The following is a 72,089-nucleotide window of genomic DNA, read 5'->3' on the forward strand; positions in this document are numbered from 1 at the left end:
GCTGTCAGTGGAATCATATAAGCAACAATTTTCCACAAATGTCATTGTAAGGATACTTCAAATAAATAAAATTAAACAATTTTCTTTTATTTTAAAACTTTGCGGAAAAACTTATCCTTACAATCCACATGGAAAATTGTTGTTATCTATTCCTTAGCAATATATCATAACTTCTTAAGCAACTGCTCAAAATTCTGATGCGATCGAAATCCACCTTCGCGATCAGAATCAGCATATACTTCCTTTAAGATTTCTCTCTATTCTTTGATTCTTAAAACATCAACATGTGACCCAATCACATCATGTAATGAGGATCTCAGAATAGAACTTAACAGAGTTAGATAATGGGCTCTACCTGATGTAGAGTCAAACTTATTGACTTTAACATCCTTAGGTAAATTTGGCAGCTTTGCAATCAACGCCCCTTCCTTTGGCAAAATAAACATATGGACCCTTTGGTTATGGGACTATCTCAGACTTAGCCTTTCTCTTTACCATTTGGTCAACCGGGTTGACTATGGCCAATCCCGTTCCATTGGGAAGAGAATGTTTTTTCTGGATTTCCAGTGTCACCATTGTCACTGTCCATAAAATTTTTGGGAAGTTGATCTTCTAATCAAATTTGCTTTAGTATCGTTCCAAATCATTGCTGATTCAGCAGCACCAAGCAAATAGATATGATCATTAAGGTTCATGTCATAGTTTGTTTCATAGTAGTCCCAAAGGAACTCACTATGTGACTTAGAAAGTGATTGAACATCCAACTTTCTCAAGACTTTGACGCCCAACTCTCCCGACTTGTCAATATATGACTTCATCTCTAAGATGTGATCACACATAGACCTTGCTTGCCATTAGGGCTTGAGTGACCTTGAACTTGTGGGTTAGGGAGAATAATTGGAGGAGGTGGAGGAAGAGAAGTATAACTTCCATGAGCCAAACTCGGGAAGTCATATTCATTAGGAAAGCTTGGTTTAGGAAGATCATTGTTGTCTAAACCAGACATCAACAATGGGAGAAATTCACGTAAAGTTGATTTAAGTCCTTAATATAACACCCAATATGATATATTAAGGCTAGGACCCAACAAACTATTTTATAACTTGGAAGAGGGATGCCGTAATCCAAGCTATAAAATATTTGAAGGTAGGTGAATGACGATTCACCAATTTCCACCAAGATAAACGAAATGTATTATTAGGTTTTAATAGGTTTTGAAAATCCTAGATTCTTTTGAGATTCATTGAACTTTTCAATGGCATGTTTCAATCTCGAGTGTGCCCTTCAGGTTTTGTGACTGGGATGTCGAGGATCACAAAACAAGGTGTGAAGTAACCATGCAAATATACTTGGTACCCTTAATATTTACCCCTCAATCGATGTGCCGGTTAACCACACACGCTCCAACGATACTATGATAAACATTAAGTTACCCTTTGCCTACCTTGTTAAGTCCAGGTTAGTGTGCCGGTTAACCACACACGCTCCACTAACAGCTTAAACAAAGTGCAAAGTGTAATTTCATGGATTAGCACCTTATCCACATTTTCCTAAGTAACTAAGATTGGGAATTTATAAGTGTTTAGTTACTTAGTATTTATCATTATACTTATAATGAAGGGAGAATTATAGTCCTTGTCCTACTTGTTCGGCTAACGACCCTCCACCGGTCAAGGAAGCAGTGAGTGAGAGTGGACACCCATTAAACTGCCATTTTATAGGCAGTAACCTTATACCCCCTTATAGACCGGCTTCGTGAATGAGGCCTACTAATGGTAATACGAATTTATCTTATACATATCTATATAATTAAAATTATAATAATAGTATAAGGGTTGAATTTTAAACTTTTAAAATTCTAAGGTCTAGTTTGGAATTAAAGTATACATGGGGGGTAACTTTACAAATTCCAAAACTTGAGGACAAGTTTTGAAACCTTTCAAAACTCTTGGATTTTTCATAACTTATGAGTTTAATTAAGTTTTAATGAAAAAAAAATTCAAGTTCCATAACTTGAGGAAAAGTTATGGAAGACATTAAATCATTTAATGATGACATTAAAAAAGGTGACTCTTCTATTTTCATAACCTATGAGACTTAATGACACTTTAAAAAGAAAAACTCTTCACTTTCCATAACTTGAGGACAAGTTATGGAGTTCATAAAAACCATTAAGATCAAATATTCCAATTAACACAATAATCAAATAATTTTTCTATAATCTAGATTAAACTCATAAGTAAAGATAATTCACATCAACAATTTTCAAGAAATTAGATAATCATATAAACTAATACAAATCTTGAAACTTTGACAATTATCCTTTGAAGACTCTTGGAATTCATAACCTAAAGAGTTAATAAATGAGACATTTCACATCCATAACTTATGGAAGTTTCAAAACTCTTAAGATCATAACTTTAAAAAAAAACTTTTGAGTTCCAAAATTTTATGACAAAATTTGTAACTCCTTAAAACCATTTAGATCAAACTTTTAAAACAAATAAAATAATCATATCATTCTATCTTTTAATAAATTGACCTAATTCAACTCTTGTAGTAACATGACTCAAATTTTATAAATAATTAGTTTTTCATAAAATCAAGTAATTATCATAAAATTTGACAAACTTCATGTTTTTTTTCTTTTTTTTTCCTTCAACTTGAAAAAAAAAATACATTTGCATCAAATATAATAGAAAACAACCCATGGCTCTGACACCACTGTTGGGTTTTAGTATACTACAACATCCTATGGTGCACATACAACCCTAAATACCTTGGATCTATGTTTTCTCTATTATACATGCAAATGGTTTCCAAGGCATTAAACCTATAACTAGCATGCATTTGACATAAACCATATAATATACTAGTTAGGGAAACATACCTTTTATGTGGCTTGAAGTCTTGATGTATTTGGCCTTAAGAGCTTAGCACCAATAGTATGAAATGCCTCAAATGGAATCACAACACACCTAGGACAAAGGTGGCTCTTGAGAGAGAATTCCATGCACCAAAACACCTCCATATTTCTCTAAGAAAAGAAGTGGTGATTTTGGCTATGGAGTAACCTATTTATATGTAGGATTCCAAGGGTCATGGGTATAACCCATAATCCATACCCATGGGTTTTATGATCCATGGTTCATGTGGCCCAACTCTTTATGTATCCATACATAAACTTGGTCCAACATGGATCATAAGCCCAACACATATAAATATAACTAATTATCATAATTAGTCCCCATAGATTTAATTAGTCTCTTTTGATCACTAAATTAATTCCAAATTAATTCTTGATCGATACTAATTAAAACATATGATGTCAGATTAATATATTATAACTTATAATATATTAATAAACCATAAATAACCTTCTCTCAAAAGTCCATCCTAACAAATTGTCCTGATGATATGCAACCCAAATGGACCATGCTACTCTCGGGTCAAGTACATACCAATAATAGTTATGGGCTTAGACATCTAATCCAATAGAACCAACTCCCAAAAAATCCCTAAGGGTTGTGACTTCCTTGATACGCGTATCGGTCCTGTGCTTTCAGTAGTACAGCCCATACTACCATCCACACCAACCCATATTTGTCTCTGGGATCATCGCAATGCCCTAACAATACTCATAAGCATAGGCGAGCGCTCAATCCTCACTCCTAGAGGAAGGCTAAATGTATCATAACTGGCCAACTGACCCCGTACAACTCATCCATGAAACTTCCACCAACCCTGCAGCACTGGTGTATGCTAGTCATATATAACGCTGGACCCTATAGACATTTGAATATCCGATCCTACCCTAAGCCCTTCATCAAACAAGAACTGGAAATAAGGCCAAACCAAACATTCTCAGGCTATAAGATCTTAATTATATACAAACATGATGCATACACTAAGCAAGTACAGTAATGATGTCAATTTCATAAAAGAAAGACCCTAGGCTATCGGGCATCATATAATCAGGCAATTCTATCATGCAATTCCTGAAGATCCGTAGCGTATCACTAGCATACTGCTCTAACATATCACAATAACAAATAATAGTATGGTATTTTGGGGTCTTCTTACTGGCTCCGGCTGATCGTACACTCTGCATCCTCCTATAGTATTTTGAAAACCATTTGAAAACCATTAAAGAAATCATTTTGAAAATCCTTTACTTATTTTAAGAATGGGTTCACACGAGTGTTCCTCCAATTCACTCAAACCAAGGTCTCTGATACCAACTTGTGACATCCATAAAATTCATTAAAATTTAAACTTTTCAAACATTCCAAAAACCATTCATTGTTTACAAATTGTTTTCAAAATAGTTTAACATCAGAGAAATCCCAGAAAATCAAAATCATAAAATATGAAGAGGGGCACGATCAAGTCTTCGCCTTCCTGCGATCATCCGAAGTACCTGAAACAAAATCCAGAACTGTGAAGCTTAGTGAGTTCCCCCAAATGTATCTTAGAACCATAAAGTCTCAAATTTTAAGACTTTTAACGTCCAGAAAGTCCTTAATACAAGGTCTTAATCCATTAAGACCTTTCTACCACTTGTATGGGACACTTCTAGCCATTGGGACCTCATTTTTATCACTTAGAACCCTTCCTACGGTTTGAAAGGACAGCTTAACACGTCCAAAACATAACATGCACAATATTGGGACTTTTTTGGACAAGAAGGGTGTCATAAAGCTATCAAGGCAAGATCTACATCATAAAAGCGTAAAGGCAGAAGCTTTTTACCTCATGGAGCTTCTAGAGGACAAGATAATATCACATCTTCAAGTTTGCCTCATTTCTCCAACACCTTGATGCAACTTTTTCTTCTTCAACTACTCAAAACACACACTTTTAGCTCACACACTCAAGAGAGAGGTTAGGGTTTGGGGAAAATGGCTCAAAACTATGGAGGCTGAAATGGTAGAGGGTTATGAGCTCATAAGGATACTTATATACCACTCAAACCCTAAATATTAGGGATTTCCCCTGACGTGAGTACACCCAGCATACACAAGTGTACGCCTAGCGTACTAGGGCGCGGCTAGTACGCTCAGCGTACCCTTATGTACGCGTAGCGTACCCCTCTTGATCCAAAATTATGATATTAGCCATTAGGGCTTCTCATGGCTACATCCTCCCATCCCCAAGGAATAAAAATGACAAGGATAATAATGAAGGAAAGATTCGAAAATACCTGCAAAAATCTCGGGATGTTACATTATGTGGGCAGCGTAACGATAGTGAATAACGGTTATCCAATTATGTGAACAGAGTAACAACATTGTATAACTAATATCCAAGTTATGTGAACAAAGTAATGATAGTGCATAGCTAAATTCCAGTTATGTGGACATGGTAACGACAATGCATAATTGATATCCAAGTTGTGAGCAGAGTAACGATAGTGTACTTTTTCCTGTTATATATATGTGATAGTTTAATGACGGTTAATATAACGGTTAAATAATAGTTTTAGTTTATAATAACCAATAATAAAAAATTTTGAATTTATATAAAGAATATATAGTTTTAAGCATGTATTCTCCCCCGAAAAATGTAAGAGGTTTTAAAATGAGGTCGTGAAACTCACTTTCAAAGTGTGCTTTAAAATTTCGTGTTCTTGTTTAAAACGTTGTATTGCGTTGGAATTAAAACGGGAATGCTTCGTGGTTAAAAGGGTCGGAAAGTGATCAGAAAAAATGTCGGTGGTTTTCAGACTTTTTCTACTAAAAAACGTCACCGGAAAATCCTCGGGTCTCTAGAAAAATTTCAGAAACTGGCTATCAAAGTTGGGTCGGAATTAGGGGGCGGTGGCAGCAAATTGGTGCAAGGGGTGGTGACCGGTGGTGGCTCGTGATGGTCGACGGGGAGGGCGATAGGTGGCAGTGCATGGTCCGACTGTAAGGGAGAGAGAAAATATTCTTGAGAGAGAGTAATGGATGTTGTGAGTGAAAGAGATCAATTGTTGCATTCTATTTATAGCCTCATTTCTTCGAACACATGTTTGGACGAGAACGTGCCGAGTGGCACGTTCTCGTATCGCGTGTCCCGGGCACCCAATTTCGACTTTATAAAAAACCTCAAGTCATTGCTTTGTACTACTCGACTTTAGCTCTTGTATAACATAAAATTATTCCCCAAACGAGTCCCACGAGTAGGCAAACAAAGCAATTGAAAGTGTAACAATGGTTGATTCCGCTATGCTGCGATTCGACTAAAATTGAGAAAGCGTTAGATCTTCGTGAAACAAAAAAGTTAGCAATTGAATAAAATACTATACCATTTGTTGATTCGTGAAATGTTAACATGTTCATCGAATGATTTACGTATTGCAAATGAATCGATTGAAGGTTGGTTGACGGGAAAGTTGGTGGTGTATTTTCCGATCTTTGGGCTTTTTCGGGAAAAATGAGTTAGAGATGAAATTAAATACTATATCTTATTAAGATATAGGGAAAATTATTTGGAGATGAAAATTCATCTTCTAAGGCACCTAACGAAGCATTTAAAGTTTCGTTAATTACGTCTTTAGACGACAAAGTTATATGTTTTGTTCGGATTGTCATAACTTTTGCATACGAACTCCGTTTTCGATGTTCTTTATATCCACGGATTCATAATTACATGTACTTTATGATTAGGGTATTATTTATAAAAAGAATACTTAATAAATATATTTATTTCAATAATAAATATTTATTTATCATTTATGTATAACGAAAAATGTTCGTACATCCAAAATTTTCACAATTTGATGATTTAAATGGTATTAAAAATGTATTTCAAAGTTTAATATTGTATTTACATCAAAATGAGTGGAATATTATACCTTAAGTCTATTACATTAGTGTTCAAGATGTTTGTGGTTGACGCTTTTTGACCTAATTTTTATGGTTTTCACACACCGGTATATTTCATCTAGGTAATAAGCATCCATGTTCCATTTGTAGTTTTTCAATATGATCTTCATGATCTTCTAAGCCGTCATACTTTGTAATGTCAGGTAAGTTTGTTCTTATCGGTAATTCATATTCATGAATTCTCCTTACTAATGGTGAATTACTTGACCTATGGATGCGAGAATGATTAACATCGGTGTTCTTGTCTCCTTGTAGGCTATTTTTGGTTACTTGGCATGGACATTGTATTTGCTGCATGGTTTTATTGCTGAAAAGGTTTGGTGGGACGTAACCTTGTGGGTGTGGCTGAGGCCAATATGATTGGTATTATGTGTATGGTAGTGGTGGTGGCATTAGGACATAAGGTTGTATGGTTTGTTAAATTGACATGCTTTTCTAAGCTAAATTTTGATGTAAGAGAGTTGCTAATATCTACATAGTTGGCTCATTTTGACTCAAAACAGATTTGGAAGGTTGCTTCACTTTAACCGTTTTCCTTATGCTAAAACTACTTTTCTTCTCGACTGAATGAAATTTTCTTCCCTTGCTTTCCTTTTTTCTATCACGGGTTCTCTATTGGCTCCATTACATTGTTTGTTTATTTGGTCATGGAGTGTCGATGATTAGTGGTGATAGTGTTGGTGTGAAAGTTGGTATTATGTTTATTAGGCTAAAGGGCGAATCCAATGTGGTTTTCTATTCCAGTGCAACATTTATTCTTATACCATTGATGAAGGGAATCGGTTATCATCTTGAGATATTGGTAAGTCGTCACATCCGAATATATAAAGGCTCTTGGTCTGAAACATTATCATGAATGTGACAACCCGAAACCCTTTTCTAATTTCCGTTAATGAATTACCGTTAATAAAATGTTATTTTATTGGGTTCTGTTAACTTCCTTCGGTTTGGAAAATCATTTAATTATATATTTTGAGTTATATATTCAAGTCCGAACCAAAACCACGCGAAAATTTTGGGGATTCCTTCGATCAAGGCCGAGTTCACGGCCGAACACCTGTGTACGGCCAAACACCTGTGTACGGCCGTGCACCCGTGTACGGTCGGCGCCAGGTGGACCCCACCACCGACCAATGACAACCCCTATAAATACGGGACTCTACCCCCTCATTTACATTTTTCTGGCCGAACACCCACTCCTTCTCTCTCTAGACTCGTGACCGTACACCCCTAAAAACACCCTTAATCTTCTGTAAAACATCGAGAATCACTGTTGGGAGTCATTTCGGAACATCTAGAACACGTTCTTCATCGAATCCTGCAACCTTGTTCTTGAGTGTACGGCCGTACACCTTCAAATCTGCAAACCTTCAAAGGTCGTACACCTTCAAAGGCCGTACACCCTTCGAGAGGCAGTCTACGGCCGTACACTGTTCACGGCCGTACACCTTGTTCACGGCCGTAAACCCCCTTTCACGGTTGTACACACTTCCTAACTGGTGCATTTGTCTGAAAACCCACTTTACTCGATTTGATCAAGTCCCAGTAACATTTCCTTAACCGAACTCAAGTGTTTTTCTACACTTTATCTAACGAAATCACTAATTTAAATACATAAATGTATTTAACTGCTATTAGGATTCCGTTAAGTGCCACACGCTACAACTCGAGGGTCTTCATTCCAATTCATTGATTCGACGTCTGCACACTACTAACAGTGAGTTCATACCCCTACGCTTTTATGATTTTTAATGTTTTCAGGGGGGGAATACAAGCCAAACACAAATGATTTTGTGAAACAAAAACAAAAAGGATTTCAATACATTAAAACCGATGCAATTGATACAACTATATGGTTTCCATGTTTTATAAAATATTTAGATATTTTATCCCTTTTGTAACATGTTGAGCATAAGGGACATTTTCAACCTACAACCATAATTGCATAGTTTTCAGAACAATACACAAACCAAGTACACAACATACATGCAAACTATAATAGGTATAGTTTGGGGTTTTCAATACACAATTTTACGAATTCAGAGTTATACATTGCCAAACATATAAACTATGACAGATTTAGTTTATGGTATACATTACTACATTCGGATTTCAAGAGTACAACATTTAATAATTATTTAAGTATAATTATTACCTTATACAATATACAACGGATCCAAATACAAGAGAACATTACAGAATTACACGTAAACTAGATTATACAGAATTGTGAGACTCTACTTCAAAACTGTACCCTTAGGTGTACTGAATTAAATCCTATAATAGTATAACCAGAGTCTCGTGGAGGGAGAGCGTGAGATTTGTGAATAGATCTATTCGGGACTGACAATCCCACACCTGAACAACTAGCTACAGTAAGGCAGGCATGCCCGAAGTGACAAATGTCATGTAACCGACGCCTGAAGAATGTCGTAAAGGTCACTAGGTTATATCAAGCATGGTTATACGACTCACAATAAGTATACACTAACATATGTTTACGAGATTTCATTCTTCATTAGTTTTATTTTAATTTTTAACACTACTATACATATTGGTGGTAGCCAGGGTTTTCAAACAGAACATACTATACATACTGGTGGTAGCCAGGGTTTTCAAAACAGTACATTCTATACGATGGTTTTCATACATAGTTCATTATACAACATATCTATTAGTAATCAAGCATACAAACTGATATGTTTTATACGGTACAACGAGATACAGTAACAAACAGTCATAGTTAATTCTATAACTCCTTAGTTTAGGCATCAAGGTTACGTATGGAGAATATTCGATAGACTGTGGAATGTGTGGTTCCCGCCTCATTTCATGTCCCTTGTTTGGTTGTGGGCTTAGGGAAGATCCACATAATCAACTGTCTGTTTGATATTGGTTTATACGTGGCTAGAATAAACTAAGTGGTTATAGATGGGATTGATATTATCACACCTTTACTAAAGAAAATATTGGATTTTCTTGGAAACATGCGAACATTTTTACAGAGTTATCAACAGGTTTTCATTTCAAAAACATCGCTTATGAACTCACCAGCTTTATGTCGATACCCTTTCAAAACTGCTTGTATTCTCAGGAAATCAGTAGACAAGTACCTCCTGGAGTTTTGAGAAGAAGGAGTGTATAGAGTCACGTCTTTCTATTTCGATTATACTTTTGATGTATAAAAACAAGAATTAAACAGATGTAAATCCTTTTCATATATGTATTCAATGTAATGGTTGTGTTTACTATGATTTCTATGATACAATTGTTGTGATACTACACATGACGTCATCCACCCCCGAACGTTTCCGCCGTTCCGGTTTGGGGGTGTGACAGATTGGTATCAGAGCTATTGTTTATAATGAACTAAGTACACCGAACCTTACATGGTATACAACTATAAACACTAAGGGGCCGGAGTGCTCTGAACTAAAAGTATACTTTTAAAATATAAGTATTTTGTAAAGAGTATACAAGTATCCATAAATACCAGAATCTGTATCATAAGTAGAACAAAACAAAAGTATTTGGATGTTGAACACTGCGATCAAACCTGGGTAGTTATGTAATCATGTCTGGGATCAATATAGCCTGATCAACTATATTTTTTTGAGACATGACCAACATGTGTCTGGGAGTGATTGTGGTGTTGCAGCAAGTCTAAAATTTACCAAGCTCTATATACATCAAGATATCAATAGAACAGAACATACAGCTTAAAATACTATAGGAGTATTTTTAGCTAGAGTCGAATACAGTATAGAGATTTATTCAAAGTGTTGCTACTTATTTCTTCCTAGCGATAGTTTACTTGCATTAGTAAGCTTTCTCTGTTTATCGTTTAGTAGAATGTGTTATCTATCAGAGTGAGATATATCTTGTTTCATATCTCTTGATTTAAGATTTAGGGGACTTACCATCCTCTTCTTCCTGATTATTTTTTTTAGAACAAGATGCCTCCCAGAAAGAGACCCAACAGGAAGAACAACGACCCTCCGCCGCCACCACCTCCTTAGTTCGATCCCGTCATGTTCCAGGCGGCAGTTACAACTGTTATGGCTGCTGCAATGTCTCAAATGAATCAAAGCGGCGCTAGCGGATCCGGAGGTAGTACTCATCCCCAGAACATCGGCGATCAGGGAAATCCAAAGGAGTGGTCCTACAAAGACATCATGAACGCGAAACCCAAATACTTCGACGGCAATGGAGGAGTCATTGCCTAACTCGATGGATCGAGAAGATCGAATCGGTCTTCGAGATATGTGCATGCTCCGAAGCAAACAAAGTAAAGTTTGCCGCTTGCACCTTCACAGACAGAGCTTTGACCTGGTGGAATGGTCGCATCAAATCCCTAACCTTGTCGGTAGCAAATTCCATGGGTTGGGAAAGCTTAAAGGAACTCATGCTCGCTGAATACTGCCCAAGGGGCGAAATGCAGAAGTTAGAGCACGAGCTCTGGAACCTAAAGATGAAGGGTTCCGACATTGCTGCTTACATAGCTAGATTCTGCGATCTGGCTCTTCTATGTTTGGGAATGGTCACCCCGGAAAGCAAGAAGATTGAAAGGTACATTTGGGGATTGACGCCCCCAACTCAAGGAAATGTCGTATATAACGCCCATAAATCCGGGCTAGTCAATTTAGAGGCAATGAGTGTCGAAAACGAATTTTCGGCAAAAGATTATTTATAATAAATAATCTTAACCAATTTGTAGAATATTTCTCAAGTTTTCCGTACATATAAAGAACTCCGAAATCCGAGTTATAACGAAGAAGTTATGGCTCGTCGAAGTTTTACGGCAAAACCGGCACGGCACCGGGAAGCGTAAATAGTGAATTTACGATGGAGCGACTTTTAGCCTTGGTGATCTAAACAAAAGTCGTAGAAAACATTAAACCGAGAGCGTCCATAAAAAGAACGCCCAAATCTGACTTCGTATGAGGAAGTTATGATTTTTCGAAGTTTCGGCTTAGCAGTGTACAGCCCGAAACTCGAATTTTTGTTCGAGCGGTTTTTGGCTTACGCGACCTAAATGAGAGTTGAAGATCTCATTAATAGGAACTCAACGGTAAGAAGACAGACAAAAACGGAGCTCGTATGCGAAAGTTATGGACGAAGCTTAGTCTCTACTTTTCGAGCGCGGCGAATTCGATACAGTTTTGTAAATCCGAGATAGAATGAGAATTAGCCCACGAGGTCTAAATGAGAGTTGAAGATCTCATTAATAGGAACTCAACGGTAAAAAGACAGACAAAAACGGAGCTCGTATGCGAAAGTTATGGACGAAGCATAGTCTCTACTTTTCGAGCGCGACGAATTCGATACAGTTTTGTAAATCCGAGATAGAATGAGAATTAACCAACGAGGTCTAAATGAGAGTTGAAGATCTCATTAATAGGAACTCAACGGTAAAAAGACAGACAAAAACGGAGCTCGTATGCGAAAGTTATGGACGAAGCTTAGTCTCTACTTTTCGAGCGCGGCGAATTCGATACAGTTTTGTAAATCCGAGATAGAATGAGAATTAGCCAACGAGGTCTAAATGAGAGTTGAAGATCTCATTAATAGGAACTCAACGGTAAAAAGACAGACAAAAACGGAGCTCGTATGCGAAAGTTACGGACGAAGCTTGGAGACTACTTTACTATACAATTCCTGTAAATAAGAGATGAACTCTTCATAATTTTCTCACACCTTCAAACCTTTCTTTCTCTCTCTAACTTCTCTCTAACCTCCCTAAACCCCTCCCAAGTCTAGGGAACCTCCCTAGCACGAGAAGAAATCCTCGGAGCGCCCGACGGCTCCGAGAAGAAAAGCTTTCGGCTCGGAAACGCTGCTCCAGCGAAGCCCGGTTTTTAATAAAAACTCGCTGTAAGTAAGTTACGCCTACGATATTTTTAATATAACTTCTAATTAATTATAGTAACATTATTAGGACCTTAAAAAATTATTTGGGATATTATTATGAGTTATATAAGAGGGTTGTTTAACGCTTATATAATAATAATAATAATAATAATAATAGCTAGACTATTAATTAGTCGCGGTTAACGTTAGACTAAACCCTAGTGGTATTGATACTAGATTTTGTCGAAGGAAATTGTTTTAAGAGTAACGAAGCGCTGTCTGAGTTTGGAATCATCACTTTAACAGGTGAGTGCATGGTCCCTTTCATCTTACACATAGATATGAAGTATTTTATATAAATTACGTGCTATGTGTGCATATTATCTGAATACTTGCTGTCTATGATGGATGAATGATTTTATACATGTTTTAAATGATTTAAATATATATTTATTTTATATCTACAAATACGTTGGGATAAAACATGGGTAGATGAAATAGTTGGTGTGTGATGAAATAAAATGATGAGAGATAGGTGATGATAGGAAGGTGATGATAATTAGGTGATGGATAGGTGATGATGAATCGGTGATGTAGGATGAAAGATACTATAACCTTGTTCGACAATTTGGAGATGTAGTCATCTACTAGAGTATAGATGGCGACCACGGAATATTCTAGACAACCCGTGGAAACACCAGCAGACTTATAACCTGTAGGTGATGAATTACGAGTCCAGGTGATGTGGTGACTGTATATTCATGCGATGATACTCTAACCCTTACTATGAATTACGAGTTTAGGCGACGTTGTAACTATGTATTCATGCCTTAGGAACGAGCATATAAGGAAATGTGAGGTAGAAAGATGAGAGGTAAATATGATATAGGAGATGACCCTTAAGATAATTCTTTAAGGAATATTAAAGAAGATAACGGGGATGGGTAATCGGGTTGATTGTTTGATGTTTAAATATAATAATTATATTATTGTGGGTTGAAAACCCTATGTACTCACCAGGTTTCCCAACCTGACCCACTCCAGCTTATTTGTATCACAAGTGTCGATACGAAGCTACTTTGCAGTGAGAGATTTAAAAGAGATGTAGATCACTAGTGTAAATGAATGTAAGTTCTGTTTATGCTTATGTTTCTGTATTGACGATGACATCCCAAATGTTTTAAATGAATAAAAATACATTTCTTCGGAAATGCTTTGATAACGTATTTATCATGTTTTTATGGGAACAAATTCCGCAACATTTTTATTAAAAGAAGTACTCTGATTTTTATAAAGCATAAACAAAAATCGGTCTTTTCTGGCATTGAAAATGGGGATGTCACATCGTAGCCGCTAAACCTACCACTTTTGACAGCGCCAAGTGCCTGGTGCAGACCCTGATAGATCACGGGGTTAATCTTGATGATGTAACAGCCGCTCCCGAACCACCAAAGGAGAGTGGTGGGAAGAAGAAGAAATTCTGGAATAAGCGTAAGGGCCAGTCTTCACAGGAGCCCTCCAAAAGACAGCAAATAGTGGCAGTTCGCGCTGCTACTACTCCTGCTGTAGTTGCAACAACCCAAGCGCCTACTACTGGATATGCTGGTACTCTTCCAAAGTGTAACAAGTGCAAATCCCATCACCATGGGCAGTGCCGAGATTTGTTGTGCAGCAGTTGTGGTAAGAAGAGGCACACAGCTCGTTTCTGCAAGAAACCAGTCCAACCAACCAATCAGGCTCCTGGAGCGGGCGTCGGTCAAGCCTGTTATGGTTGTGGAGAGGTTGAGCACTTCAAGAGAGATTTCCCCAAGGCAACAACAGGTGGTAACACAGGGAGGGTGTTGGTGATGGGCCAGGAGGAGGCAGTTCCTGATCCCACAGTTGTTACGAGTACGTTCCTCTTTGACAACTCTTATGCATGCATTCTTTTCGATTCTGATGCGGAGAGGATTTTTGTTAGTCATGCATTCAAACATCTTCTCAAATGTAAATCCTAACCTTTAACCGAAACATTTACCGTCGAGATAGCTAACGGAAAGAAAGAGAGCACTAACGACATATTCATAGGTTGTACCCTTACCCTAAACGATCATTCTTTCCCCATCGATCTTATGCCGGTTTCCATAAAAAGCTTTGATGTCATCATTAGTATGGATTGGTTGAGTCCCAATCGTGCCGATATCCTTTGTTATGAAAAAGCCATCCGTCTCAATCTTCCCTCTGGCGAAGCTCTCGTAGTTTACGACGATAAACTCACCTCGAACCTTCATATCATTTCATGCATCAAGGCTCAGAAATATTTGCGAAAGGAGTGCCATGCATTCCTACCTCATGTGGTTAACGGAAAGCAGGAAGTTAAGGACCACGAGAGCATCCCCGAAGTCTGCAACTTTCCTGATGTCTTCCCCGAAGATCTTCCAGGAATCCCTCCCGAGCGCCAAGTCGAGTTCCGTATCGACTTAATCCTCGGAGCTAATCCCGTAGCTAAATCTCCATATCGTCTAGCGCCCGAAGAAATGCAAGAGTTATCCAGCCAGCTCAATGAGTTGCTCAGCAAAGGATTCATAAGGCCAAGTTCCTCACCCTGGGGAGCTCCGATCTTATTCGTGAAAAAGAAAGATGGATCCTTTCGGATGTGCATTGATTATCGAGAACTGAACAAGCTTACCATCAAGAACCGTTATCCCTTACCCAGAATCGACGACCTCTTCGATCAACTTCAGGGAGCCAGTTACTTCTCAAAAATAGACCTAAGATCACGGTACCATCAGTTGCGAGTTCATGAGAATGATGTTCCCAAGACAGCATTCCGAAGTCGTTATGGACACTACGAGTTTGTAGTAATGCCCTTTGGTCTAACCAACGCACCGGCGGTATTCATGGATCTGATGAATCGGGTGTGCCGTCCTTTCCTATACAAGTTTGCAATCTTGTTCATCGATGATATACTTGTCTACTCTCGAAGCGAGGGAGATCATGGTCAGCATTTGAGGCTAGTGCTAGAAACACTAAGGGCAGAGAAACTCTATGCAAAGTTTTCAAAGTGCGAATTCTGGATCCGAAAAGTAACTTTCCTTAGTCACATGGTTAGCGAAGAAGGCATACACGTGGACCCTTCTAAGATCAAAGCAATTGAGAATTGGTCAGCACCGAAGACACCCACAGAATCCGTCAATTCTTGGGTCTCGCTGGCTATTATCGCAGATTTATCCAGAATTTATCCAAAATTGCTAAGCCTTTAACCACCCTGACACAGAAAGGTGTAACCTTTAGTTGCGGAGAAAAGAAAAACACTGCGTTTCAAACATTGAAGCAGGCCCTATGGAGCGCACCTATCTTGTCTCTGCCCGAAGGGACAGAGGACTTCGTTGTCTACTGTGATGCATCCAATCAGGGCCTAGGTTGTGTGCTCATGCAGCGAGGGAAGGTTATTGCCTATGCCTCAAGACAGCTGAAAGCACAGGAAGTCAATTACACAACTCACGATCTAGAGTCGGGAGCAGTGGTCTTTGCGTTAAATATATGGAGACATTATCTCTATGGAACCAAGTGCACTGTTTTCACTGACCATAAGAGCCTACAACATATCTTTGATCAGAAAGAGTTAAACATGAGGCAGCGACGATGGGTAGAGCTACTCAGTGATTACGAGTGTGAAATACGCTACCATCCCAGCAAGGCCAGTGTGGTAGCGGATGCCCTCAGCCGAAAGGAGTATTCAGGTCGTAGAGTGAAGCCACTAACAATGACCATCCATTCCTATCTATCCCCTCAAATCAGAGAGGCTCAGTTGGAAGCCTTAAAACCAGAAAACGTGTCGGATGAAGCCTTGCGGGGAATAGAAAAGAACTTAGAGGTCAAGGTAGACGGAGTTTACTATTTGATGAACCTGATCTGGACCCCGAAGTACGGCGGGTACAGGGAGGTTGTCATGAATGAAGCTCACAAGACTAGATACTCCGTTCACCCAGGTTTAGATAAGATGTATCTGGATCTCAAACAACTCTATTGGTGGCCGAACATGAAAGCAGAGATCGCTACCTTCGTGGGCAAGTGCCTGACTTGCGCTAAGGTGAAGATAGAATATCAAAATCCCTCATGTCTACTTCAGCAACCAGAAATACCTGAGTGGAAGTGGGAAAGGATTACAATGGATTTCATCACTAAGTTGCCCAAGTCTCCGAGTGGGCACGATGCCATCTGGGTAATCGTCGACCGATTGACTAAATCCGCCCACTTCCTGCCAATCAAAGAAAACTTCAAAATGGAGAGACTTACACGAATCTACATCTAAGAGATAGTTCGTCTGCATGGTGTGCATGTGTCCATTATCTCCGATCGAGATAGCAGATTCACCTCGAGATTTTGGCAGTCACTGCAGAAGGCTCTTGGAACTAAACTGGATATGAGCACAGCTTATCATCCACAAACAGACGGGCAGAGTGAGAGGATCATTCAGACATTGGAAGACATGTTGAGAGCATGTGTCATAGATTTTTGTAAGTCGTGGGACATCCATCTACCCTTAGTCGAATTTTCCTACAACAACAGCTACCATACCAGTATCAAGGCTGCACCGTTCGAAGCCCTCTATGACCGTAAGTGCAGATCTCCTCTTTGCTGGGTTGAGGTGGGCGACACACAGCTAGCTAAGGGTCAAGTCCCCGACAGCACTCTCATAGGCCCAGAAATCATCCGAGAGACTACCGAAAAGATCGTATAAATCCGAGAACGATTAAAGGCTTCTAGAGATAGACAAAAGACCTACGCCGATAAAAGACGAAAACCCTTGGAACCGTGTTCTATTGAAGGTCTCACCCTGGAAAGGCATGATACACTTCGGAAAGCGTGGAAAGCTGAATCCAAGATACATTGGACCATTAGAGATTCTCGCTAGAATCGGTGTCGTAGCATACAAACTTCGTTTACCCTGACAACTTAGTAACATTAATCCTGTCTTTCACGTCTCGAACCTGAAGAAGTGTCTATCCGATGAGACACTTGTGATTCCCCTCGATGAGATCGAACTAGACGAGAACTTACACTTCGTAGAGGAACCCGTAGAAATCATGGATCGGGAAGTCAAGCGAACGAAACAAAGCCGCATCCCGATAGTGAAGGTTCGCTGGAATGACAAGCGGGGGCCTGAATTCACTTGGGAGCACGAAGATTCAATGAAACGGAAGTACCCTCATCTATTCCCGAGTCCATGATTTGTATTCTGTGTCTGAATTTCGGGACGAAATTCCCTCTAGCGGGGGGGATGATGTGACAACCCGAATCCCTTTTCTGAATTCCGTTAATGAATTTCCGCTAATAAAATGTTATTTTATTGGGTTCCGTCAACTTCCTTCGGTTTGGAAAATCATTTAATTATATATTTTGAGTTATATATTCGAGTCGGAATCAAAACCACACGAAAATTTCGGGGATTCCTTCGATCAAGGCAGATTTCACGGCCGAACACCTATGTACGACCGAACACTTGTGTACGGCCGTGCACCCGTGTACGGTCGGTGCCAGGTGGACCCCACCACCGACCAACGACAACCCCTATAAATACGGGACTCTATCCCCTCATTTACACTTTTCTGGCCGAACACCCACTCCTTCTCTCTCTAGACTCATGACCGTACACCCCTAAAAACACCCTTAATCTTCTGTAAAACATCGACAATCACCGTTGGGAGTCATTTCGGAACATCTAGAACACGTTCTTTGTCGAATCCTACAACCTTGTTCTTGAGTGTACGGTCATACACCTTCAAATCTGCAAACCTTTAAAGGCCGCACACCTTCAAAGGCCGTACACCCTTCGAGAGGCAGTCTACGGTCGTACACTGTTCACGGCTGTAAACCCCCTTTCACGGCTGTACACACTTCCTAAGTGGTGCATTTGTCTGAAAACCCACTTTACTCGATTTGATCAAGTCTCGGTAACATTTCCTTAACCGAAATCAAGTGTTTTTCTACACTTTATCTAACGAAATCACTAGTTTAAATACATAAATGTATTTAACTGGTATTAGGACTCCGTTAAGTGCCACACGCTACAACTCGCGGGTCTTCATTCCAATTCATTGATTCGACATCTGCACACTACTAACAGTGAGTTCATACCCCTACGCTTTTATGATTTTTAATGTTTTCAGGGGGAATACAAGCCAAACACAAATGATTTTGTGAAACAAAAACAAAAAGGATTTCAATACATTAAAACTGATGCAATTGATACAACTATATGGTTTCCATGTTTTATAAAATATTTAGATATTTTATCCCTTTTGTAACATGTTGAGCATAAGGGACGTTTTCAACGTACAACCATAATTGCATAGTTTTCAGAACAATACACGTACCAAGTACACAACATAGATGCAAACTATAATAGGTATAATTTGGGGTTTTCAATACACAGTTTTACGAATTCAGAGTTATACATTGCCAAACATATAAACTATGACAGATTTAGTTTATGATATACATTACTACATTCGGATTTCAAGAGTACAACATTTAATAATTATTTAAGTATAATTATTACCTTATACAGTATACAACTGATCCAAATACAAGAGAACACTACAGAATTACATGTAAACTATATTATAGAGAATTGTGAGACTCTACTTGAAAATTGTACCCTTAGGTGTACTGAATTAAATCCTAACATAATATAACCAGAGTCTCTTGGAGGGAGAGCGTGAGATTTGTGAATAGATCTATTTGGGACTGACAATCCCACACCTGAACTGCTAGCTACAGTTAGGCAGGCATGCCTGAGGTGACAAATGTCATGTAACCGACGTCTGAAGAACGTCGTAAAGGTCAATAGGTCATATCAAGCATGGTTATACGACTCACAATAAGTATAAACTAACATATGTTTACGATATTTCATTCTTCATTAGTTTTATTTTAATTAATAAAACTACTATACATACTGGTGGTAGTCAGGGTTTTCAAACAGAACATAATATACATACTGGTGGTAGCCATGGTTTTCAAAACAGTACATTCTATACGATGGTTTTCATACATAGTTCATTATACAACATATCTATTAGTAATCAAGCATACAAACTGATATGTTTTATACGGTACAACGAGATACTGTAACAAACATTCATAGTTAATTCTATAACTCCTTAGTTTAGGCATCAAGGTTACGTATGGAGAATATTCGATAGACTGTGGAATGTGTGGTTCCCGCCTCATTTACTGTTCCTTGTTTGGTTGTGACTTAGGGCATATCCACATAATCAACTGTCTGTTTGATATTGGTTTATACGTGGCTAGCATAAACTAAGTGGTTATAGATGGGATTGATATTATCACACCTTTACTAAAGAAAATATTGGATTTTCTTGGAAACATGCGAACATTTTTATAGAGTTATCAACTGGTTTTCATTTCAAAAACATCGCTTATGAACTCGCCAGCTTTATGCTGATACCCTTTCAAAACTGCTTGTATTCTCAGGAAATCAGTAGACAGGTACCTCCTGGAGTTTTGAGAAGACGGAGCATATAGAGTCACGTCTTTCTATTTCGATTATACTTTTGATGTATAAAAACAAGAATTAAACAGATGTAAACCCTTTTCATATAGGTATTCAATGTAATGGTTGTGTTTACTATGATTGATATGATACAATTGTTGTGATACTACACATGACGTCATCCACCCTCGGACGTTTCCGCCGTTCCGGTTTGGGGGTGTGACAATGAAAGACCCCGATAATGATCCCTGATGCCAAAGTTGGAACTTTAGATCATTATGTAAGGTTGCTAAGAAATGAATTCTAATATTGATTTATTGACCGCTCCTTTTGTTAAAGCATAAGGGTTTATTTAAACAACTAGGAAAGACATTTTGTTGATTCATGTATTTGGGTATTGACATTGTCCTTTGATAAGCAGGGTATTATATTGTAGAAAAATATATCTTTAAACATTTTTCTCTAATTGTCAGGATATTACTTTTGTACTAGAGAATTAATTTATTCGAGCGTGTTTAGTCGGGTACCTTTTATAAGTTGATAAGGGTTTCCATACCTGACTTGCCCGACCTGATTTTTGCTACTTGTAGGCCAGATAAATGATTTTATGCCGACATAAGAATTATGTGCACGTTGTCACCCTACAACATTAATGAATCACTGGGTCACTAAATTAATTTTATATGAATCTATGTCATAAATATTTTTTAACGAAATCAATTTCAGTATAAAAATAATTATTTATTTTATTATATTTTAATTATTTTTCTAAAACTTTTATATCTTTAGTTTTAATAAAATGCTTGCGTTTAACTATATGTGATACATTTTTTATGTAATAAATAATTTTGTTACATATTTAATTTCTTAAGAAGGAAGAGAGGGAAGGAAAGAGACTATTTCCTAAAAAAACATTTGGAGAACACTCAACTATCTCTTTCGTCATATTTATTCTAGTTCTTTTCTTCCTATCATTTCTTTCCTTTCTTCTACTGTTCTTTCTCTCAAATCGCTCAACCGGGTTGTTGCTATGGTTGTTTACATGAAGATAGATCTTTATTTTGTAGGTATTTTTACTAGTTACCCTGCTATCACTTACTCAGATGGAGCTGAGCAAAGGTTTGAGGATGTTGATTTTGTTAGGATGGGCAAGAAACAATTTATGATGTGCATTCAAAGATTCGCCGATGAGAAATGTAAGAATGTTTATTATTGCATGCCCGACATTGACTTTCCTCAAAGATTGTGGAAATAGCCAATGATTCCAACTATATGGATTTCATCGAGGTAGGGTATGTTTGTGGTTATGTAGTTCATGTAAACATGGATAATCTTGATGTGAATCTTTCTGAATGACTTAAAGATGAACGAGATTGAGTATGCAACCCTGAAGACAATTTGTATGGTGTAGGTGAAGTTCATGAAGAATTACAAGGTGATATGGATGTTAGCATTGACATGGATGATTTGTCAGGGGATATGGATATTGAAATTAAAATTGAACGTGACAATGAACCTGATATGGACATTGATAGTGAACCTGATGATTGCATCGTTATGAACAAGACAAAAAATGATGCTTTTTTAGTAAGTTGTGCCCAAAAGAGCAAGAAACCCCTACATAGTCCACCTCATGAGGATCAATATGTTCAGATGGATGAGAATAAGGCAATACCTAATCACCAAGCCACTTATAATAAGAATGTTTATTGGAAAAGGCAGAAGCATGTATTAGGTATGAGATTTGAAAGTCCTAAACAATTGAACCATATGATGTGTCATTATGTTGTTGCTAATGGTTATCAGTTATGCAAGAAAAGTCCTTCCAGATTAAGAGTCTCATGAATGAGTATAACTATACATGAAACTCCAAATTAGGATCAGTTGTTAACTATTCCTGGTTTGGTAGTCATTACACCACACATTTCTTATAGAAATAAAAATTTATTGTTAGGCTGCTAAGGGAAGAGGTTAAAGAGAAATTTGGTATAGATGTGAGTACAGAACAGTGTAGAAGAGAAAAGAAATATGCAATTGAACTGATTAAAGGAACACTAGTGGAGCACTATGCAAAGCTTTGTTCATATGGTGAGGAGATAAAAAGATCAATCCAGGATCCACAGTCAAAATTTATGTCAATTATATGCCAGATGGTAATAATTATTTTAGCAAGTTTTACATATGTTTTGAGGGCCTAAAGCAAAGTTAGAGAGGGAGATGTGGAAGAGTAATAAACTTGGATGGTTGTTTCTTAAAGGGTTTATGTAGTGTAGAGTTAACATTTTTTTAGGAAGGGATGCTAATAATTATTTATTCCCAATTGCATGGGCAGTTGTGTATGTAGAAAATAAAGAAAATTGGAAATGGTTCTCGGAAAATATTAAAGATGACCTTGAACTGACAGATGGTTTTAGTATTACATTATGTCATATCAGCATAAGGTATGTCAAAGATGACCTTACATTGTCACATAGTATACTTTATGTTTGATTTTGTTGAACATATAAACATTTTTTTGTAGCGGCTGTTGGAGTTTGTCAAAGATGTATTGCCTACTACTAAACATAGGCAGTGCGCAAGGCATATTGTTGCCAACTTTAGGAAAAGATTCAGTGGTGTACACTATGAGACAAGTTTTTGGAAGGCAATAAAGGCATCCGCTGAGCCTTTGTTTAATGCAGCCATGAAAAAGATTGAACTACTTAATCCTACAGCCTCTGCATACCTTATGGAAACAAACCCAAATCTTGGAGTAGAGCATTCTTTAGCGAGGGAAGGATGTGTGATGCAGTGGAAAATGGATTATCTGGGAGCTTTAATAGTGCGATCAAGGATTTAAGGAAAAAGCCAATCATCACAATGTTAGAAGAAATTAGATTATATGTTATGGAGAGGCTATTCATTTTGAGCATCAAAGGTAGTACATGGCATGATTACAAACCTTTCCCAATAATTACACTTCTACTCAATCATTTGAAGAAAGCTCAAAAGTATTTTCTATTCTATCAGCTATTAACTGTAAATAGTTACAAACTTATTTTCTATCTCAAATAGGTATTGGTAGGTTTTATCAAGTGGTCTGAACCAATTTGAAACAAGAAACCTGGCAAAGTCCTATGTTGTTTATCTCGACAAGAAGACTTGTACTTGTAGCGTGTGGCAACTTAATGGTATGGATGTGTACATTTAGTTTCTACTATCTCACATTTGAATAAAGATGTTGGCACTTATATGGATCCAATATACTATATTGCCTTTTACAAGAACACTTACAACTACCAAATATATGGGATGAATGATAGAAATACGTGGCCACCTACTAACTTCATACCACCGCTCCCACCATTGAAGAGAAGAATGTCAGACAGACCTAAAGTAAATAGAAGAAGAGACGCACCTGAAAAGCTTACAAGACACACTGTATCTAAGGTAGGGAAAAGAATATTTTGCAATGTGTGTGAACAAGTAGGACATAACAAGGTAAATTTTCCTCAAGTTCAAAGGACCACAAAACTAAATGTTAGTAAAAGGAAAGCAATAGTCAGGGAAGAGGGAAAAGGAAACATTGGAGCAAAATAAGTTGGTGAAAGAGATAAAGGTGCAAAAGGAGTTGGTGAAGGAAATAATGCAGTAAAATCAGTGGCAAAACGAAATAGTGAAAGGAAGGTGAACAAAGAGAAAATGGTAAGGGAAAAAGAAAAAAATCTAAGAGAATTATCAAGATGAAACTGTTGGATTAGGTGTCTAAGTTCATATCAATTCCTGGAATGTACTTGACCCGGTTAGCATGGTCCATTTGGGTTGCATGACATTGCAACACTTGGATAGACTAAATGAGAGAAAGGACACTTAAGGATTATTAATATATTATAAGATCTAACATATTAATAATATTATTTAATTGGTATTGATCAAAGAATTAATTTGAAATTAATTAAGTGATCAAAAAGAGACTAATTAAATATATGGGGTTGATTGTGTAAATCATCTATTCTTGTATAGTGGGCTAATGATCCATGGTTTGTATGGATTGGGCTAAAACCCATAAGGTGCTCCATGGATATTCCATGGAGGGTACAAACCCATGGATCATGGAATAGGGAAAGACATGACAATTAGGGTTTACATGGTATAACCCTACTTGTGTCACAACTATATAAAGACCCCTTGTCTAGCAAAATTGGCACTACTACAAGCAAGTAAAGAGGGCTAGCCGATTTTGAGGTGTTAGTGAACTTCTCTCAAGGTCATTCCAAGTATTGTGGTGCCGTGTGAGACATTTGAGGCATCACACTTGAGGTGCTAGGCTCACAAGGTTCTCAAGGAATCCAAACAACAAAAGGTATGTTCTTCTTCTAGCATTTAATTTTAAAAGTTCCCCATGCTATGCTAGATAGGTTAAGAACCTTTGAAATCAAATTTGCATGTATCTTAGTAAAAAATAGATCCAAGGTTTCTAGGGTTGCATTTACACCATAGGAGTGTTAGAATGCTCAAAATCCTTCAGTGGTATCAAAGCCTAGGCTTGTTTATTTGATACTTGATGCAAACTTGTTTTTTAAAAGCCAAAAACTGCCCAGACAAGAAAACTCGACGAGTTCTGGCCAAAAACTCGCCGAGTTCATGAGTTAATACATGAACTCGACGAGTTCCTTTGAGAACTCGACGAGTTTGTCATCCAGTGAGCAGTTTTTCGTGTTGTGCTGCTGGAAATGGACTAGAAACATTACCCTAAAACTGTTTTGGTCTTATAAAACTTGTTTTAGATGGTGTAATGGTTATGCTAATCCATTTTCAATAGCTATTATCAAATTTTCAAGTCTTATATGTGTTTTTTATGATTCTTGAAATTGTTGATATGAATGTTCATACACTTATGAGTTTAGAAGATCATAGGAATTATTTGCAACTTGCTTGTTAGTTTAATTCTTGATCATTATGTGTTTTAATGGAATCCATAATTTGTCCTCAAGTTATGGATTACCAAAAGTCATTCTTTTAAAGTCCATTAAAGAAACACATAGGTTACATAAGATGAAAAGTCTCTCATTTTAATAAACCATTAACTCATAAGTTATGAAAGATGAAAAGTTTTGAAAGTTACAAAACTTGCCCTCAAGTTTTGGAACATGTAAAGTCTCACACATTTTAGTAAATTTTAGTTCCAACCCCTTTAATTTTAAAAGTTAAAATTGAACCCTTATACTTTATACTATTATAAGTTATTAATATATATATATGTATAAGAATAAGTCGTTTTACCGTTAGTAGGCCTCATTCACGAAGCCGGTCTATAAGGGGGGTATAAGGTTGTTGCCTATAAAATGACAGCTTAATGGGTATCCATTCTCACCCACCGCTTCCTTGACTGGTGGAGGGTCGTTAGCCGAACGGGTAGGACAATGACTTTAATCCTCATTAAAAGTATGATGGTTATAAAGTAACTAAATGTTTTTATAAATTCCCAATCTTAGTTACTTTAGGAAAATGTGAATAAGGTGCTAACCCATGAAATTACACTTTGCACTTTGCTTAATTCGTTAGTAGAGTGTGTGTGGTTAACCGGAACAGTAACCTGGACTTAACAAGGTAGGCAAAGGGTGGCTTAAGGTTTATCATAGATCGGTGGAGCGCGTGTGGTTAACCGGCACATCGGTTGAGTGATAAACATTAAGAGTACCAAGTAATTTGCATGGTTACTCCACACCTTGTTTTGTGATCCTCGGCATCCCAGACACAAAATTTGAAGGGCACACTCGAGATTGAAACATGCCATTGAAGAGTTAAATGAATCTCAAAGAATATAGGAGTTTCAAAAACCAAATTAAAACCTAATAACTTATTTCGTTTTTCATGGTGGAAATTGGTGAATCGTCATTCATCTACCTTCAAATATTTTATAGCTTGGATTACGGCATCCCTCTTCTAAGTTATAAAATATTGTGTTGGGTCCTAGCCTTAATATTACATTTGGGTGTCTTATTAAGGACTTATATCTAATCTAAACTTGTCTTTCTTCTTTTTCAGATGTCTTCCAACAATGCTGCTTCTGGCTCAAACCCTACCGGCTCCTTCTCTCTCATGAACCTTTGTGGGAGAGTCATCTTCGATGGATCCAACTTTATGGATTGGATCAGGAACATCAGGATGGTCACTAGATATGAGGAAAAGGAATATATCCTCGACAAGGAGCTTAAGGAACTTGAGTCGTCTGCTACTCCTGAGGAGATCGCTGAATACCAGGCACATGAGAGAGATGCTACCAAAGTGGCACGTATCATGTTGGCCACAATGACAGCCGAGCTCGAAATGTCCTATGAGGACTACTACCCTTTTGAGATGCACCAGGACTTGATGGACCGCTACCATCAGAGTGCTCATCAAGAGCGGTATGAAAATCATCTCCTCCATGATAACAACCCGGATGAAGGATGGTGAACCCATCACGGGCCACATGCAGAAAATGCAAAGGTATGTGGACCGTTTGCTGAAACTGAATGTGAACTTCCCCGAGGAGTTGGCAATTGACATCATTTTGCACTCCTTACCTTCGTGTTATAATCAATTCCGAATGACATACCACATGAACAAGGAAGAAGTTACACTCAGCAAACTTCAAAGACTTTTGAAAACCGCGGAAAGTGGTCTTAAAGGTAAGTCGGTTGTTACTTCTCCTACTCCTACCGCGGCCCCTGTCTTGGCAATCGGGCAAGGCAAAGGAAAGAAGAGGAAGAGCCCTTCGAAGGGTACCAAGGGAAAGTACCTTGATGGATCCTCTTTAAGTGGAACCAAGAAAGGTTTTGTCACTCCTTCTGCTAACCCTAAAGAGGCTGAATGCTTCTATTGCCATGAAAAGTCGCACTGGAAGCGAAACTGCCCAAAGTACATGCAAGAAGTTAAGGATGGGAAAGTAAAACCCAACCATGCAGGTATTTACACTATATTGTCTAATAACTCACCCTATTCTAATTCTTGGGTCCTTGGTACAGGTTGTGGTATTCACATATGTTCTGATTTGCAGGGACTAAGAAGAAGTGAGAATGTGGAGCATGGGAAGATAAACTTGATCATGGGGAATAGGAAAGTTACACCTGTCACCAAGATTGGAGTTTACTCTTTGTTGCTAAGTAGTGGGTTAACATTAGATTTGAATAAATGTTGTTATTCGTCTGAAATGGCGAGAAATATTATTTCCTTTCATGCGTTGTACAAACAAGGGTTTACCTTTTCTTTTGATAAAAAATATGGTGGTATTAATGCTTTCTTTAATAATGTTCTTTATTTTAAAGCATTACCTTGTGATGGTGTGTATGAAGCTGTGTCGGTTGTAGATAACCTAGGAAATAATGTGTTGTGTATTGATTCTTCCACTAACTTGGATAAAGCATGTGGCATTGTCGTCTTGGATATGTAAGCAAGAAACGCATAGGCAAACTCCAAAAGGATGGAGTCTTGGAGTCATTTGACCTAAAGTCAGATGATAGTTGTGAATCTTGTCTACTTGGGAAAATGACTAAGTCACCCTTCACTAGTACTTATGCTAGGGGTGAGGGTTTGTTGGATCTCATACATACTGATGTGTGTGGACCCTTCAGAACCGCCACAAGGGATGCTAACCGCTTCTATGTGACTTTTACTGATGATTATAGTAGATATGGATATATCTACTTAATCAAGCATAAGTCAGAAACCTTTAAAAAGTTCAAGGAGTTTAAACAGGAAGTGGAGAATCAGTTGGGCAGGAACCTTAATATGCTTCAATCTGATCGAGGTGGTAAGTATCTTAGTATAGAGTTCCTTGACTATCTTAAGGAATGTGGGATTGTCTCACAATTGACACCTCCCAGGACACCGCAGTTGAATGGTGTGGCTGAGAGGCGTAATCGAACCTTGTTGGATATGGTTCGTTCCATGATGAGTCGAGCTTCGCTACCACTCTCATTTTGGGGGTATGCCTTAGAGACTGCTGCCCATATCCTTAATCTAGTCCCTACAAAGAAGGTTGCCAAAACACCTCACGAGATGTGGACTGGAAAAGTTCCCAATCTAGATCACATCAAGATTTGGGGTTTCGAGGATTTTGTGAGGCACAAGACTCACGATAAGCTCGAACCTCGAAGTGAGAGGTGTATTTTCATCGGCTACCCACAGAGATCCTTTGGTTACCTCTTCTACAGACCCAGTGATAATGTGGTCTTTGTAGCAAGGAGAGGAGTCTTTCTCTAGAGAGAGTTCATAAGCCAAGGAAACAGTGGGAGGCAAATTGACCTTGAAGAAATTCAAGAGTCAAATGGTGAAGGAACCTCAAACCCTAGCAATCAACCTGAGGAGGAAACTCCTGTTGATCCGACTGACGAGGCCGTACCTCTGAGGCGTTCCACGAGAGTTAGGAATGCACCTGAGCATTACTATGGTTTCCATATTACTGTAAAAGGTGATACACTTATCAGTGATAGCACACTGATAAGTCTGGATGAACCTAACAGCTACACGGAAGCCATGGCAGGCCCTGAGGCTGCTAAATGGAAAGAGGCTATGGACAGCGAGATACAGTCCATGTATGACAATCATGTTTGGAACTTGGCTGACAATGTACCAGGTCGTAAGACAGTCGGGTGCAAATGGATCTTCAAGAAGAAGACCGACATGGATGGTAATGTACACACTTATAAGGCGCGACTGATTGCAAAGGGCTTTTCTAAAACTCCGGGAGTTGATTATGATGAGACCTTTTCACCACTAGCGTAGATTAAGTCTATTAGGATTATGCTAGCCATTGCTGCATTTCATGACTATGAAATATGGCAAATGGATGTCAAAACTGCTTTCCTTAATGGAAAGTTGGCTGAGGATGTTTACATGAGTCAGCCAGAGGGTTTTGTCAAGACAGAGTACCCTAATAGAGTGTGTAAGCTTGAGAAATCCATCTATGGATTGAAACAAGCACCTCGCAGATGGAATCTTTGTTTCGATGAGAAAGTCAAAGAGTTTGGCTTTTCGAGGAGCGAAGATGAATCTTGTGTATATGTCAAGGCTAGTGGGAGCATAGTTAGTTTTTTGGTATTGTATGTAGATGACATACTACTCATACGAAATGACATCCCAACTCTGCAGGAAGTGAAGTCCTGGCTTGGGAAGTGTTTCGCTATGAAGGACCTTGGAGAAGCTGCCTATATCCTAGGGATAAGGGTTTTGAGAGACAAGAGTAAACGACTAATTGGACTTAGGCAGAGTACGTACTTGGAGAAGGTGCTGAATAGGTTCAGCATTCAGAATTCCAAGAAAGGAGAGTTACCGATCCAGAGTAACGCCAGACTGAGTAAGACTCAGAGCCCGAGTATAAAGGATGAGATAGCAGAGATGAGTCGAGTTCCATATGCTTCCGCTGTAGGCTCGATCATGTATGCTATGACTTGTACTCGTCCTGATGTGGCCTTTGCATTGAGCATGGTCAGCAGATATCAGGGGAATCCTGGCAAGGCTCACTGGACTGCGGTAAGAACATTCTCAAGTACCTGCGGAGGATTAAGGAGTCCTTACCCTCGGTGGGAGTGATGACTTGAGAGTATTAGGGTATAGTGATGCTAGCGTCCATACTGATAAGGATAATTTCCACTCTCAGTCAGGCTGGGTCTTTACCTTAAACGGAGGAGCAATTTCTTGGAAAAGTTCCAAGCAGGAGACAGTGGCTTATTCAACTTGCGAATCAGAGTATATAGCGGTAAGCGAGGCAGCAAAGGAGGCTATATGGCTAATGAACTTCATTGGAGACCTTGGAGTTGTACCAGCTATAAAGGAGCCTATAGAGATTTTCTGTGATAGTGAAAGTGCAGTTGCCTTAGCCAAGGAACCAAGGGATCACGGGAGATCCAGACACATCAACAGAAAATACCATTTCATCAGACATCAAATAGAAGAAGGACTCCTTGTGGCAAAGAGGTTATCATCGTATGAGAACCCAGCAGATCCCCTCACAAAGGGACTGAGTAGGGTTAAGCATCTCCAGCATGCGAGGCGCATAGGGCTGAAGGATGATATTAGTTTTAGTAATTAGATAGCTTTGAAATGTGTAAAGTGTAATTGACATTTGATGATGAATAAGAGTTGTTGTTTATTTATGAGTAAAGTGTTGATATCTTTTGTCAATCGTTTACTATCGTTTCATTTTGCATGTTTTGACTTCCAGAATAATTATGTTATGGTATTTCATATTATTCAAATTCTCCACAGTCGGTCATATGTTGGAAGTATATATGAATCAAGACTGTCATAAGTTGGTTGTAGATTTCTAAGATATTGGACATAGCAAAGTGTTGCTACAACACTCATGAGTGCTCATAAGTTCTGAGTATTGGATTCAACCCACGCTCACTTTTATCACTTCATGGAATTTATCTCCAGTGATCGTGAGACGGTAATATCATATAAGTCTTCAAACCTAGAGATATGAGTTCTTGCCTATGAGTTGGTTATACATTGATTGTACGAAAACGCATTGGTAACTCGATGTTATAAAACGTGCCTTTGTGAGTCGAAGTTTATCTATTCCTTCTTGGATTAGAAGCGATATCTGGGCCCCTCAATGATTTTGTGTTGACCCATGTACCGGGCCCGGTCAGAACTAAGTTGATGTGTTCAATTAAGTTCTATGTCAAACAAATCGGAAATCGGGAAAAAAAATGCTGGACAATAAGTAAGACATTGTTCCATGTATTTGTCAGGCTGATATCTAGTTCCGCGAGACCTTGAAAGAGCTACGATTGATGATCGGTTCCTGAAGTAATTCTTACAGTTATAGTTATTAGACTTATCCAAGTGGAAGACTGTTGGATTAGGTGTCTAAGTTCATAACTATTCCTTGAATGTACTTGACCCGGTTAGCATGGTCCATTTGGGTTGCATGGCATTGCAACACTTGGATAGACTAACTGAGAGAAATGACACTTAAGGATTATTAATATATTATAACATCTAATATATTAATAATATTATTTAATTGGTATTAATCAAAGAAATAATTTGAAATTAATTAAGTGATCAAAAAGAGACTAATTAAATATATGGGGTTGATTGTGTAAATCATCTATTCTTGTATAGTGGGCTAATGATCCATGGTTTGTATGGATTGGGCTAAAACCCATAAGGTGCTCCATGGATAGTCCATGGAGGCTACAAATCCATGGATAATGGAATATGGAAAGCCATGACAATTAGGGTTTACATGGTGTAACCCTACTTGTGTCACAACTATATAAAGACCCTTTGTCTAGCAAAATTCGCACTACTACAAGCAAGTAAAGAGGACTAGCCGATTTTGAGGTGTTAGTGAACTTCTCTCAAGGTCATTCCAAGTATTTTGGTGTTCTATAAGACATTTGAGGCATCACACTTGAGGTGCTAGGCTCACAAGGTTCTCAAGGAATCCAAACAACAAAAGGTATGTTCTTCTTCTAGCATTTAATTTTAAAAGTTCCCCATGCTATGTTAGATAGGTTAAGAACCTTGGAAATCAAATTTGCATGTATCTTAGTAAAACATAGATCTAAGGTTTCTAGGGTTGCATGTACACCTTAGGAGTGTTAGAATGCTCAAAACCCTTCAGAAACTTGGTAAGAGGGCTAAGGGAAAGGATGGGAAAGGAGATGAGAGTGCAAACCTAATGGACATTGAGTAGGATATGTCTTTGATGTGGTTGTTAAGTTTGGATTAGTAATTTGGTGTACTCGTTATGTTTTGTGTGTAATAGTTTGGGTATTTTGTATGTTTGAGAAGCATTTGTAATGGTTTGTTTGTTGGAGAAAAGACAAGTATTATGTTTTGTTTATAATAGTTTTGATGTTTTCATATAATGAACATGCATTGTGCATGTTACCTAATACTTTAAGGTAACATGGGGTCAATACATTAATGGAAAATTGCCAATTTGGTTTGGTTATAAGGGAACATGTGGTCGGCGTACTTTACTAGACAAATGTCACATTAGGGTGTTATATAGCAACGTACTTTAAATATCCATAACTGTACATGGTAAACATTACATAAGCATTCAGTAGATCATTTAAGACAATCAAAATAAGGGTAAAATAGGAAAGCATCCATGCTAAATACAATTACATAAGCATTTATGGTAAACATCCATGCTAAACATAGTTAGATTACACATTGTTCATAATTAATCTCAAATTACTTTGATTACAACTTGTACATAATTAACTCCAAAAAGAAGCCCAGATACAATTAGGTACAACTTCAACTTAAACACTTCTTATTCAAGTTTCTTCTTCGACCTAATCAGTCTAGTTATAATCACAACTTCACTATTGCACTTTATGTCATCTACCCAAGTTATAAAACCTGAACGGGCTCACTGAATTTGCTATTACATGCCTCAATTAGTAAATGTTACAGAAACTAGGGTTACAATAAGAAAATGACAAACTATAGTTTACCTTGTTTGGACATGCGTAAAATGGTCTTTCTGCGTTATTGGTAGTCGTTGATGTTCGTATAATTGCAGGACATCCACAACCACAATCAATATTTTCTAATTCCTTGGCTGACAGTGGAGAGTTTATGAAGGATAAAACAAAGTGGGAGACTGAAAGAAGTAAGAAAACATCCTTTTTACATATTTTAGTATGCCAAAGGACAAAAATATCCACCCCCTCCCCATGCAAAGCACATTGGGTTCACTAACACACTATTGTTACCCTTTTCTTCTCCATTTGTAGTTAGGAAGCCAAAACATATATACAACCGTGAACAATGAAAATTTTACATACAAAATGCATGGTTTCGTTAAGTCTTTTCCATTAATCATTGGACCATTTCCAGGTAGGATTACAAAATGCTTGTCATCAACATAGGTCTTTTTCATTCATCCACATATACTGAAAAAAAACAAAAAACAAAACATAAAAACTATATATGCTTCATCATGTCCCACTAAGAGTTCATCCAAGCTTCATAACGAAGTGGAGCACAACCAACATCACTGCAAGCAAGCAGACCATCATGCCACCAATCGACAGACCAATAGCTTAAAACTTCTTCTCATGGTCATCCATCTTGTGATGAAGACTGATGTGGTCGACCCTACAGACGATGAAGTCTTGACCTATATGCTTCTTCAACCGCTACATCTCACTTTGGCTCTCTGCAATCTTCTTGCCACGGTCACAGAAAATGAAATGTATGTCATTGTAGGTGAGACACTCACGGGAATTTAAGGAGTAGGGGGAAGGTGGTGGAGTTGACATGGATGATGTTTTAAGGTTCTTGTCGGAGGGTTGTATAGCTAAAAATGGTAAAGAAGTTTTAGGTTTTGCTTGATTTAAACCCAACATGGGTTTGTCGAATTTTAATATACCCATCGCCATCGACGATTACTTAGGCTCTAAGGGTGGTTGGGGAGTTAGTGGAATTAAATTACAGTCATTAATCACTATACATGTGGCAGCGAGTCGACTTACTAGCGACTCTATGTTGACTCGCCAGCTTAGTTGGCAGATGACAAAGCAAGGTTACCTCCTAAAAAGGGTAAAGGGACCTTTTAAAATGGTAAAACACAAGTACGTTCCCCTTAAAAGCAAAAAGTGAAAAGGGACCTTTTAAACCAATATACTAAACATTGTTGGACTACAGTGACAATTACCCTTTATTTATTCGAGCGTTTTTAGTCGGGTAACTTCTATTACTAGATAAGCGTTTCCCGGCCTGACTATTGTTACTTGCCGACCTGACTATTGTTACTTGTGCGCTAGACAAATGATTTTACGCCGACCCAAGAATTATTTGTGGGTTGTCACCCTACACCATTAATGAATCCCTAAGTCACAAAATTAATTTTATATGAATCTACGTCATAAATATTTTTTAAGGAAATCAATTTCATATAAAAATAATTAGTTATTTTATTATATTGTAATTATTTGTATAAAACTTTTATATTAGTTTTAATAAGATGCTTTCGTTTAACTATATTTGTTACATTTTTTATGTAATTTAATTTTTTATTAAATTTCTTAAAAAGGAAGAGGGGGTGTTAGATAATGGATTGATTGATTCTCAAAAGACAATTACATAATATTATATAGAGAATACCTAAAACATAATGGTTAACCCATAAATAGCTTGTGCCTAAACCCTAATCACTAACATCCCATCGCAATTTGATCGGGTGGAGATGATTAAATTGGAAAAATAAACAAAATAAGAAAACATAAAAAAATAGATGAAGACAGCGGTACCGGCAGTGGTAGAGCTCTAACAATGACGTCTAATATCGACTGCTCGTCGGAGAAGAAGAGAGAAGAAGCGGCAGCCATAGGTGATTACGTTGTAGAAAAAGAGCTGACGGCGACAATGATCGTGCAACCAGCGGCAGAGGACTCTGGAGAAAGGCATCGAGAAAGAAAGAGAGCTCGAGCTGCGGCGGACGGAGCCAATTACGGCGAGATCGGAAACTATAATGTTGATAGAGAAAGAAACGACTACAGATCAAAGGCTGCCCGGCGGAGAAGGTGCCATCGGAGGGAGTCAACAGCAACATCAGAAAGGGTTGAATCGAAAAAGAGATTTGAAGAAGTGGCCAGCCAAGGTGGAGGCAAAAGGCTCAGAGGCAGGGGTCATCTGAGGAAGAGGTAGAAGTAGACTAGGCGGTGGAAGAAACTGATCAAAGAGCTCAAGCTTGGTGTCGGTGACTATTTTATTAATTAGACGGAAAGAGAGAAAAAATGAAAAAATATGGAACATAATAAAGGCACCTCCGACGACTATTAGAGAAAGTCGTCGGAGGTGAAGGCAGTGGTTGTGGGTTGTGGTCAACAGCATAGTTTTAACTTGGAGCTCTGATACCATGTTAGATAACGAACTGATTGATTCTCAAAAGACAATTACAAAAGAATATATAGAGAATATCTAAAACCTAACGGCTAAACCATAAAGGGTTTTGGCCTAAACTCTAATCACTAACAGAGGGGAAAGTGACTATTTCCTAAAATAAATATGGTCAACAAAAAAATATGAAAAAAATGGGGATGATATGTTGAAAAAAATTAGAGGAGTATGATATCACAGCTTTAAGAATGATCGAATTTACAATTTTCGAAAGGTATAAACTTAGGTTCCCGATATCTTAAGCACAAGATATTTTGTCCAAGAAATTTAATAAATTAAACGCCATTATTGTAATCTCTATTTGCTTTGTAAAATTAAATATTATATGATAACTGTTTTCATCCCATTTTGACATAAAAATCAAAGTGGTTTAAAACTTGTTGTACCAATCGTTGACATCGCTCCATGGTCACGGGACGACTCCAGATTGTTGGTTACACATCATATTTCGCCCTCACGGAATAGTTATGTGAAGGTGATAACAACTTTTTTTTCAATATATATATATATATATATATATATATATATATATATATATATATATATATATATATATATATATATATATATATATATATTCAGGTTCATTTGAGACCATTCTAATTTTATGAGACCGTGAGACCAAATCTAAAAATAATTTTAAAATGCAAAATAAATGGAAAAATCTAAAAATTCTTTTTTTAAATATTATTTTCGGAACTTGAATTAACTAAAAAAAATAAAAAAAAATTAAAAAAAAACTAAAAAAAAAATTAAAAAAAAATTAAAAAAAATCTCGTTTTTTTTTTTGAAAAATACGTGAAATATTCTAATAGAATATTACACTGACATATTCTAAAAAATAATTTTAAAATGCAAAATAAATGGAAAAATCTAAAAATTCTTTTTTTAAATATTATTTTCGGAACTTGAATTAACTAAAAAAAATAAAAAAAATAAAAAAAAATCCCATTTTTTTTGAAAAATACGTGAAATATTCTAATAGAATATTACACTGTACATATTCTAAAAAATAATTTTAAAATGCAAAATAAATGGAAAAATCCAAAAATTCTTTTTTTAAATATTATTTTCGGAACTTGAATTAACTAAAAAAAATAAAAAAAATGCGTCTCACGGTCTCACAAAATTAGGCCGTCTCACATGAACCTAACCATATATATATATATATATATATATATATATATATATATATATATATATATATATATATATATATATATATATATATATATATATATATATATATCGAAAAATTCAATACAAAACCATTATTAATCAAGGAACCAAGGAACCAATCCAAAACGTCGCAATTTAAATCGATCAACGGCAAAATGAAAGGTTGTACACTTTTATAATGAGACGCACATGTACCGGATTATAACAAAACTCACTTCCTTTTTTTTCATTTAAAATTTTTTTTAGTCCAAGTTTTTTATCGAAAAAAAAAACCGAATATACCGTTGTTCACGATTTTTCGTCCTCTTTCCATAGAGATCCATGATGATATATAAAAAACGAACTTTTTTTTTTCGAAAAAACTCACTTAATTTTTCTTAGTTTTTTCAATATTTAAGTTTATTTTTATAAAAAAAAACTAATTATACCAAAAATATTAATTTTTTGTACTCTATTAATAAACATCAACACCGATTAAAAAAAACATCGAACAGTGTAGATTCACACTGTGAATCTAAACTGTAAATATTTCAATTTTTAACATTCACAATATGAAAAATTTCGAACAGTTTAGATTCACATTGTGAATCTGAATTACTATTATGCACACTGTGAATCTGAGAAGGTTCACAAAAAAAAAAAAAAAAAAAAAACCTCGATCAGTATAGATTCACACTGTGAGTCTAAACTGTAAATATTTCAGATTTTAACATTCACAATGTGAAAAAACTTCAATCAGTTCAGATTCACACTGTGAATCTAACTTATTATTATGCACACTGTGAATCTGAGGAGGTTCACAATGTGAATCTGAACTGAAATATCGTTTTTTTTTAACATGAATATTAATCTATGTTTAAAAAGTAAAAAAAAATATGAATTTAGATATATTTATTAATTTTTTTCTATAAAAAAATAGACCTTTAACTTTTTTCATCAAAGAAAATGAAGTGGGTTTTTTTCGAAAAAAAAAAAGTTCGTTTTTTATATATTATCATGGATCTCTATGGAAAGAAGACGAAAAATCGTGAATAACGGTATATTCGGTTTTTTTTCGATAAAAAACATGACCTAAAAAAAAATTTAAACGAAAAAAAAGTGGTGATTTTTTTTGTAAAGGGTGGATTTTTTGGTATATATATATATATATATATATATATATATATATATATATATATATATATATATATATATAGGAGTGTTCAATCTAAAACATTTCTTATCGTGAAAACATTTGAGAACAAATTTTAAAAACACAATTTTTTTAATTAAAATTATAAAGCAATATTCATATAAATCAAAAGATAGTTACAAACAATTAAAAAACTCACTAACTAACACCAGTCGCCACCCAACCAACACCACCCACCACCACCACCCATCATTCACCACCACCACCCACCACCCATCACCACCCACCATCACCACCCAACCACCACCACCCACCCACCTCCACCACCGATCACCACCGCCTGCCACCACCAACCACAACCACTACCTACCACCCATCACCACCACCCGCCACCACCACCCACCACTACCCACCACCACCAACCACCACCCACCGTCACCACCACCCATCACTAACCACCACCTACCACCCATCACTACCCACCACCACCACCACCACCACCACCACCAACCACCACCCGCTACCATCACCACCCAACCACCACCACCACCCACCTCCACCACCCATCACCACCGCCCACCACCTCCACCAACAACCATTACCTACCACCCATTACCATCACCTGCCACTACCACCCATCACTACCTACCACCACCAACCTTTACCCACCACCACCACCCATCACTACCCACCACCACCCAACCAACACCACCCACCACCACCACCCATCACTCACCATCACCACCCACCACCACCATCACCACACACCGCCATCACCACCCAACCACCACCACCACCCACCTCCACCACCCATCACCACCGCCTACCACCACCACCCGCCACCACCACCACCCATCACTACCCACAACCACCAACCACCACCCACCGCCACCACCTGCAACCACCACCTATCACTAACCACCACCCACCACCCATCACTACCCACTACCCACCACCACCACCACCACCCACCACCATCACCACTCAACCACCACCACCCGCCACAACCACCCACCTACACAACCCATTACCACCGCCCACCACCACCACCAACAACCATTACCTACCACCCATTACCACCACCCGCCACTACCACCCATCCCTACCCACCACCACCAACCATTACCCACCACTACCCGCCACCACCCACCACCCATCGACCACAACTACCACCCACCACCACCAACCACCACCACCCATCACTACCCACCACCACCCGCCACCCAACGAACACTACCCACGACCACCACCGCCCACCACCCATCACCACCCACCACCACCCGCCACCACCATCACCACCTAACCACCACCACCACCCACCTCCCTCACCCATCACCACCGCCTCCCACCACCACCCACAACCACTACCTACCACCCATCACCATAACCACCACCCACCACCCATCACTACCCACTACCCACCACCACCACCACCACCACCCACCACCATCACCACCCAACCACCACCACCCGCCACAACCACCCATCTCCACCACCCATCACCACCGCCCATCACCACCCCCAACAACCATTACCTACCACCCATCACCACCACCCGCCACTACCACCCATCACTACCCACCACCCACCACCCACCCACCACCCACCACCACCACTCATCACTACCCACCACCACCAACCACCACCCACCACCCATCACTACCCACCACCCACTACCACCCGATACCACCACCACTACCAACCACCACCCGCCACCACCCATCGTCATCACCACCCGCCACCACTACCCACACCCACCCACCAAAACCACCCTCCATCACTATCACCACCACTTGCAACCACCCATCACCACACAACACCACCACCCATCACCACCATCCCCACCTACAAAGATTTGTTATTGTGTTGTTGATTCATTAGTTTTTCTCGTGTATATAATCACATGTGATTATATGTATCGAGTCACATGTGATTATATGTATCGAATCATATATGATTTATATGTTATTAAATACATATAATCACATGTGATTAAATACACATGAAAAACTAGTGACTAGAGAATGCAAAAATGAATATTGTCCACGTATATCATATGTGATTAGATGCATATAATTACACGTGATTATATGTATTTCATAAAATATTATTTACTTGGGTTGTATTCATTTTCGTGTTTTCAATTTAATAATTGGCATCGTGCATTAAATCATATGTGATTATATGTATTTAATCACATATGTGTTACATGGACAATATTTGTTTTTATATGTTGATTCAATAGTTGTTCTTGTATATTTAATCACATGTGATTATATTTATTTAGTCACATATGATTCGTATGTAAAATATTTATTCTTGCGTCGATTCAATAATTGTTCTAATATATTTAATCACATGTGATTATATTTATTTAATCACAATAATTGTTCTAATATATTTAATCACATGTGATTATATTTATTTAATCACATGTGATTTATGTGGACAAGATTCATTATTTCTTTCTCAATTCAATAGTTGTACTCATGTACTTAATCACATGTGATTATACGTATCAAATCATATATGATTTATATTGATAATATTCATGATTCAATATTTTTTCTTATGTATTTAATAATATGTGATTGTATGTATGAATCACATATGATTAATGTGGAAAAAGAAAAACTATTTCATCAAAAACGAGAAAATGAATCTTGTGTACAGAAATCATATGTGACTAAATGTACAAGAACAACTATTGAACAAGAATGTGAAAATGAATATTGTCCATATAAATCATATCTAATTAGATACATATAATCTCATGTAATTAAGCACACAAGAACAACAACTGAATCGAGTACGCGAAAATAAATAGTTTGCACATAAATTTTATGTGATTAGATATAATCACATGTGATTATATGCATTTAATCACATATGATTTATGTGGATAATATTTATCTTTGTGTTCTCGATTCAATAGTTGTTCTTGTGTATATAATCATATGTGATTATATGTATCTAATAACATATGATTTATATAGACATCATTATTTTTTGTCCATATAAATCATATGTGACTAGATACATATAATCACATATGATTATATGTATTTAATCACATATGATTACAGTGGACAAAGAACAATTATTGAATCGAGAATGTGACAATGAATCTCATCCATATAAATCATATATGATTGGATACATATAATCACATGTGATTATATGTATTTAATCAGATATGATTTATGTAGACAATATTTATTTTGTGTAATTAATCACATGTGATTATATGTATATAATCACATATGATTTGAGGTGGACAAGATTCAATTTTTCCTTCTCGATTCAATAGTTCTGCTCATGTACTTAATCACATACGATTATACATATAATCACATGTGATAAATTACATGAGAACAATTACTGAATCGACAAAGAAAAATGAATATTGTCCACATAATCATATGTGATTAGACATGTGATTATATGTATTTAATCACATATGATTAATTTGGATAAATATTTGTTTTCACGTTCTTGGTTCAATATTTGGATAAAGATTCGTTTTCATATATTTAAGAATAAATAATCTTAACCAAAGTTATAGTATATTTCACAAGGATTTTGTACGTATAAATAACACTGAAATCCGACTTATAACAAAGAAGTTATGACTCGTTGAAGTTTTGCGATTAAGTCGTCGAAGTTTAGTAATCTAAACTAAAGTCCTAGTATTCGTTAAACCGAGAGCGTACATATAGAGAACATCCAAATCTGACTTCATAAGAGGAAGTAAAGATTTTTCGAAGTTTCAGCGTAACAATATATATAGCTCAGAAATCGAATTTTATATCGGTCGATTATTAGCCGACACAAACTAAACGAGAATTGAAGATCTCGTTAATAGGAGCTCAACGATATAAAGACAACCGGAAACGGATGTCGGATGACAAAGTTATGAATTTTTAACGGACTTTAACTGTCTAAGCCTGTTAAAATATAACTTTAAAAATAAATTCAAATATAACCGACGGAGTCTAAACAAAAGTTGTAGATCTTGTCAATACCTACACGTGGATATAAAGAACGTAAAAAACGGAGCTCGTATGCGAACGTTATGAATTTCTTAAGAATGGTTGTTTCATCCACGTGGCACCAGGCGAAGCCTTGGTGCCTACGGAAGGTCACGATGTGAATGAAAATTTCATGATGAAAATCTCCCCTGGACATCCTATAAATAGAAGGCACAAATCACTATTTTCCTCACACCTTTCTATCCAACTCTCTCCCACACACCCCCAAAGCCTCAAGGCTTTTCTCTAGCACATTCTAGCTGTTAGTAGCGAAGCCCGGAGCGCCAGAAGGCCCGAGAAGAAGAGATTTTGGCTCAAAAGTTCTGCCCACGCAGAGCCCAGTTCCTCACTAAACCCCCTTGTAAGTGAGTTATGCTTACCATACTTTAAGTATAACTTATGTTTAAGTTCATTATCGTTATTATGAACCTATAAACAAGATTTATCATTGATTCCAAGTCGTAATAATGATTGATCTAATTATGGGGATGATGTTTAGGCTGTGATTTAATGAGGTGTTTAAAGTCAGATTTCCAAATAGTATACTTCGTATACCAAACGGACCCTACCTCCGATATGATCCTACCTAACTGTTCCTTACGTGATAGATCTTGAAGTAGACTTTGAGTTAATGCTGAATCTAGACTAATAATTAGTCTCAATAAATATTAGACTAAAACTTAGCGATAATACAATTAGGTTTCATCAAAGGAAAAGACAGTTGCTAGAAGCGAAGCGTTGCCTGAATTACGAGTCGTCACTTTAACAAGTGAGTGCATAGTTATTTTCATCTTACACATAGATATGAAGTATCTAGATAATTACATGCTTATGTGTTTATCATTTGTGCTAAGAATATTATGTGTTAGATAAGATATTATGAGATGGTGTTTAACTGATTTAATCATATAAGTATTATATACTTATAAATATGTATTGGGTAGCGACGGGTGATGAGAGATAGGTGATGATAGAAAGGTGAATATAACTAGGTGGTGATAGATGTGGACTAATAAATAGGTTATGCGAGATAAGAGATAATTAGGAGATGCCATAACCTGGACCTACGATGTTGCGATGTAGTCATTTACAAAAGTATATATGGCGACCACTGACTAATCTCAACAAGTGATGTGGAAACACCGACAAGCTCATTACGTGTAGGTGATGAATTACGAGTTCATGCGATGTAGTAACTACGTATTCATGCGATGATACTCTAACCCTTACTAGACACGTATTGGGGGACTAATCCCCAAATCAATACTATCTATGCGATGTAGGCGATGATCCTTTGGAAAAGTCCTTAGGAACAAACATATAAGGAAATGTGATGTGAGGCGATGAGAAGTAAGTACGATGTAGGAGATGACCCTTAGGATAAATCTTTAGGGAACAATAAATAAAGAAAATGGGGATGGGTAATCGGGTTAATTGTTTGACATGAAATATGTGAAGAAACAAATTAACTTTATTATTGTGGGTTGAAAACCTTATGTACTCACCAAGTTTCCCAACCTGACCCACTTAGTTTATTGTATCACATGTAGCGATATTAAAGATAAATTATGCTGACGGTTTCAAGGAGATGTGGATCATTAGTGTAAATTAATGTAAGGTTTGTTTATCCTTATGTTTCTGTATTGACAATGACATCCCAATGTTTTAATTTAAATAAAATACATTTCTTCGCAAATGCTTTGATAATATCATTATCATGTTTTCTGGGAACAAATTCCGCAATATTTTTCTTGAAAAAGGATACTCTAATTTTGAAATAAGCATAAATAAAAATTTTAAAATGGCCGTGAAATTAGGTATGTCGCATAATTAAACATATTAATAATATTATTGTGGGTTGAAAACCCTATATACTCACCAGGTTTCCCAACCTGACCCACTCAGTTTCTTTGTATCACAAATATCTATATGAAGGTATTTGTTGTTTGGAAATGATGAGAGATTCTAGGAATTGTAGGCCATTAGATGTTGTAAGTATAGTAATGATTACATTTATGCTTATGTTTCTTATATCAATTATTACATCTTAAGTTTTAATAATCAATGAAAAACATTTCTTCGGAAATACTTTTACAGGACAAATTTCGCTATATAAATAATACTCTGTTTTTAAAAATAAGCACAAATATAATGGTCTTTTCTGAACATGAAAATAGGGATGTCACAAGATAATAAGATCATTGGTGGTTGGTCTCGTTCATAGTCTTATTTTGAAGGTGGAGAAACCTATCATGTTCTATGACAGGTTATGCATTCAAAAGTTTGGTGCAAAGGAGAATATGAAAGACATGGTGACAAGGACGTTGTCCATAGATAAGTTCAAGCTTTGCTTAGACTTGGTTGATGTTCGCAGGTGGTAACCTGTAATGCCCGCGTTTTCAGGCTAGGCATTATTGTTGATGTAATAGTCTAGGTTAACCTTTGTAACTTTTTTGAAGTATTAATGATGAAATATTTGAGTATTATGTGTTTTATGCTTAGTTGTGTGGCTTAATTGAATTAAGAATAAAATAAGCGTCAAAATTAAAGTGTGAGATAAACCCGATATCTTTACATAAAGTTGTAGTGGTTGAAACAAGGATTCCGGAGATATAAAGAACGCCGAAATCCGAGTTATAACGAAGAAGTTATGACCTGTCGAAGTTTCGCGACAGAACCGGCACGACGCTGAATGACGTAAAATATGAATTTAAGATAGAGTAATATCTAGCCTTAGTGATCCAAACGGAAGTTGTAGAGTTCGTTAAACCGAGAGCGTGCATAAAAAGAACGCCCAAATCTGACTTCATATGAGGAAGTTATGATTTTCCGAAGTTTCGACTTAGCGGTATGCAGCCCGAATACTCGATTTGAGATCGAGCAGTTTATAGCCGAAACAATATAAATGAGAATCGAAGATCTCGTCAATAGTAGTCCAACGGTAAAAAGACAGACGAAAACGGACGTCGGATGAAGAAGTTATGAATTTCTAACGGAGTTTTCTTGTCCCGACCTACTAAAAATAATATAATAAAAATATAATAAAAATAAAGTCAAAATTAGCCGACGGAGTCTAAACGAGAGTTGTAGAACATAATCTCACCTACGCGTGCATATAAAGAACGTCGAAAACGGAGCTCGTATGCGAAAGATATGAATTTCTGAAGTTCGGGGCACGAAATCCGATCATGTGTCATAACTCACGACGTGAACACTGTGTTCACGACGTGAACTCAGAAAAACATCACCTGGACTCTGTCAGACCCCACTTGTGATGACGCATGCAGTAACGATCAAGCCCCACAACGTGAGCCCTTAAAACTCACGACGTGAACCCTGAAATCTCAGCCTATAAATAGAAATCAAGGGTCAGCCGATTATGGTTGCTCCATCACTTCTCTCCCACTCCCGATACTCTCTCTAAGCCCTATTTTAACCCCCCGAAGCCCCGGTGTTCATCCCGAGACCCGAAGCAAATCCCGAAGCCCGAAGATCCCGAGAAGAAAAGAGTTTCCGAGTCGAAGCTCTGCCCGCGAGAAGCCTGGTGTGTGAAGTGATCCCGGTTTCACCGAGGAATACTACTTCTACAAGCCGTAGTGCTGTCCGATCATCTTCTGATCAAGTGAGTGTGTAGTCACTTTCTTCTAATACATAAATACGAAGTATTTACTATGAAATACGTGTTATGTGTTTATATATTGGTGTTGATTTGAAGGGGGTACATAATCTCTTTCAAATACACGATCTTATACACGTATCGATTTAACGTACTAAGTATATGTGTTATGTGAGTGTATCGATGTTATCTTCTAATCTCATGGATATGATTTATTCTCTATGAAATACGTGTTATGTTTATGTGTCTCATCTTTTATCTGGAATGTGTTTTGAATGAACATACTATACAGGTTTTAAACTATGTATAAAAATGTATATTTTATCTACTAAAATGTTGGGTAGAACATGGGTAGATAGTTGTCTTGTGATAAAAAGATGAGAGGCCTCGATGTTTTTGATTTAGTCATCTAGCGGAGTTTAGATGACGACCACAGACATTTCTAGACAGTCCTGTGGAACGCTAGCAGGCTCGCCACCTGTAGGTGTTAATGAACTTGGGTGTTCATTCGCTGTACTCCATCCCCCTCATGGTTGCCTTATTTGACTTATATTGCTGAGGAACCCCCGAAGTATGTGTTGTCGCCCCGATGAAATATTCTTAGACTAGGTCCCTTATGTTAGTTGTCTTAGGGACGTAAAGTGAGAATAACGGGAATGGGTAATTGGGTTATTGTTGGTTGGTGGAATTAAATATAATTATTTATTGTGGGTTGAAAACCCTATATGCTCACCAGGATCCCAAGCCTGACCCATTCAGTTTTCTTTGTATTACAAGTAGTGGCGCCAGAGCATAAGTTGGATGACTTGTCAAGTTATTTTTGGATTATAGACCTGTTGTTTTATATAACTGTTGTAAGGTCTGTATTGTAATGTTTATGCTTTTGGTCTGTTTATCGGAACATGACATCCCGAGTTTTGTTATATAATGAAAATACATTTCTTTATGAAATGCTTTGGTAAATCTTATTTTATCATATTTAGTTTTGGGAACAAATTCTGCAACTCTTTTAATCAAAGGATTACTCTGAAATCATTTTAAAAGCATAAATTAAACCGGTCTTTTCTGGCCGTGATTTTGGGGATGTCACAGTTGGTATCAGAGCATTAGTTTAAGCGAACTAGGAATTTGTAGGATTTCTAGACTTAAACTTAGAATGCTAAGTGAAATTGTGAGATGTGTGTCTGTTATATTTTAGACACGAGCACTAGTTTATTTTAGGAAAATTGCCTAAAATGCTTTTATGTGCTAAATGTTATATGTTTGCCATATATGATATTATTTGTTCGGATCTATGCTCTGTTGCCGACCGGATCTGGAAACCTTATGTGTGTAGGATTCTAAGCGTACGTCTACGATATTAGAACTAGCATGTAAACGTTTCGGAGTGATAAGGATGATTTGAATATCTATCGTGAATGAGGATCTGATTTCACCTTATTCGGTGTATAGATCAAAAATGGTGAGAACGAGGAGTGGAGTTGGAAATGCTGATGAAAACAGGAATCAAATACCAGTGATTGAGCAAATACTTGTTGTAGCAGCAGCACCTGAGCCAATGACAATGGCTGGTGTACAATTGATGATTCAGATGATGTTGGATTGTCAGATGGAAGAAACTAGACGTCTGCTTTAGCAGAATCGTGAAGAACCTTCAATACAAGTTGAAGAGCCCGAAGTGAACGGAGGTTCGTCGGATGAAGGGAACTTCAGTGGGGTTGTTGGTCAAGCCAACCCACCGTTAGTTAGACAAAACCACCAGGAGGGAAGAATTGATGGACTTGGATGTAAGTACAAAGATTTCTTGACTTGCAAACCATCGACCTTCACTGGAAAGGAAGATCCGATCGGAGTCATGGATTGGATATCGGAAATGGAGCTAGCCTTCATGACATGTGGTTGCAGAGGCAAGTTGCAGACTACGTTCGTTGTACGTCAGTTTAGAGGTGGAGCTGTTTGTAGGTGGAACACTCTGGGGAAAACCCTAAGCCCTAACGAGCCACTGCAATTGACTTGGGCAGAATTTTTGGTGCAGTTCAAGCGCATGTTCTGCTCGGCTCAAAATCTGTTGGAGTTGGAAAACAAGTTTCTAACATTGACGAAAGGCAGCATGTCAGTTGATGAATACACTAATAACTTCACAGACAAGATGGAGTTTGCTTTGCGCATCGTCCCAGATGAGCTGACAAAAGTGGACCGGTACGCGAAGGGGCTCCCATGGGAGTACGCGGTGCCAGTACGTCAGGCACCTACTGTCACACCTCGTCCATCGGCGGAAACATCGGGCGATGTAACGTCATTTCTCGTATCATAGTTATCAACTTCCTGAAAACACATGCAATTTAAAAGTACATCAACATAAAGTTGGTGAGTCCACAGGTTTTGACTCCATATAAAAATAATACATTTTCCAAGTTCAAAAGTATAGTTTTGAAAGTATCATTTTGACTCTCCAACGTTTAGTATATATATCCTAGGTATAAAAGTTTACTTACCAAATAAGTAGTTTACCTATAAGTCTCATATACTATGTATAAGTATTTGTAATTCCATACAAACGAAAGTTGCTACGTATAAATCTTATTTCAATTCTATACGAGTAAAACCGCTACGTATAAATCTATTTGAATTCTATACGAGTATGTGTGTTAGGTATAATTATCTACTTAATATACAAGTAGTACCTAGGGTATAAGTAGGGGGAAACTTATACTTAACATTAATACTTGTATAACGACAAAGTATAATGCTTCTAACAATTTGCTACCATGAGTCCGTAACCGCTGCTTGACAACAAAACCTCTGACAAAACAATACACTCATGATTTACCATGAGAAACAATGCACTCATGATTTACCATGAGAAACAATACACTCATGATTTACCATGAGAAACAACACCGCGCACTTCATCAATGCCGGAATAAAAATAAAAGGAACAAATCGTCACTCGCTTGTCTTGGGTTGTAATTAACAACCACGAGTGGGGTCGTCAACCCGTATCTTATTCATACACGAGTTCCTCGCTCACACGGGATTAACGGTTACAGGTCGGAGGACTTCCACTAAGATCCCCAATCTTAGTTGATGAATGAGGTAGCTCATGTAGACTTTGACGGCTTCCTATAGCTCTAACAACAAAAGCATTTTCATGTCTAAAACCCTAAGTCACTAGACTATGCTTTTAAACATTACTCCTAACTTCATAACATTTAGGCAGTATAACAGCTATATCTTGGAGTAAAACCAGGTTTTATATTGACCTAAAACCAATAATAACAACATATAACGTTCCTAGTTTTATCTTGACATAAAACTATCAATAGCAATACTAAGTTTTATCTTAACATAAAACTAACAATAACAACATATAACATATCCAGTTTTATCTTGACATAAAACCAATAACAACAACATATAACATACATGGTTTTATCTTGACATAAAACCAATAACAACAACATATAACATACATGGTTTTATCTTGACATAAAACCAACAATAACAACATATTTACCAATTAACATATAGAATTTCCGAGTATAACTCTGGAACTATATCGCACACATAATATATATATAGAATCCTAAGTATAACTCAAGATCTATATTAGTACACTACTATAACAATAACATACTAACAACTTTACGATAGTTGTATAATTTCATATACGAAATAACTATATCCCGGTTATTATAACTATCTACGTTGATACTAATATACTATCATATAGACATAATAATAACGTATATATAATATTTAGCATGCGTTTTCCCCCGAAAACATTAGAAAGTAGGGCCGTGAAACTCACCCTAGTAGCGTGATTTTATGTTATCTAAGCAAAAACGGTCAGCTTACGAGGTCGTCGGGGCTCGGGATGCAAAATGGCCTCCAAAAACGAGATAGAGAGAAGAGTTTAGGTGTGAGAAGTGTTAAGGTCGAATTTGCTATTTATAGGCTGATTTTTGGCCATTCACGACGTGAACCAAGCATGTTCACGTCGTGAGCTCGATCCTGCTCACTTCGTAGACCCGCCATTTGGTCCCTAGCTTCGGATGGTGTCCCTTTGACTCCTCACGACGTGAATCAATCCTTGCTCACATCGTGAACTTTTGGTTTATCACTTCGTAGACTTGCCATGTGCCTACTAGCTCCGAAATCTGGCCTTATGACTCCTCACCTCGTGAACATTTATGTTCACCTCGTGAGTTCAGTCAGATTAGGGTTTCTGACAGCTGAGTCTTCGAAAGGTCGTAACTTTCACATACGAACTTTGTTTTTGACGTTATTTATATCCACGCGTAGGTATTTATGAGTACTACAACTCTCTTTTAGACTTAAATAGCTAGTTCTATGTCTATTTTAAATCCCTCTTGTTATAAGGCATTATAGCGTTAGAGTTTATCACAACTTCTTCATGCGAAGTCAGATTTAGATGTTCTCTATATTTTTGTAATCGTATGAACGTATACTTTGAGTTGTATCATGGAAGTTCATACTTTAACATGAATTACATAGTAAGTTTATCACATTACTAGTTTAACAAAATCACATTACATGATTGGCATAATCACATGTGATTGTTATTGACCTAATTTTGACGGGTGTTACATTCTCCCCCCGTTAGAATAATTTCGTCCCGAAATTTATCTTGTGGATGGGGTTTTGTTAAATAGTTGGGGGTATTTTTGTTTCATCTGATATTCACATTCCCAAGTATATTCAGGTCCTCGTAAAGAGTTCCATCGAACTTTCACTATGGGAATACGACTTTGTTTTAATCGTTTGGTTTATCGATCCATGATTTCGACAGGTTCTTCTACAAAGTTGAGTTTGGTATTGACTTGTATATCGTCGAGAGGTACAACAAGAGTGTCATCCGAAAGACATCTTTTGAGATTTGATACATGAAAAACATCGTGCACATTACTTAGTTCTTGAGGCAACGTGAGTTGGTATGCGACGGAACCAATTCTTGTCAGAAAAAGGTCCTATACACCGTGGGTTTAGTTTGCTTCGTTTCCTGAATCGATTTACGGCTTTCCAAGGAGAGACCTTCAACATTACTTTATCTCAAACTTGGAATTCTAAAGGCTTACGTCTTACGTCAGCATAGCTCTTCTGACGATCACGTGCTGCCTTGAATCGATCCTTAATTTGCACGATCTTTTGAGTTTGTCTCGTGGATTATTTCTGGCTCGACACATAAGGTATCACATATATGTTCTTTGGCCAATTGTGTGTCTCCAACTTCTGCCCAACACACTGGGGAACGACATTTTCATCCATAAAGAGCCTCAAATGGTGCAGTCTTGATGCTGGTGTGATGACTATTGTTGTAGGAAAACTCAATTAACGGTAAATGAGTATTCCATGCATTTCCAAAGTCAATAACACAGGCTCGGAGCATATATTCTAAAGTCTGAATGGTTCTCTCACTCTGACCATCAGTCTGTGGATGGTAAGCTATACTCATATATAGACGTGTATCTAAGGATTTTTGTAGAGATTGCCAAAATCGTGAAGTGAATCTACTATCTCGGTCAGAAATAATAGAATTTGGAACTCCATGCAATCTGACAATTTCCTTAAGATAAACTCTAGTCAGCTCCTCCATCTTGTCGTTCTCCTTAATTGGTAATAAATGGGCGGAGTTAGTCGATCTATGGACTATTACCAAAATAGTGTCGAACCTACTAGCAGTTTTGGGTAACTTAGTGATGAAGTCCATTGATATCTGCTCCCATTTCCATTCAGGTATTTCCGGTTGTTTGAAGTAAACCTGAAGGCTTTTGATGTTCTGCCTTTACTCTAGAACAAGTCAAGCATTTGCTCACATAAGTAGCAATTTCAGCCTTCATGTTTGGCCACCAATAATGTACTTTTAAGTCTAAGTACATTTTGTCAGAGCCTGGATGCACGGAATATCTGGACTTGTGGGCCTCTTCTAAGACCAAGTCCCTGACTCCACCGAACTTAGGCGTCCAAATTCGGTTCATAAAGTGTCGCGTTCCGTCGTATTTTTGTATAAGTTGCTTTTCCATTCCTCGCAAAGCTTCCTTCTTGATGTTTTCTTCTTTCAGAGCCTCAAGTTGAGCTTCTCTAATTTGTGTGGCAAAGTTAGAATGGATAGTTATGGTTAATGCTCGTACCCGACGGGGTTTAATATATTATTTCCAGCTCAAGGCATCTGCTACCACGTTTGCCTTTCCGGGATGCAAACGAATCTCACATTCGTAATTTTATAAAATTTTTGCAATTTAACAAGGACTTTATTGTTGCAATCTTTTAGTAGTTCAATGTCTTCAGATTTTTAGTGCAAAAAAAGAAACTACAGCTCCCAATTCAAGACCATAGGTAGTGTAATTATTCTCATGCACCTTAAGTTGTCGTGATGCGTAGGCGATAACCTTTCCTCTTTGCATCAACACACATCCCAATCCTTGATTTGATGCGTCGCAGTATACGACGAAATCTTCGGTCCCATATGGAAGAGATAGGATTGGTGCACTACACAACATTTGCTTCAGTTTCTGAAAAGCAGCTTCTTGTTTTTCTTCCATGTTGAACTTCATATCTTTCTGGGTTAGTGTTGTAAGTGGCTTGGCTATTTTAGATAAATTCACTATGAATCTTTGGTAATAGCCATCAAGTCCTAAGAATTGATGCACTTCTATTGGCGTCTTTGGTGCTTCCTAATTTTTGATTGCTTCAACTTTGGAGGGTTCGACATGAATCCATTTTGTTGCGAACCACATGTCCTAAAAATTGTACTTCTCTAATCCAAAATTCACATTTGAGAATTTGGCGTACAACTTTTCTTTTCTTAGTAGTTCCAAGATTATTTGCAAGTGTTGACCGTGTTCTTCCTTGGTTCGTGAATATATCAATATATCATCGATGAACACTATCACGAATTTATCCAAGTACGGTTTGCAAACACTATTCATGAACATTGTTGGAGCGCTGGTCAATCCAAAGGCTTAACTAGGAACTTAGATTGACCATACCGAGTCCTAAATGTTGTCTTCGGAACATCGTCTTCTTGTACTCCGAGTTGATGGTATCCTGATCTGAGATCTATCTTGAATCTTCTAAAATCTTCAAGTGTTTTAGTCTATCAACCACCATATTCAAGTTTGGTTGTGCATCGGTCTGACCAAAATTAAACATAAGTGATCAGTCTACGTTTAGTTGTGGTCCGTACCATCTACAATAAAACTCAACTAAGTAGTTTGACCTAAAACCTTGCGCTGAATTCTTATCGAGGGTTTGGGTTTTCTATATTTTTGGGTTATATACATGTGTTCTCATCGCGGGACTGAGTTCATACATAACTCTATATCTTTGTGTTTGTTGTATTCACGAGTATTATTAATTATTGTTTGTTACTTCAGGTCTAGCTGATAAGGCACCGGCCAGTCAGGACAGTCGGTGGGCAGGATCATTTTAGCATATAGTCGTTCTGAAATCCAGCAACCCAAATCGACATGTCTATCCTTGTCACCGCTCCCGTAAGTACTCCTTCAGTAGTATAATTACTACTACTTTTTATTTGTAGGTTAAGGGATATACCTAAACCTAACAGAGTAAGCCCTAAACTATAGTCGTGCTTTCGTACGAAAGTACTAATTCACTATAGTTAATAACTCTGATACCAATCTGTCACACCCCGGCCGTCGGCGGAAACACCGGGCGGTGTAACGTCATTTCTCGTATCATAGTTATCAACTTCCTGAAAACACATGCAATTTAAAAATACGTCAACATAAAGTTGGTGAGTCCACAGCTTTTGACTCCATATAAAAATAACACATTTTCCAAGTTCAAAAGTATAGTTTTGAAAGTATCATTTTGACTCTCCAACGTTTAGTTTATATATCCTAGGTATAAAAGTTTACTTACCAAATAAGTAGTTTACCTAAAAGTCTCATATACTATGTATAAGTATTTGTAATTCCATACAAACGAAAGTTGCTACGTATAAATCTTATTTCAATTCTATACGAGTAAAACCGCTACGTATAAATCTTATTTCAATTCTATACGAGTAAAACCGCTACATATAAATCTATTTCAATTCTATACGAGTATGTGTGTTAGGTATAATTATCTACTTAATATACAAGTAGTACCTAGGGTATAAGTAGGGGGAAACTTATACTTAACATTAATACTGATGGGTTTTGAGCATTCTAACACTTCCTAAGTGTACATGCAACCCTAATAACCTTGGATCTATGTTTGTCTAATTATCATGCAAAGTTAAATTCCAAGTTTATATTCCTATCTAGCATACATGGGGAACAAATTTTAACTTGCATGAAAGATAGAATAACTTACCTTGTTGTTGCTTATGATCCTTGAAACCTTGTGAGCCTAACACCCCAAGTGTGATGCCTCAAATGCTTCACACAACACCAAATGCTTTTGGAATGACTTTAGAGAGAATACACACTTCTAAAATCGGCCTAGCCCTCTTGTTTCTTATGTGTACACTATTTTGGTGGAGAATGGGTTTCTTATATAGTGTTGACACATCTAGGGTTACACCATGTAAACCCTAATGTGTCATGACTCTTCATTTCCATGACCCATGGGTTTGTAACTCCCATGGAGCATCCATGGAGCATCATATGGGTGGAACCCAACTTGATAATCCATGGAGCCTCTTAGCCCACTATATAATATATGGAAGATTTACATAATCTACCCATATATTTAATTAGTTATCTTTTGATCACTTAATTAATTCTAAATTAATTCTTGATCAAACTAATTAAATAATATTATTAATATATTAGAACTTATAATATATTAATAAACCATAAGTGTTATTTCTCTCATTTTAGTTTATCCAATTGCATGGTGCCATGCAACCCAAATGGACGATGTCGGGTCGGGTCAAGTACATACCAGAAATAGTTATGGACTTAGACACCTTATCCAACAGTCTCCCACTTGGATAAGTCTAATAACTATAACTGCAATACTTCAGGAACCGATCGGCAATCGTAGCTCTTTCAAGGTCTCTCGGAACTGAGAAGATGATGATACACCATTTAAGATAAGTGATCATATAATCCTCTGTTCTAGATATCAGCCGGACAAATACATGGAACAATGTCTTACTTATTGTCCAGCAGTTTGTTTCCCGATTTCCGATTTGTTTGACAAAGAACTTAATTGAACACATCAACTTAGTTCTGACCGGGCCCGGTACATAGGTCAAAACAAAATCATCGAGGGGCCCAGATATCAGCTTCTAATCCAAGAAGGAACAGATAAACTTCGACTCATATGTTTGTTCTACCACTCATTGAATTATACACAAAAGCACGTTTTATAACATCGAGTTACCAATGCGTTAACGTACAATCAATGCATAACCAACTCATAAGTAACAAATCATATCTCTAGGTTTGAAGACTTATATGATATTACCGTCTCACGATCACTCGAGATAAATTCCATGAAGTGATTCCAGTGAGCGTGGGTTGAGTCCAATGCTCAGAACTTATGAGCACTCATGAGTGTTGTAGCCATGTCCAACAACTTAGACCTCTGCAACCAATCATGACAGTCTTGATTCATACCTACTTCCGACATATGACCGACTGTGGAGGTTCGAATAATATGATATACCAAACATAATTATTCTGGAAGTCAAAACATGCAAAAGAAATATAGTAAACGATCGACAAGAGATAGCAACACTTTACTCATAAATAAAACACCTTTTATTCATCATCTAATGTCAATTACACTTTACAAATTTCAAGGTTATCTAACTACTAAATCTAATATCATCCTTCAGCCCTATGCTCCGAGCATGCTGGAGATGCTTAACTCGAGTCAGTCCTTTCGTGAGGGGATCTGCTGGATTCTCATCCGATGATACCCTCTTTGCCACGAGGAGTCCTTCTTCTATTCGATGTCTGATGAAATGGTATTTTCTGTCGATGTGTCTGGATCTCCCGTGATCCCTTGGTTCCTTGGCTAAGGCAACTGCACTTTCACTATCACAGAAAATTTCCATTGGCTCTTTAATAGTTGGTACAACTCCAAGGTCTCCAATGAAGTTCTTCATCCATATCGCCTCCTTTGCTGCCTCGCTAGCTGCTATATACTCTGATTCGCAAGTTGAATCAGCCACTGTCTCTTGCTTGGAACTCTTCCAAGAAATTGCTCCTCCATTTAAGGTAAAGACCCAGCCTGACTGAGAGCGGAAATTATCCCTATCAGTCTGAAAGCTAGCATCACTATACCCTACAACTCTCAAGTCTTCACTCCCACCGAGGGTAAGGACCCAGTCCTTAGTCCTCCGTAGGTACTTGAGGATATTCTTTACCGCAGTCCAGTGTGCCTTGCCAGGGTTCCCCTGATACCTGCTAACCATGCTCAAAGCAAAGGCTACATCAGGTCGAGTACACGTCATAGCATACATGATCGATCCTACAGCCGAAGCATAAGGTATTCGACTCATTTCTGCTATCTCAGCCTCAGTACTAGGGCTTTGTGTCTTACTCAATCTGGCATTACTCTGGATGGGTAACTCTCCTTTCTTGGAGTCCTGCATGCTGAATCTCTTCAACACCTTATCCAAGTAAGTACTCTGACTAAGTCCAATTAGTCTTTTACTCCGGTCTCTCAAGATCCTTATCCCTAGAATATAGGCAGCTTCTCCTAGGTCCTTCATAGAGAAACACTTCCCAAGCCAGGACTTAACTTCATGCAGAGTTGGGATATCATTTCCTATGAGTAGTATGTCATCCACATACAATACCAAAAAGCTAACTATACTCCTACTAGCCTTGACATATACACAAGATTCATCTTCACTCCTAGAAAAGCCAAATTCTTTGACTTTCTCATCAAAGCAAAGATTCCATCTGCGAGGTGCTTGCTTTAACCCATAAATGGATTTCTCAAGCTTACACACTTTATTAGGGTACTCTGTATTGACAAAACCCTCTGGCTGACTCATGTAAACATCCTCAGCCAACTTTCCATTAAGGAAAGCGGTTTTGACATCCATTTGCCATATTTCATAGTCATGAAATGCAGCTATGGCTAACAGAACCCTAATAGACTTAATCTTGGCCACTGGAGAAAAGGTCTCATCATAATCAACTCCCGGAGTTTGTGAGAAACCCCTTGCAACCAGTCGTGCCTTATAAGTGTGTACATTACCATCCATGTCGGTCTTCTTCTTGAAGATCCATTTGCACCCTACAGTCTTACGACCTGGTACATTCTCAACCAAGTTCCAAACTTGATTGTCATACATGGACTGTATCTCGCTGTCCATTGCCTCTTTCCACTTGGCTGACTCAGGGCCTGCCATGGCTTCCGCGTAACTGTTAGGTTCATCCAGACCTATCAGTGTCTCATCACTGATAAGTGTATCACCTTCCGTAGTAATATGGAATCCATAGTAATGCTCAGGTGCATTCCTAACCCTTGTGGAATGCCTCAGAGGTACAGACTTGTCAATTGGCTCAACAGGAGTTTCCTCCTCAAGTTGAGTGCTAGGGTTTGAAGTTCCTTCACCACTTGACTCTTGAATTTCTTCAAGGTCAACTTGCCTCCCACTGTCTCCTTGGCTTATGAACTCTCTCTCTCGAAAGAAAGCCCTCCTAGCTACAAAGACCACATTCTCACTAGGTCTGTAGAAGAGGTAACCAAAGGATTTCTGTGGGTAGCCGATGAAAATACACCTCTCACTTCGAGGTTCGAGCTTATCATGAGTCTCGCGTCTCACGAAAGCCTCGCAACCCTAAATCTTAATGTGGTCTAGTTTGGGTACTTTACCAGTCCACATCTCATGAGGAGTTTTGGCAACTTTCTTTGTGGGAACTAGATTAAGGATATGGGCGACAGTCTCTAAGGCATACCCCCAAAATGAGATTGGTAGCGAAGCTCGACTCATCATGGAACGAACCATATCCAACAAGGTTCGATTACGCCTCTCAGCTACACCATTCAACTGCGGTGTCCTGGGAGGTGTCAATTGTGAGACAATCCCACATTCCCTAAGATAGTCGAGGAACTCTGAACTAAGATACTCACCACCTCGATCGGATCGAAGCATCTTAATGTTCCTGCCCAATTGATTCTCGACTTCCTGTTTAAACTCTTTAAACCTCTCAAAAGTCTCTGACTTATGCTTGATTAAGTAGACATATCCATATCTACTGTAATCATCAGTAAAAGTCAAATAATAACGATTAGCATCCCTTGTGGCATGTTTGAAGGGCCCACACACATCTGTGTGTATAAGATCCAACAAACCTTCACCCCTCTCACAAGAACCTGTGAAGGGCGACTTTGTCATTTTTCCAAGTAAGCATGATTCGCAACTATCATCTGACTTTAGGTCAAATGACTCCAATACTCCATCCTTTTGGAGTTGGCCTATGCGTTTCTTGCTTATATGTCCAAGACGACAATGCCATAATGATGCTTTATCCAAGTTATTATCATTAACAGAATCAATACACAATACATTATTTCCTAAGTTATCAACCACAGATACAGTTTCATACACACCATCACAAGGTAATGCTTTAAAACAAAGAACATTATTAAAGAAAGCATTAATCGAACCAACTTCATTATCAAATGAAAAGGTGAAACCTTGTTTATACAATGCATGAAAGGAAATAATATTTCTTGCCATTTCTGGCGAATAACACCATTTATTCAAATCTAAACTAAACCCACTACTTAGCGATAAAGTATAAACTCCAATCTTGGTGATAGGTAAAGCTTTCCTATTCCCCATGATTAAGTTTATTCTTCCATGCTCCACATTCTCACTTCTTCTTAGTCCCTGCAAATCAGAACAGATATGAATACCACAACCGGTATCAAGGACCCAAGAGTTAGAATGGGGTGAGTTATTAGATAAGATAGTGTAAATACCTGCATGGTTGGGTTTAACTTTCCCATCCTTCACATCTTGCTGGTAATTTGGGCAGTTCCGCTTCCAATGTGACTTTTCATGGCAATAGAAGCATTCAGCCTCTTTAGGGTCAGAACAAGGAGTGACAAAACCTTTCTTGGTTCCACTTGAAGAAGAGCCATCAAGGGTCATAGCCTTGGTACCCTTCGAAGAGCTCTTCCTCTTCTTCCCTCTACCTTTCCCGATTGCCAAAACCGGGGCGGAGTTTGGAGTAGGAGTGTTAACAACCGACTTACCCTTAAGACCTGTTTCTGCGGTCTTGAGGAGTCCCTGAAGTTTGCTGAGTGTGACCTCTTCCTTATTCATGTGATATGTCATGCGGAATTGATCATAGCACGATGGTAAGGAGTGCAAAATGATATCTATTGCAAGCTCCTCAGGGAAGTTCACATTAAGCTTCAGCAACCGATCCACATACCTTTGCATTTTCTGCATGTGGCTCGTGACGGATTCCCCGTCCTTCATCATGGTTGTTATGATAGAGCATATGATTTCATACCTCTCTTGTCGTGCACTTTGATGGTATCTTTCCATCAGATCTTGGTGCATTTCAAAAGGGTAGAAGTCCTCATAGTACTTTTGGAGTTCCGCTGTCATGGTGGCCAACATGAAGCATGCCACTTTTGTAGCATCCCTTTCATGTGCCCGGAAGTCAGCGATCTCCTGGGGAGTTGCAGTGGTCTCATCAATCTCCTTAAGCTCCTTGTCAAGGACATATTCTTTGTCCTCGTAGCGGGTAATCATCCTGATGTTTCTGATCCATTCATTGAAGTTGGATCCATCAAAAGTGACTTTCCCACACAAGTTCATAAGGGTAAAGGAGCCATTAGGATTAGAGCCAGAAGCAGCATTATTTGAAGACATCTGAAAGAAGAGAACAAGATTAGTTTAGATATTAAGAGAGTCCTTAATAAAACACCCAAATGTAATATTAAGGCTAGAATCCAATCACAATATATTATAACTTAGAAGAGGTATGCCGTAATCCAAGCTATAACATATTTGAAAGGTAGGTGAATGACGATTCACCAATTTCCACCATGAAAAACGAAATATAGATATTAGGTTTTTAATTGGTTCTTAGAAATTCCTAGATTCTTTTGAGATTCAATGAACTTTTCAAAGGCATGTTTCAATCTCGAGTGTGCCCTCCAAGTTTTGTGACTGGGATACCGAGGATCACAAAACGAGGTGTGAAGTAACCATGCAAATCACTTGGTACACTCAATGTTTATTACTCAATCGATGTGCCGGTTAACCACACGAGCTCCACCGACCTATAATAAACTTTAAGTCACCCTTTACCTACCTTGTTAAGTCCAAGTTAGTGTGCCGGTTAACCACACGAGCTCCACTAACGACTTAAACAAAGTGTAAAGTGTAATTTCATGGATTAGCACCTTATTCACATTTTCCTAAAGTAACTAAGATTGGGAATTTAATAAAAGCATTTAGTTACTTTATAATATTCATCATACTTTTAATGAGAATTTATAAGTCCTTGTCCTACCCGTTCGGCTAACGACCCTCCACCGATCAAGGAAGCGGTGGGTGAGAGTGGACACCCATTAAGTTGCCATTTTATAGGCAACAACCTTATACCCCCTTATAGACCGGCTTCGTGAATGAGGCGTACTAGCGGTAAGACGACTTGACGTTATACATATATATATTAGTCACTTATAATATTATAAAGTATAAGGGTTGAATTTTAACTTTTAAAATTCTAAGGGTTGGAACTAAAGTTTTAATCAAGACTTTACATGTTCCAAAACTTGAGGGCAAGTTTTGTAAACTTCCAAAACTTTTCATTTCTTATAACTTATGAATTAATTGAGTAATAAAAATGAAGACTCTTCATTTTTATAACTCTTGTGTTCTTTTAATGGCTTTAATAAAAGTGAGACTTTTGGTTTTCCATAACTTGAGGACAAGTTATGGACTCCATTAAAACACATTATGATCATGAATTAAACTACCATGAAGGTTACAAACAATTCCTATGATCATCTAATCTTCATAAGTTCAAGAACATGAATATGAACACTTTCAAGAATCAAAAATTACACTTAAAAAAAAAACTTGTAATTTTAATAATTGCCATTGTAAATGGATTAGCATAAACATTACACCATCTAAAACAAGCTTTAAAACATCAAAACAGTTTAGGGTAATGTTTCTAGTCCATTTCAACCAACAAATGTGCAAACTTTCATACGAGCAGAAAACAGAAAAACGATTTTTTTTCAAGCTGTTTGCACACAAAAAACAACAAACAAACCTGGCTCTGATACCACTGATGGGTTTTGTGCATTCTAACACTTCCTAAGTGTACATGCAACCCTAATAACCTTGGATCTATGTTTGTCTAATTATCATGCAAAGTTGAATTCCAAGGTTATATTCCTATCTAGCATACATGGGGAACAAATTTTTAACTTGCATGAAAGATAGAATAACTTACCTTGTTGTTGCTTATGATCCTTGAAACCTTGTGAGCCTAGCACCCTAAGTGTGATGCCTCAAATGCTTCACACAACACCAAATGCTTTTGGAATGACTTTAGAGAGAATACACACTTCTAAAATCGGCCTAGCCCTCTTGTTTCTTATGTGTACACTATTTTGGTGGAGAATGGGTTTCTTATATAGTGTTGACACATCTAGGGTTACACCATGTAAACCCTAATGTGTCATGACTCTTCATTTCCATGACCCATGGGTTTGTAACTCCCATGGAGCATCCATGGAGCATCCTATGGGTGGAACCCAACTTGATAATCCATGGAGCCTCTTAGCCCACTATATAATATATGGAAGATTTACATAATCTACCCATATATTTAATTAGTTATCTTTTGATCACTTAATTAATTCTAAACTAATTCTTGATCAAACTAATTAAATAATATTATTAATATATTAGAACTTATAATATATTAATAAACCATAAGTGTTATTTCTCTCATTTTAGTTTATCCAATTGCATGGTGCCATGCAACCCAAATGGACCATGCCGGTTCGGGTCAAGTACATACCAGAAATAGTTATGGACTTAGACACCTTATCCAACAAATACTTGTATAACGACAAAGTATAATGCTTATAACAATTTGCTACCATGAGTCCGTAACCGCTGCTTGACAACAAAACCTCTGACAAAACAATACACTCATGATTTACCATGAGAAACAATACACTCATGATTTACCATGAGAAACAACACCGCGCACTTCATCAACGCCGGAATAAAAATAAAAGGAACAAATCATCACTCGCTTGTCTTGGGTTGTAATTAACAACCACGAGTGGGGTCGTCAACCCGTATCTTATTCATACACGACTTCCTCGCTCATACGGGATTAACGGTTACAGGTCAGAGGACTTCCACTAAGATCCCCAATCTTAGTTGATGAATGAGGTAGCTCATGTAGACTTTGACGGCTTCCTATAGCTCTAACAACAAAAGAATTTTCATGTCTAAAACCCTAAGTCACTAGACTATGCTTTTAAACATTACTCCTAACTTCATAACATTTAGGCAGTATAACAGCTATATCTTGGAGTAAAACCAGGTTTTATATTGACCTAAAACCAATAATAACAACATATAACGTTCCTAGTTTTATCTTGACATAAAATTATCAATAGCAATACTAAGTTTTATCTTAACATAAAACTAACAATAACAACATATAACATATCCAGTTTTATCTTGACATAAAACCAATAACAACAACATATAACATACATGGTTTTATCTTGACATAAAACCAATAACAACAACATATAACATACATGGTTTTATCTTGACATAAAACCAACAATAACAACATATTTATCAATTAACATATAGAACTTCCGAGTATAACTCTGGAACTATATCGCACACATAATATATATAGAATCCTAAGTATAACTCAAGATCTACATTAGTACACTATTATAACAATAACATACTAACAACTTTACGATAGTTGTATAATTTCATATACGAAATAACTATATCCCGGTTATTATAATTATCTACGTTGATACTAATATACTATCATATAGACATAATAATAACGTATATATAATATTTAGCATGCATTTTCCCCCGAAAACATTAGAAAGTGGGGCCGTGAAACTCACCCTAGTAGCGTGATTTTATGTTATCTAAGCAAAAACGGTCAGCGTACGAGGTCGTCGGGGCTCGGGATGCAAAATGGCCTCCAAAAATGAGATAGAGAGAAGTGTTTAGGTGTGAGAAGTGTTAAGGTCGAATTTGCTATTTATAGGCTGATTTTTGGCCATTCACGACGTGAACCAAGTATGTTCACGTCGTGAGCTCGATCCTACTCACTTCGTAGACCCGCCATTTGGTCCCTAGCTTCGGATGGTGTCCCTTTGACTCCTCACGACGTGAATCAATCCTTGCTCATGTCGTGAACTTTTGGTTTATCACTTCGTAGACTTTCCATGTGCCTACTAGCTCCGAAATCTGGCCTTATGACTCCTCACCTCGTGAACATTTATGTTCACCTCGTGAGTTCAGTCGGATTAGGGTTTCTGACAATTGAATCTTCGAAAGGTCATAACTTTCACATACGAACTCCGTTTTTGACGTTCTTTATATCCACGCGTAGGTATTTATGAGTACTACAACTCTCTTTTAGACTTAAATAGCTAATTCTAAGTCTATTTTAAATCCCTCTTGTTATAAGGCATTATAGCGTTAGAATTTATCATAACTTCTTCACGCGAAGTCAGATTTAGATGTTCTCTATATTTTTGTAATTGTATGAACGTATACTTTGAGTTGTATCATGAAAGTTCATACTTTAACATGAATTACATAGTAAGTTTATCACATTACTAGTTTGACGAAATCACATTACATGATTGGCATAATCACATGTGATTGTTATTGACCTAATTTTGACGGGTGTTACACCTACTCTAGAGGCAGCTATTTGGGCTGCCAAGTCTGTTGAGGAGATGATCAAGGGAAGAACCGCCAGCAAGGTTGAAGTTGGCGGGAAGAGAAAGTTTGAAGGAACTTCAGGTTCCAATAAGAAAAGTAAATTTTCGAAGTCTACTTCGAAGAAGTTTGGAAGAAAAGGAGGCGAAGCGAAATGGTGTGATAAGTGTAAGAAAAAGCACTTTGGGAAATGTAGTGAGGATGTAACTTGCTACAAGTGTGGAAAAACTGGGCATTTTTGCCAATGAGTGTCCGTCCAACAAAAGGATGTGTTTTGGTTGTAATGAAGAGGGGCACATTTTGAAAGACTGTCTGAAGAAGAAGGAGGCAGCTAGACCCAACATTCCACCAAAGCCGAAGGCGAGAGCCTTTCAGATGACACTGGAAGTTGCAAAGGATGAAGCTGATGTCGCTTCAGGTACCTTTCTCATTAACGAATTGCCGGCCCAAATTTTATTTGATTCTGGAGCCAACTACTCCTTTATATCGCATGAATTTGGTAGAAAACTAGCTTTGCCTGTCGATAGACTAGATAATGCTTTATTAGTCGAAGTTGCTAGTGGCAAGTTTGTACCTGTTAGCCATCGTATGAAAAACATCTTAATTGACTTGAATGGGAATAAGTTTCACGAGGAATTATTGCCTATCGAACTTAACGGTTTCGACATCGTGTTGGGAATGGATTGGCTTAGCGCCAACGATGCCGAGATTTTATGCAAGAAGAAGATAGTAAAAGTAAACCCACCAGGGAAAGAGTCATTTATGGTGTATGGGGACAAACGCAGAGTAAATTCTGGAATCATTTCGCTAATGAAAGCCAGAAAGTGTTTGGCCAAGGGATGTACATCGTATCTAGCATTCGTGATTGATGCTAAGAAGGAAAAGAAGGAGGTGCAAAGTATTCCAGTGGTACATGATTATCCAGAAGTATTTCCCGAAGATCTTCCTGGATTACCACCTGATAGACAAGTGGAGTTAAGAATAGACTTGTTACTAGGAACCGCGCCAATAGCAAAAGCACCGTACCGACTAGCACCGACGGAGATGAAGGAGCTAATGATGCAACTTCAGGAGTTATTGGACAAAGGTTTCATTAGACCTAGTTCATCACCCTGGGGAGCTCCGGTGTTATTCGTGAAGAAGAAAGATGGAAGTATGAGAATGTGCATCAATTACAGAGAGCTGAACAAGGCAACAATAAAGAATAGATATCCGTTGCCGAGGATTGATGATCTGTTCGATCAACTACAAGGTTCAAGTTATTTTTCAAAGATCGACCTAAGGTCAGGATATCATCAGCTGAAAGTAAGAGAGCAGGATATAGAGAAGACTGCTTTCAGAACGAGATATGGACACTACGAGTTCTTGGTTATGTCGTTTGGACTAACCAATGCTCCAGCAGCATTCATGGATTTAATGAATCGGGTTTGTAATCCATTCCTCGATAAGTCTGTGATAGTGTTTATAGATGACATTCTGATTTACTCGAAAAGCCAATAGGAGCATGGCAGACACTTGCGAGAAGTGTTAGAAGTTTTGAAGAAGGAGAAGCTGTATGCAAAGTTCTCCAAATGTGATTTTTGGATTCGAGAAGTCCAATTCGTGGGTCACATGGTCAACCAAGAAGGGATAATGGTTGATCCAGCAAAGATCGAAGCTGTGACGAAGTGGGAACAACCAAAAAGTCCCACGGAGATCCGAAGCTTTTTAGGATTAGTCGGATATTACCGAAGGTTTATCCAAGGCTTTTCTACGATCGCTAGTCCATTAACAGCTTTGACCCATAAAGGAGCTACTTATGCTTAGAGTGATAAGCATAAGGAAGCATTTGAGTTGCTAAAGAAGAAGCTATGTGAAGCACCGATTCTTTCTCTACCCGACGGAGTCGAAGACTTCGCTGTATATAGCGATGCGTCTGGTGTTGGGTTGGGTTGTGTTTTGACCCAAAGAGAAAAGGTGATAGCATATGCGTCTCGACAACTGAAGGAGCATGAAAAGAACTACCCCACTCATGATTTGGAGTTGGCAGCGGTAGTTTTCGCTCTGAAAATATCGAGGCATTACCTCTATGGCACGAAGTACAAACTTTTCACTGATCATAAGAGTCTCCAATATCTCTTTAATCAGAAAGAATTGAATATGAGGCAACGACGTTGGCTAGAATTACTCAAGGACTACGACTGTGAGATACTTTACCACCCCGGTAAAGCTAATGTTGTTGCTGATGCTCTCAGTCGGAAAGTCAATGTTGAAAGAAAGAGGCAAAGAGCGTTAAGAATAGAAGTTGTCTCGACGATTGTGGAGAGTATAAAGAAAGCTCAAGAAGAAGCTTTAGAGAAGAATGACCGAAAGGAGGAACGTTTGGGTAAAACGTTAGTGTTCTGTATAAACAGTCATGGACTGAAGGTGTTCCAAGATCGGATTTGGGTACCTAAGTCCGGAGGAATTAGAGATCTTCTGATGGAAGAAGCTCACAAAACCATGTACTCGATTCATCCTGGCAGCACTAAAATATATAGGGACCTGAAACCCTACTACTGGTGTCCGACGATGAAGCTTGATATTGCAAAGTATGTGGTCGAGTGTGTGACATGTGCGAGGGTTAAGGCACAACATTAGAAACCATATAGGAGTTTAGAACCTTTACTTGTACCTATGGGTAAGTGGGAAGACATTGCTATGGATTTTGTCACTAAACTGCCCAGAACGAAAAGTGGTCACGACATGATTTGGGTGGTCGTTGATCGATTCACCAAGAGTGCACACTTCATAGCAGCCAATGAAAAATGGTCTATGGATAAGCTTGCGAATGCTTACGTGAAGGAAATTGTGAGACTTCACGGTGTTCCTCTAACAATTGTATCAGATCGTGATTGTCGTTTCACGTCACGATTTTGGAAAAGTCTACAAGGGGAAATGGGTACCAAGTTGTGTTTAAGTACAGCTTACCATCCACAGACTGATGGTCAGAGTGAAAGAACGATACAAACACTTGAAGATATGCTGAGAGCATGTACCCTGGAATTCCTAGGTAACTGGGATGAACATTTACCTTTGGTAGAATTTTCCTACAATAATAGTTTCCACTCGAGCATAAAGATGGCACCTTATCAAGCTTTGTACGGACAGAAGTGTCGTATGCCGTCTTGTTGGCTTGAGGCTGGAGAAAAACAGTTTATGGGACCCGAGATGGTCCATCAAACTGCTGAAAAGTTGAAAATAATTAGAGAAAGAATGTTAGCAGCTCAGGATCGTCAAAAGAGCTATGTTGACAAGAAGCTAAGGCGATGACTTTTGAAGTTGGAGATTCGGTTTTGCTTAAATTCTCGCCGTGGAAGGGACTTATAAGATTTGGTAAAAGGGGAAAGTTGAGTCCAAGGTTTATTGGACCGTTTAAAGTTCTTCAGAGGATTGGGAACCAAGCTTACAAGCTAGAATTGCCCAAAGAACTAGATGGTATTCATAACACTTTTCATGTGTGCTATCTGATGAAGTTCACGGGAGAAGTTCCTGACATTATTCCAATTTCTGAATTAAGATTGGATGAAAACAAAAGTTTGATTGAAGAACCTGAGGCAATCGTTGACCGAAAGACTAAGAAATTACGACGCAAGATGGTCGAATTAGTGCTTGTCCGTTGGAAACATACGAATGGGTCAAATCTCACCCGGGAGACGGAGAGTGACATGATGAGTCGCTATCCGCATTTGTTTGTTGATGTGTGATTCTGGGGACGGAATCATCCTAAGGTGGAGAGAATTGTAACACCCGCGTTTCCAGGCTAGGCATTATTGTTGATGTAATAGTCTAGATTAACCTTTGTAACTCTTTTGAAGTATTAATGATGAAATATTTGAGTATTATCTGTTTTATGCTTAGTTGTGTGGCTTAATTGAATTAAGAATAAAATAAGCGTCAAAATTAAAGTGTGAGATAAACCCGATATCTTTACATAAAGTTGTAGTGATTGAAACAAGGATTCCGGAGATATAAAGAACGCCGAAATCCGAGTTATAACGAAGAAGTTATGACCTGTCGAAGTTTCGCGACAGAACCGACACGACGCTGAATGACTTAAAATATGAATTTAAGATAGAGCAATATCTAGCCTTAGTGATCTAAACGGAAGTTGTAGAGTTCGTTAAACCGAGAGCGTGCATAAAAAGAACGCTCAAATCTGACTTCGTATGAGGAAGTTATGATTTTCCGAAGTTTTGACTTAGCGGTATGCAGCCCGAATACTCGATTTGAGATCGAGCGGTTTATAGCCAAAACAATCTAAACGAGAATCGAAGATCTCGTCGATAGTAGTCCAACGGTAAAAAGACAGACGAAAACGGACGTCGGATGAAGAAGTTATGAATTTCTAACAGAGTTTTCCTGTCCCGGCCTACTAAAAATAATATAATAAAAATACAATAAAAATAAAGTCAAAATTAGCCGACGGAGTCTAAACGAGAGTTGTAGAGCATAATCTCACCTACGCGTGCATATAAAGAACGTCGAAAACGGAGCTCTTATGCGAAAGATATGAATTTCTGAAGTTTGGGGCACGAAATCCGATCCTGTGTCAGAACTCACGACGTGAACACTGTGTTCACGACGTGAACTCAGAAAAACGTCACCTGGACTCTGTCAGACCCCACTTGTGATGACGCATGCAGTGACGATCAAGCCCCACGACGTGAGCCCTTAAAACTCACGACGTGAACCCTGAAATCTCAGCCTATAAATAGAAATCAAGGGTCAGCCGATTATGGTTGCTCCATCTCTTCTCTCCCACTCCCGATACTCTCTCTAAGCCCTATTTTAACCCCCCGAAGCCCCGGTGTTCATCCCGAGACCCGAAGCAAGTCCCGAAGCCCGAAGATCCCGAGAAGAAAAGAGTTTCCGAGCCGAAGCTCTGCCCGCGAGAAGCCCGGTGTTGATTTGAAGGGGGTACATAATCTCTTTCAAATGCACGATCTTATACAAGTATCGATTTAACGTACTAAGTATATGTGTTATGTGAGTGTATCGATGTTATCTTCTAATCTCATAGATATGATTTATTCTCTATAAAAACGTGTTATGTTTATGTGTCTCATCTTTTATCTGAAATGTGTTTTGAATGAACATACTATACAGGTTTTAAACTATGTATAAAAATGTATATTTTATCTACTAAAATGTTGGGTAGAACATGGGTAGATAGTTGTCTTGTGATAAAAAGATGAGAGGCCTCGATGTTTTTGATTTAGTCATCTAGCGGAGTTTAGATGACGACCACAGACTTTTCTAGACAGTCCTGTGGAACGCTAGCAGGCTCGCCACCTGTAGGTGTTAATGAACTTGGGTGTTCATTCGCTGTACTCCATCCCCCTCATGGTTGCCTTATTTGACTTATATTGCTGAGGAACCCCCGAAGCATGTGTTGTCGCCCCGATGAAATATTCTTAGACTAGGTCCCTTATGTTAGTTGTCTTATGGACGTAAAGTGAGAATAACGGGAATGGGTAATTGGGTTATTGTTGGTTGGTGGAATTAAATATAATTATTTATTGTGGGTTGAAAACCCTATATGCTCACCAGGCTCCCAAGCCTAACCCACTTAGATTTCTTTGTATTACAGGTAGTGGCGCCAGAGCATAAGTTGGATGACTTGTCAAGTTATTTTTGGATTATAGACCTGTTGTTTTATATAACTGTTGTAAGGTCTGTATTGTAATGTTTATGCTTTTGGTCTGTTTATCGGAACATGACATCCCGAGTTTTGTTATATAACGAAAATACATTTCTTTATGAAATGCTTTGGTAAATCTTATTTTATCATATTTAGTTTTGGGAACAAATTCCGCAACTCTTTTAATCAAAGGATTACTCTGAAATCATTTTAAAAGCATAAATTAAACCGGTCTTTTCTGGCCGTGATTTTGGGGATGTCACATAACCTCCTTCAGGGCTTGATGACAGGAAGGGAGAGGAAGTTATTTTTTAAGGTGGAGTTCATAGGATGCTCAAGTCAAGGTGGAGATTGTTAAGTGTGACTTGAGCATTTAAAACATTCTCATGGAGCATTTTAGTTCAATGGGAACATGGAAATCAATGGAGCACTTATGGTTCATGGACCATGTAACAAAGGAACAGATAATCTGAGAAGGGAATGAATCATTTGACAAAGGAACGAATCAAGTGCCAAAGGAACGGATCATCTAAAAGAGGGTATGGAGCATCTCGACAAGGTTTGGAGCACTTGGGAGTGGAATGGAGCAACTTGATGCGAAGTTGCGTCGTTTGATTAGGTAATGATCCAACTGCAAGCATGTTGCACCATTAGGCAATCATGTTACGCCATTGGCATACATTTTGCGCCACTTTAGACCATGTTGAGCCACTTTGGTAGATGTTGTGCGAAATTGGAAGAAGTTGCGCCAACCTAGAAGATCTTCTGCCACCTTGGAAGAAGTTGTGCCAACCTAGAAGATCTTGTGCCACCTTGGAAGAAGTTGCGCCAACCTAGAAGATCTTGTGCCATCTTGGAAGGAAGTTGCGCCACTTAGAAGGAAGTCACGCCAAGCTTGAAGGATGTTCTGCCGTCTTTGCATAAGATTGGCCATCATCATGTAAGATATGCCATTTTGGTTCTTTGATGATTCATGGTATCCGTCATGAGCCACGAGTGCTAAGAAGTTTTCTATGATTCTCAAGATTGTTCAATGATGCTCAGAAGTCGATGATGCTTAAGGAATACATCATGTTGTATCACCATGATGGATGTAGGGCCGCTAGTGTTCATGATGTGCCACCTATGCATCATGATGTTCCACTATGGCTCATGGTGCTCCATCATGTGTGTTGTTGATACTCATGTGTTGTATGTCATGGATGAATGTTCCAGAAGCTACTGCATAGAAGATTGTGATTAGTTGACTCCATTCACCGTCCTATGGGCTAATGGGCTTGGCCCATTAGGGTTTTAGGCCTGATCCGTTCAGTATAAATAAGGTAACATGTTAGGTCATTTGGTGTGTCTTTTGTATCCTTAGTGAGTAGGACGAATCTCTGCCGGTTGTACTTGTAATCTCTGTTTGAGAACTTTGTGAATAAAGAATACCCCCCTCCTACCCATAGACGTAGACCATCTTGACCGAAGCAGGTAAATATTATGTCTTTGGGTCCTTTTACTTTCGTGTGGTATCAACATTACTTCCTAACAAGGTTCATCAGAACTTGGCAAGTGGCATCAGATTTGTTCTGATTTTTTATAAGTATCATCTGGTTTCGTAACAAAAATAATATAAAATGTATAGGGAAACTACCAAAAAAACTTAAGAGATAAACTGCAACTCTAACAAGATGGATCAAAAGTTTACTTCCAGACTCAAATACCAAACATTTAGTATACCAAGATGTGCTTAATCACTAGGATCATTTTTCTTTAGTTTCATTAATCAAAACAACATAAACTATACACGGAAATTACCAAACAACTTAAGAGATAAACTAACATCAATTGCATATATCAACATAGACCTAGGTTAATTTTCAATCTTAATATCAACTTCACAATCATATCTAAGCTCATTCCATAAACAAGAACACAAAAAAGGGACAATAATATTCATACAAGAAAAACAAAGAATGAAGATAATCAAAGGTCGAATCTTTACACCTTATATAGGTAGGAGATAGGCTCATTGATTATATACTGAAACATTCTTCAAATTTTTCCTCTACATCGAAAGGAACACCATTAAGTAGCAGACTCATTCAAAGTTATTCTGATAAAATTCAAGAAAAAGTCCAAGCATTGTAGTATCAGAGCCATTCTGAAACCGTTCTTCCATTTCGGTAATTTCAAGAAAAAAAAACTTCAAAACTTCAAGAATCACAATCATTCAAGCATCACAATCATTCTTCCACTTTAGAATCGTTCTGCCATTTTAGAATCCTTCAAGAATCACAATTGTTCAAGAAAAAATGAAAAGGGGAAAGAAAAAGGAAAAGGAAAAAGCTTAACATTGCGAGAGGAGGAAGACAATGCAAGAACGACGCTTCAGGAGGCAGTCGGTGACGATGAAGGTTGGATCGCTGGAGAAAAGGTTTAATGAATTATTTGGGGTGTAGATAGATAATGACATGAGAAGTAGAGCTTATGGGAAATGTGTCAACATTCTTATTCAATGACATCTCGAAAGTTGGAGGAATCAAAACCTTATTTACCGAATCAAAGACACCAAAATGATGAATCTAACCGTTTGAATATGATCGAATTAAACATTAACTCTTAATGGAGCCAATATAAGGATTATCAAATAGCCCCCAAATCATGGTTAGATATTTTCTTCAAGTTCAATGGCTATTGAGCTATTCGATATAAAAATGAAATATTTTAATCTTTAAATAAACATTACAAATTAGGTTTTATAATTATTTTTAATTGAACATTATAAAATTCATTGCATAATATAAAAAATAATAAAGTTATATAAAAAATAAAATAATATAACAATTTGTTAAACTTTTATATAGTTCAAGTAAATTGTGTCCATGCACATAGATAATAATATTAAAAAAAAATTATAATAAAAAAAAAATAAGAAAAAAAAAAGACTAACTCAAAAAGTTTAGTAGTCTCATGTAGTTCAATCGTCTGTTGAAACATTTAGAAATTTTGATAATTTCTTTGCAAATTATGTTCTTATTAAACTTGTTTTATTTGTTTTTTCCAGATAAATTTTACTTTCAAAAACCATAAATATGTGTGTGCCTGTGGGCAATACATTGTGGGCTCCTTGTCTTCTTTATAAATCCTCTTCTTTTCCCTCTATAAATGTAACCCGAAAGATCAGGTTCTATAACCACCTGACATAACACAAACAACGATCGATGGCAGTTCAAGCCACGACTTCAACAGCGCCATCATCACCGCCGGCAGCCTTTCACCGCTCACCATGGCACTCACCGGTACCGTATCTCTTCGGAGGCCTTGCTGCCATGCTGGGTCTCATTGCTTTCGCTCTCATGATTCTCGCCTGCTCTTATTGGAAACTCTCCGGCGAACTGGAGAACAGCGACGACGTTGACAGAGATCTAGAGTCCGGT

At 37.8% G+C, this 72,089-nt stretch overlaps 1 pseudogene; it reads left to right on the plus strand.

Annotated features, from left to right (window-relative positions):
• The first annotated feature begins 71,796 nt into the window (after positions 1-71,796).
• The window catches only part of LOC145124979 (protein GLUTAMINE DUMPER 3 pseudogene), an 863-nt pseudogene continuing 570 nt past the window's right edge, over positions 71,797-72,089 (plus strand).

This window comes from Lactuca virosa, chromosome 7, assembly GCF_052849685.1.
Source record: "Lactuca virosa cultivar CGN04683 chromosome 7, Lactuca_virosa_CGN04683_v6, whole genome shotgun sequence".
NCBI classification, from domain to species: Eukaryota; Viridiplantae; Streptophyta; class Magnoliopsida; order Asterales; family Asteraceae; genus Lactuca; species Lactuca virosa.